At 35.9% G+C, this 54,826-nt stretch overlaps 4 protein-coding genes across 5 annotated transcripts; 2 read left to right on the plus strand and 2 right to left on the minus strand.

Moving 5' to 3' along the window:
• The first annotated feature begins 377 nt into the window (after positions 1-377).
• LOC127790992 (E3 ubiquitin-protein ligase DIS1) lies at positions 378-7,194 on the plus strand. 2 transcript variants are annotated; one of them, XM_052320733.1, is made up of 5 exons: positions 378-815; positions 1,025-1,103; positions 2,973-3,204; positions 5,898-6,284; positions 6,558-7,194. In XM_052320733.1, the coding sequence occupies exons 3-5, from the start codon at positions 2,992-2,994 to the stop codon at positions 6,876-6,878; spliced, it is 921 nt and encodes a 306-aa protein (XP_052176693.1). In that variant the 5' UTR covers positions 378-815; positions 1,025-1,103; positions 2,973-2,991; the 3' UTR covers positions 6,879-7,194. The 2 variants fall into 2 exon arrangements, with proteins under 2 accessions (XP_052176693.1, XP_052176689.1); XM_052320729.1 differs by lacking the exon at positions 1,025-1,103 and having other exon boundaries at positions 380-815.
• A 1,151-nt stretch (positions 7,195-8,345) lies between these two features.
• LOC127795728 (uridine 5'-monophosphate synthase) lies at positions 8,346-14,348 on the minus strand. The gene is made up of 6 exons (XM_052327595.1): positions 13,425-14,348; positions 11,545-11,628; positions 9,929-10,011; positions 9,744-9,831; positions 9,396-9,650; positions 8,346-8,666 (listed from the first exon to the last, which is right to left on the minus strand). The coding sequence occupies exons 1-6, from the start codon at positions 14,220-14,222 to the stop codon at positions 8,538-8,540; spliced, it is 1,437 nt and encodes a 478-aa protein (XP_052183555.1). The 5' UTR covers positions 14,223-14,348; the 3' UTR covers positions 8,346-8,537.
• A 387-nt stretch (positions 14,349-14,735) lies between these two features.
• Positions 14,736-44,952, plus strand: LOC127795720 (flowering time control protein FY). The gene is made up of 18 exons (XM_052327584.1): positions 14,736-15,223; positions 16,614-16,705; positions 23,441-23,509; positions 23,731-23,835; positions 30,989-31,084; positions 31,161-31,243; positions 31,345-31,416; positions 31,528-31,625; positions 36,080-36,139; positions 36,229-36,289; positions 36,375-36,462; positions 36,558-36,621; positions 38,122-38,200; positions 40,936-41,025; positions 42,289-42,377; positions 42,484-42,971; positions 43,404-43,634; positions 44,687-44,952. Exons 1-18 carry the CDS (start codon positions 14,992-14,994, stop codon positions 44,801-44,803), a joined length of 2,214 nt encoding a protein of 737 aa, XP_052183544.1. The 5' UTR covers positions 14,736-14,991; the 3' UTR covers positions 44,804-44,952.
• Positions 44,953-46,632: 1,680 nt separating this feature from the next.
• Positions 46,633-48,303, minus strand: LOC127795736 (two-component response regulator ORR9-like). Its single transcript, XM_052327608.1, is given in 6 exon segments — positions 46,633-46,988; positions 46,990-47,083; positions 47,240-47,310; positions 47,454-47,531; positions 47,648-47,727; positions 47,853-48,303. Coding segments are annotated over 6 exon segments (504 nt in total). The 5' UTR covers positions 47,959-48,303; the 3' UTR covers positions 46,633-46,913.
• Between the last annotated feature and the right edge of the window lie 6,523 nt (positions 48,304-54,826).

Consider the following 54,826-nt stretch of genomic DNA (forward strand, 5'->3'; position numbering starts at 1 on the left):
AGATAAAAAATAAGAATATTTTCGGATAAAATGATTAATTTTTATTTGATGTTAACCATTAAAACTATTGCTCCCTCTTGTCTATTAATTAATTATTTTTGATATTTCTACTTGCTAATGTAACTATAAAAATAAATAAATAAATTTGTAAATTTGTTGTCATCTTAAAAGTGAATTTTTAATTTGATCAATTTGCTAAATGAATTTATTAGTTTGTTAATAATATAATGTTGTCAAGAATCATTGATCATTGTCATTAAAAAGTGGCTAATAATTAGGGTTAGGGTTTAGTGAAATTTAATATTGTTAATAATTAATTTGTATTTAATTTAAAAAGTGGCTAAATCGTGGGTTAACTGTTGGCACACGAAGGACATGGAGTTGGAAGATGTTGGAGGTGTTTTTGAAGTTTGAATTGAATCTCATCATCAGGTTGACAAATGAATGTTTGGGAAAGGAGGGGGGAAGAGGAGAAGAGGTTGGTTGACGGGCATGGGATGGGGCCTACGATCTCGACCCCTTCTTTTTGTTTTTGTATTTTCTCGAGGAGCAAGGATCTGCTTCTTCCAACGCAACGCGACGCTCCTCTCTCTCTCTCTCTCTCTCTCTCTCTAAACGGCTTTAATTTGAAATTCCTTCTGCCCCGATCTGCCCTGTTATGATTCTGAACCCCCACGAGTGAACCACTTCTTCGACTCAGTCCTTATAATTTCGTGTTGTTGAGGCGGAGCGACCGCAACACCACCTTCTCTGTTTAGGGTTTTTGCCTTTGCCCTTGTTTTATGAGGTCTTGACTCGGTCCCCCGTCGTCGAAGGTATTGTAGCTATTGAACGAACTTCTTTCTTCTCGTTCTGTTTGATTTTCCCGCTTGCCCTTTCCTCGTCTTTTGGGTGTTGTATGGATTTGTTCAATCTTTGTTTTGCCGGTTGACGTTGATCGAAGAAGACCGGCGTTCTGGATCTGTATGCGGGTGTTTACTCTGATTACTGTTATAGGGTTTTTCTTACTTTGGCATTTCCTTAGGGCGTTTGATTTGTAGGAGACGAAACCGTTTCCGCACATATTTAGAACTGATAATCGACAGGCGCTTTTAGTTCTCCTGGTACGTTGATGCTTTCCTGCTGCTTCATGGTGTAATGTTGTAAAATTTACACGTTAATAACAGGAAGCATGTTATGAAAAAACTGAAATGCAAGATTTGTACAGAAGAGTAATTGATTGTAACAATTGGTATTTTCATACTTTGATCAAAAGTTCATTTAGAATTTCACACAACAAAAAATAAAAAAAAAAAAGAAGGAAGAAGAAAGATAAGAAAGGATATGTTTCTGCATTCAGCTTGTCTTTATTTGGGAAGTTGGTTCTTGGTTTGGCAAATGGAGATAAAAATAGTAACAGTTTTTGTACACTGGGTGATGTTTATATAATCACTATTATGGATTAAATAATATCTTTTATGTTGAAATAATGATTTTTTTTGATATATTGATATATTCTCTTTATTAGAGATTAAATGTTATCTACATATTGGATTAGTGATACTTTCAATAATTTTTAGTGCTTTCATTTTATCATGTTTATACAAACTACTAATAATTTTAAAATATATATATTTTTGCAATACGATGTCATATTCATTTCTGTATTTTGCTTCAAATTGTCATATACCATTTTCATTTTTGTATGCATGTTTGCACCCGTGTCCATATTGATGTTTCTTAGAAATTAGCTTACTAGCCTTAACACGTCCACTTTAAATGCAGGCATTGGTGGGGCTAGGATTTTTGGCCAGCGGGCCAATAAAAATTAAGTATTAAACAAAATAAAATAATAACTTACCAAAAGAAATAAAGTAATAATAAAAAAATCTTACAATACCATTTTAAATGTACATATATATTATGTTTACTGGCCATGATGAGTTTTGATAACCTAAAGTTATACTTTAAGTAATAATTGACAAACCTCAATTGTAGAAAAAAAATCACATAAAAGGTTAAATTTTCTCTCTCGTCCTCCTTGTCTTCTTCTCTACTCTCCCTTCATTTGTTCTATCTGTTTATTTCCCTTGTCCTTCTATCTTTGTCTCTCTTCCAGTACAATAGTTCTTGTAAAAGGGAAATTGGGTTGTGTGCAAGTGAAGATAGGAGAAAAGTAGAATATTAACTTCACTTGTCTTTAGGATGGACAAAATTAAAGTTACAAAGTATATATTTACTTTTTAAAATTACATTGTTACACTACTGTAATTCAAGAAACTCATAAACACACCATTTAACAGTTGATTTTTATTTGCCAGAAGGGCCAAATGTCAATGTTTTTTAATTACTTTTTGTAATTTTTTAATTAGTGGGGTCAATTATGATTTTCCATTTTTTCAGTGGGGTCAAACTAAAATTAACCTAAAAAATTTTACATACGTGTAATGAAGGAAAGAAAAATTCAGTGGGGTCAATTGACCCACTTACCTAAGGGTGGTTCCGCCCCTGAATAGAGTGAATAGACATATTGGTAGCTGATTGTGACATGCACGTAGACCTCCTTATTTATTTGACTTAGATTTTCCATTACCTACGCCCCCCCCCCCCCTCTCTCTCTCTCTTTCTGTGAATTGACTTAGCTCCATCCCTTTCCAACACTCATTATAATGGCCAAGCCATATCAATCTTACCTCTGCTTTCTTTCTATTCACCTTTACTTTCTTTTATGGCATGACAAAATTTTCTATTACTGGAGCAGTTGAAATAGTGTATGTATAAATTCTTGTTTGTTCTAACATTATGCATATGTTGTTCTTTGAGGTCTCATGGCATGACTGATGCCTGCCAGATCTTTGCATAAACTAATCCAATTAGCTATTACTGACCCAAATGTTGATCTTGTACGTGTTATGTTGTCATTTTACAGGACTTACATTTTCTCAGTAGAACTTCAAACTGATGGTAACTCAATTTTTTATTGGCATATGTAGAGTGCAATTTGTCATATTAATGATGGCAACTGGAAATGCTTATTTTGATGACATACGGAGTAAGCCTGAAGTTATTGATCCTCCTCAAGATGAAGACATGATGGATGTTGGTGAGCATGTGGATGATCCTGCTCAAACTGCTGTGAAACCAAACTTGACTGTCTCCAGCAGTGTTCGTGAACTATTGGAATGCCCTGTATGCTTAAATGCTATGTATCCTCCAATTCATCAGGTTAGCTTACTTTTATAAAATTGGGAACAGTGGCAGTCTTTCTTTTATGTTTTAGGCTTTTAGCACTTGGGCGTTTCTCTGTTTTTGATGTTTTACTCCACTTTCCAATTTTTGTAACGTACCTTCTCTTATAGTTGCTGTGCCCCCATTCTAAATTGGCATTATTCATCAAAATTCATGAGCTTTCCATTTATAAAAGTTTAGTATCATATAGTCTTAAATCAATTGTTTAGCCAAAGGACAGAATTTGAAAAAGAGAAGCAAATGTCTGAATCAAATTTTATTTCTTTAGATATCGTAATTGATTTCAAAATATGTTACTTCAAAAATTGGTCATTACTTAGTTCTCAGTCAATAGGCTTCCTGTACTTTTTACCTAGAGAGTTATAGAGAAAATTTGTTGGGGATTGGTTTTCAACAAAGTAAATTCACTGAATCGGAAGATTCAGTGAATCAGTGGTGGATCTAGTAGTGAACTGCCCTGGGCTGAAGCCCAGGGCAGCTCACAAAAAAATTAAAATTTATAGTGTAAATGTTTTAATTTTTTAGTAGTAGCCCACTATTAATTTTGCCCAGCCCACCCCCAATTTTGCCCAGCCCAGCCCAATCCATGTGCCTGGATCCGCCCCTGCAGTGAATGCTCCACAAAGCATACTGCACAATGTAGAATTACCCTAATTATGTTGCTTCACCCTTACCTGAAGGAATTCTTTTGCATTTGTGCATGTATGCTTGTGTCTTGTATGTGCTAATCTTGGTTGGAGTGGAGAATTTGAGAAAAGGTGATGATCCCGTTGTCCTGAAGGCTGAGTATGCCTTTTCATTTAGAGTGAACACTTATCAACTCTGTGCTAGTCCTTACCAGGACAGAGAATTTAAGAAAAGTTGATGATTCCTCTGTGCTGAAGACCATTTGAGTGGTATTGCCTTTGAGAGGAAAATTCTTCAACTCTATTGAATGCTTAAGAGTAACTGTTATGGGGCCAAATGATATAAGCAATAACTTATCTAGTAGTACTTTGAGGGAATTTATAAGATAAGGCCATAATAGAAATGATTGGCAAACTAGAATTCATGTAGGTGGGCCAAAATAGTGGGATTTAAGACTTCATATGTCATTTTACTTTGAGAGAATTCATATTTTAAGGCCTCTCTATCTCTTGTATTCAATGCCGTCACCAATACTTAATTTCATTGGGTGGGGTCTAGCTTGCCAATCATCTTTATTCATGATTATACCCCTTCTGTAAAGCCGTATCTAATATCATGCCTAACAGTTTTTCACTAAAGTTTCTTTAGTCTTTGTCTGTCTCTTTTGATACAAACATCTTTTTTTTCGTCCTTTGTTCACACATATCCATCTATTGGTTGTCTTCTTGCAAATCTAAATTATTTTAACTGCATCTCATGCATTTTATCTTTAGTAGGTGCTAAAAAACTTTCACCTGGTTTTCAATTTAGACTCAAACCCTTAATTTTAAGAATTGGGGTTTTCAACTGTCTATTTGGTTTCAATTTTAGACTATTGTTGTTGTCGTTATATTTACTGTTAATTGCTGATGTGGCAAACTGGCATGGCTGCCACATCTCTCTCTCTCTCTCTCTCAATCAAAAAATATATATTTTTTGCTTGGTATAAAAAATATATTTTATTGATATAAAAATATTTTTAATTGCAGAAATATATTTTAATTACCAATTACATATAAACTAATTAAATATATGATTTCTAACAATGTATTTTTGAATTAAAAATATATTTTCTGAATTATAATAAAGTATAATTATAATAAAAATGTAAAATATATTTGAGATCAAGTTTATATAAATATATTTATATATTTATCTAAACATCTATTTTGTTCTTGTGAATGGACACTTTCTCTAGTAGTTGGACATTCTCTTCAATTTAAAGATTACATTAAATAATTTCATAAATTATACAAGCTTCTTCTTCCATGCATTTTCATGCTTCTATTAGAATATTATCTATTCAACCACTTAATAATTTTTTATCTTTCTCGTGGATTGCTTCTTTTCTTTAGGGCAAATGTGTCCATAGACCTTGTTATTCTTTTTTTTTTTTCCGCATTTATTCAGAAGCTTGGAGAAATACACTTTACTTTTCCTTGATTGGTCTCTTATTTGCCCACATGTTCTGGCCGCTACTTATATATATATATATATTTTGCATGGCTCGAATCCCTTGTTTTTTCACCTCTTGATTTTGTTAGTTTTTTCACACACATATTCATCTTTCGGTCAAGATTTTAGTACAGATTTTACAAGTTTTTAGTCTTGCTTTGCTAGAGGGTGAACTTTGGTAGTGATGCAGAGTTGCTACTTGCTAATAGACTCTTCTGCGGAGTTTAGTTAGTTTTTCCAAGCAATTTACTACCTGCTTAAGTAATTATCTGAGAAGATAATTAACTGATTATTGCTATTCATCAAAAGTTGTAAATAAGAGAAGTTGGAGTACATGGTTGTACTTAGAAAAGATAACTACATGAATTACAAAGAGGCAAGTAGAAAATAATAGAAACCTAAGCATAAAAACAGTGTAAATTTAAGTAATTGGTATCCCATATCTCACAGGAAGCCAGCAAAGACCTGCTATTATATTTGATATAATAAATATAAATATGTGCATTTAGATTTGCTCATTCTTTTTTGCTTTTCCTCTTTGATTGCAGTGTTCCAATGGCCATACATTGTGCTCTGGGTGCAAACCCCGGGTGCACAATCGGTGCCCCACTTGCAGGCATGAGCTTGGCAACATCAGATGTCTAGCTTTAGAGAAGGTGGCTGCATCACTTGAACTTCCATGTAAATATCAGAGCTTTGGGTGTATGGGCATCTACCCATATTACAGCAAGCTAAAACATGAATCCCAATGTGTGTTTAGACCGTATAACTGCCCCTATGCTGGATCAGAGTGCACTGTCATTGGTGATATTCCTTACCTGGTGGCACATCTAAAAGATGATCACAAAGTTGACATGCACAATGGCAGTACTTTTAACCATCGTTATGTCAAATCAAATCCGCATGAGGTCGAGAATGCAACATGGATGCTGACGGTATAACTCTCTTCTCGCTGCAAACTCTCAGTTTCTTGTACTTGTTGAGTCAAGTGTTCCTTCCAATTCTGTTTTCGTTGTTGCAAAGTCTTAATTTTGTCACCGCACTTCACTTACAAGTATGGGGCTGCTAAGTATTATCATGTGTATAACAATTTCCTGAATTTGAGAGCAAAAAAGAAAAATCTAAATTCTCATGTCATCAGACTCTACTGTTACGCATTAGGTTTTTGACGAGCTTTGACAACCAACATATATCTTTCATCATTCCAGGTTTTTAGTTGCTTTGGGCAGTACTTCTGTTTACACTTTGAAGCATTCCAACTGGGGATGGCTCCTGTCTATGTTGCATTCTTGCGGTTCATGGGTGATGATAACGAGGCAAAGAATTACAGCTACAGCCTTGAAGTTGGAGGGAACGGAAGGAAGATGATCTGGCAAGGGGTGCCTAGAAGCATAAGGGACAGCCACAGGAAGGTTCGTGATAGTTTTGACGGTCTCATCATTCAACGAAACATGGCTCTCTTCTTCTCGGGAGGAGATCGTAAGGAACTGAAGCTCAGGGTTACTGGAAGAATCTGGAAAGAACAGTGATGCTGGGTATATCCTTCATCTTCTTCTATTCAACCAAACCGTTAAGTACGGTGATTCCTTTTAGCAGTCTAGGTCAGCTCTGGTCATCATGTATTTTGTGGGGTTTTGGAGGCAAACTCTCTTTGCTTGTCCATGCTTTACATGAGTGGGGAAGATAGCTGGGTTCTGCAATGACAGGGATATATGTTTATCCTATGGTGGCCTTTCCCTCTGTTTTGTTTCCATGCATGAGCTATGTAGTTCGTAGAAGAGAGGAAAATTATGTGATCAGTTTACTTGCAGTATTTACTATAATTCCATGGTGGAGATTGGAACATATGGCTCTGTGCGTGTGTGTGTGTGGCAGTTTGATATGTGTGTGTGGGGATTCACATGACAATTACTAATTGAAAAGGGATCCTAGACACCTTTATATACAAATCCTTACATGCATACATGATACATACGCTAACACGATTGTCTGCATTTGGATTTGATTTTTGAGGACGTTTGTGGCATGCATTTTGGGTTGATTTATTTATTTCTAGACAGATGTCAAATATAAATAATCTCCAGCTGCTTGACGATTGCAGTTTGTTGTATAACCTGATAAAACTTAGTAACACCACACCCAAATGACTCTCTTTCTTTTTTATATCGGAATAGATAATCAGAAGAGAGGCCTAATAAAGCATGTCAGGAAACTGCCAAAAAGATTTAAATAAAATCGAGAATGGTTGGTTCCCTTTGAGGACATGGACAGTCCTTCAAACAACTCTCCCCCTTCTAGCTCGGGCTGAAACCTAACCGTATGAAACCAAAATCAATCCCTTTTATGCTACATCGTATTGTTGAAAGTTGATAAACCTAGCTAGCAAGCAAGCTTGTCATTAATTTAGTATACACTTTAAGAAGAAAGAATCTGGTAATCTATTCTAGCGTACTAATCAATTAAGATAAAACAAGAGAAAAAGAAATGAGAATCATCTTTTAATAACATAAATGCAGTAGCCACGGCCCTACACTCCGAAAACAATAACAAACTCCAAGACCAAAGTAATAAAACAGCGCCCGCCCCCCCCCCCCCCCCCCCCCAATTGCTGGTAAAGTTCCATTTAGAAGAAGAAAAGAAAAGAAAAGAAAAGATAACACCAACAGAAAATGGTATGAAAAGAAAATGAAAGAAACTAGGATAGGATTGGTATCACTCGTCAACAGAAAAAATAATAATACCAACTTCCCCCAAGAGAGGAAACCGTATGAAATTTGACCTTTAAACGAGTCCATCTGAGGTTTTTTTTTTTTGCTTACATTAATTACTGCTTGTAATGTTCAAATTGCAAGCAAATGACCAAACAAGCTCCGAGTCCCTCCAGAACTCCATGCTATGATGCATTTGCTTATGGTAGCCCACACGAGGAGCTAATTTTCCAGGAACCACACAAGAAATCTGCGAATGGCTTATTGCTTACTATACTAAAAACCGCGTGGAAATTAAATATATTTAAGTTCAATAAAGCTTGGAATCAAAAACTCAATTTTTCTAATCAGTATCCAAAACGATGTGCTCGATCATGCATTATTATAAATTCATCAGAAAACCCATCCATATCTTGTGCAAATCTAGCCAGTATAACAACCAGACTTGGGGAAAGGACCTAGCACATTGAATTTGAAGTCTCATTTGCAATTGACCAAGTATGCATCCCATCCTTGGAGCCGATATTCGCGAGCTGTCTCTGCAGGGCTTGCTGCCTTTATAATTCCACGACCCACGATTATGATGTCACTGCCTCTTTCAGATATGACCTGAAACAGTATTTATAACGATGCAATCACAAACAACACATAATTAATGGAAATCATTGACAAGGCCCACTGCATCTATAACCTGTTCTACATATCAATTCATTCAGTAAATGGTTAGTTCAGTCCTAGCTCATGTTATTTCCTTTAATGCAGTTCCTTCTGGATACACCTTAGCAAATACAGACTATACAGTAGCCTAGCCGGAACTCCATTGCGGAGATGGATGGAGATAAACACCCCCCCAACCTACCCACTGTTATTTACTCGTAAGAACACTGCACATGCCGTGCCAAGAATAAACAGCAACAATCAAAGCTTTGACCAATAGGTGGTGTAACATCTAGTTCACCAATAACCTTCGTATGGCTATATTTTTTTTAAGGTAAATAAAATATAGTTACCAGTACTACTCATTTCCCGTAGGTTTTCCATAAAAAAAAAAAAAAAAAAAAGATGCCCATTCCTTTATCTGTCATGCCCAACGCAAGAGTCAAGGCCGACTAACTTCAACTTTACCCTTAGCGAGCCAATTTGCCTCATGTTAAGTTGAAAGTTTTCTCTAAAATCTCCACCAAATGTTCACAAGGAGACAAAAATAAAATAAAATAAAATAAATTAATGGGCAAATGGGGCTAAAATGAGAAGTGAACTCAGAAGTCAGAACTATCATATTAGAAGAATGCATATGAATCCACCAAAAACAACTCAGCTAACATGAGCTGAACTTACAGAATATGGGGTGTTATATTGCTGGCCCAGGTCATCCCCACCTTTCACCATTTGAACACCAGGAGTTGCATGAATGAACAATGGATTTCCTGGTCCTCCCGGCCATGATGCTGGGTTAACAGAGATGAAACCGATGATGAAATCAGAATGATCCTCGGCTATTTTCACTGCAGCAGCTGTGTAATCTCCCTTCGCAAGGTTACCAGCTGAACTCATTTCAGCAAGTAGCAGGAGGCCTCTACCATGAGGTAAACCCTAAGTACAATCAAGTGTTCAAAATATTAGAGAGAATTCAATTTTGGATATTGGTATGATCATTTGGAATCAAGTCAAACTAGTAGCGTGAACCTTCAATTTCAAACCATCCACTATTCCAGGGCCTGAGATAATGTGAGCATTAACTATATCAGCCCAATCCAATATACGGAAGATTCCACTGCAAATCACATAGCCAAAACCATCAGTCAAGATCAGGAAAGCAAGGAGTGAATGTTCCTAAACATAAAGAACAGTAAGAAAAGCAAAAGACTAACCCTGCATATTGCATTGTAACTGTGTTTCCAATATCAGCGAACTTCCTATCCTCAAATATTAAGAAGTTGTGTTTATCTGCGATCTTCAATAGAAAAAGAAAAAACTTATATGGGGATCAGGTATAAGGGTCTATAGTGATGCAACAAAAAGAGGGTAGCTTAAAAATATCACTATCATTAAGTTATCTCCTCAAACAACTACAATTTCATAATCTTTTCATGTGGACCCTGGGGGGCAAAAACAAAAAATAGAAAAGAGTTTTATCAGAGTCAGTAAAGCGGGGAAAACATCAGAGAAATCTTTATTAAGTGAGGCTGCTGCAAAAATTAGTTGGGAGTAAGGACCTTGCAAGAGAAAGAACTTTTGGGCAAGTTCTAATAATTTAAGTCAGCCATGAGGAGGTCATTTTGCAGTTTGAGAAGCTGGAAGTTCAAACTTCAATTCAGGGCAATGAGGATTTAAGTAGGCTATTAGAATAAATAAAGGTGTTGCATTCCATCAAAGAAAGCCATCTTCAGCATCTTCTGTGCTGTGTGCTCCAACCTTGCAAGGTTAATCATGTGGAATTTTGGACATAGGAACACATACAAGAGAAGGATTAAAATGCAAAGAGGAGGTGGTGGAGAGATATATTATGGAAGGTAGGACTGAAAGAGCAGAATGTGCTGAAAAAGAAAATATGAAACACAATTACAATGGAGTTCGTAAAGAAGGAAGCAGTTTCAAACAGCACATCCTTATGAGCATGGACCCAGAAAAATGACTATGCAGACATGGACTGGAGATTATGGAGCATTTTGAGTTGAAAGCCTTGTTGGAACTTTATGAGATAATACAAAAACTAACGTTAAGCAACTCCAATTGGCGTCCTCCATTGATTAGACAGCTATTAAAATCATAATCAATTATAACAAATTTCACTGTGTGAAGGCAGGACTGATGTCAAACTAGAATGAAACTGGGGCACATGCTATTCTTCCATGCAAGGGATCTTGAATCTTTTTGTCTCTGAAGCTAGGTTCAGAATTCTTAATTTAAGAAGTTCATTCTTTATCTTCATGGTAAATAGCCCTTTGCCATAACTAGTACTTGTTGGAAATAAATAATAATTGATAGAATGAAAAGCATTGTAAAATTTCCAAGTAACAAATGAACAAAAAAAATAACCATTCTCTCCTATATTAAGTTTTTTATCTGGGCTAGTTTCAGACAGTCACAATCCAGTGCCAAATAACATGAGTCATGAACAAAATGGATGTCATCATGTTTGATTGTATGTAGATAGTTTTCATGTTTCACAGCGTGAATCACCACCCATGATGATGTTTGTGACTAGATCTAACAAGACCTATGAGATGCAAAACGTCAAAATAAATTTACAGAACAATAAAATATTTAGTTTACATAGGCCCCAGATCCAATGAATAAATATGAAAAACATATCATCATCAAACAGTAAAAAATTACATTACATATATATATTACAGTACCAACCTCATCATGCCTAACAATCAAAATGATAAAAGATTAAAGGCTTTCATATATCTTCCAAATGAATTTATTTAAAACAGAAACCTCCAAGAGATCTGGGAAGTATACAAGTTCAGCAACTTACTGAGCGAAGTTTGGAGCCAAACTCTGGAGTAAAATCAGGCAATATATCCACATGGGTTTTCAATAAGCAGATCTCTGGTCCAACCTGTGAATATCCAAACCAGCATAAGCACAAAATCAGAGAAGAGAAAAGAAAAAGATGGAAAAGAAACCATTGGATATGTGCAAAGCTGATATACCTCTATCCCTTTCTCTTGCGCATGTACAAATAAAGAAATGTCTCAAATCCATGTTTGTTTCAATTTTGGCACCTAAGAATGTATTTAAAGGAAATAAACGGGTATCATCCATATATAAAACAAAGAAGACAAAAAAGGGTCCATACATAACATCTATAATACCAAGTATAACAAGGGGGGAAGCCTTTTCTTCAAGTTAAACCTATAAGACTTGTACAATCAAAAATCCGTGCCAATCATCATCAAACATGTACCAAACGTGATGATTTTTTTTTTTTTTTTACCTGTGAATTTATCTGTTTTTGTGTTGAAATGTTGTATTTTTTATGATTCATTTTCAAGCCAGAGAGGTAATGAATACAAGAGGCCTAGCAACTCAATAAAATTCTTGACCTCCCAACCATTAAGACTTCTCTAAAAGCAATATTGTACCAAACAATCTGGGGCTTATCCAATTTGATGTAATCACAGCGCCCACACCTGAACCATATGAGTAATCAAAAGACAAAGTTCCTTCAAATCTCACTGCTGATTTAAAAGAAAAAAAGAAAAGAAAAAAGTAATCATCTAACGACCAACACCCACCTAAAAACAAATGTCACTCTAGATTCTAGAGAGCTAAATATCTTAAGAGTATTCTGCTTTTTTGTTCTTTAAATCATATAGCAATCAACTGTTAATTTTCCTCGAATGATTGATTTGGTGAGCTGTTTTCGATTAATTAACTGGATAAAATCCTCCATTCCCCAGTAAGCTTTCAGTTTAAGTATAATGTTGTAATTATAATTGATTTTTTTTCCCCACTTAAATTTGCTCTTTTTCCCTAGAAATGATAACTTCCAATATCGCAGTCCATGTCTAACAGTATCATATCCTAAACAAGATTTCATAAAAGCATCCTGCTACATAGTCATATTGGGTTATTGTGGAAAGGAAGACTGCGGCCACACCATGGGGTTTTCTATTTTAAGAACACTTATTTTAACTTCTGTTTCTTGACTTCTTCTAGGTAGAAAACAAATTAACCTACTTTAGTTCTACCACTATTCCAATTATTTAAATGTGTATCAGTTCTCTTTCAATATGCAGCGATTGTTAAAACATTCAAAATCTCCACTAGGCAATAACAAGACCTAATGTTGTGATTCGAATTTAATACTGTAATAGGAGTCCAAGTAAATGACATGGCTAAATTAAATCACATAAGAATTCTAGTTGTCTAAACATATCAGGAAAAGAAGTCATAGGATTAGAGAATCATTATAATCATCAACCAAGACCTACTTTACCTTTGTGAATGAGAAAGAGGTTTTATATCAGCGTACCAAACCCCGCCATAATTTCTCTCTTTATAGAACACGAAGTGAGTCTCATCAAGACTGCTATAAAATATGGTGCCCCATAGGTGCACTTTGTGAGGCTCAATACGAGCAAGTTGGACCTACCAAATACAAAATTAAATATTTTCCATATTTTCTCGAGAAAAAAAGCAGGGTCTTGTATATTGTACGCCAACGGCGACTAGTCCCTTGGCAAAGAGAGGTAATACATCACGCTGAGATAGTTGTAATAGCATTTTCTTGAAATCGAAAAATGAAAAAAATGCATTTCTTGTTATATTTCCCTGATAAAAAAAATGGAAACGGTAAAAAAAGAAAAAGAAAGAACGAAAGAAAGTAGGGTTGTCTGTTGGTTGGCTCACCTTGTCGGCGATATCGAGCAGTTCAGAAGCAGTGGCAACATCAGCAGCCAAGCACAAGTTGCTCTCCTTCTTCACCATGACCTCAAACAGCCTCTTCCCAGTGGGATTCTTCGCCATCTTCGCTCTCTCCCCGTACGGAATCCGAACCCGAGCCACCGGCAAGGCCGGCTGCGGTGCCGGCACGGATACCTTCCGATTCTCCTCCAAAAACTTCAAGACCATTGCCTCCACCTCGTCGGAGACCCTGCCCTTGGCCTTCAAAATCCTCACCATATCAGTCAACTTGACAATCGAATGCAGCGTAATGCCGTTCTCGGCAAGATTCTCCCTGCCGCCCTGCTCGCGATCGATCATGACGACGGCGTCGGTGACCCTCAACCCCGCCGCACGGAGCGGCGCGGCGGTCTCGAGAACGGACGCGCCGCTGGTCACGAGGTCCTCGATGATGAGACAAATCTGAGATTGCTGAAAACAACCCTCGATGGCCTTGGCGGTGCCGTATTCCTTGATTTCCTTGCGGCGCATGAGCATGGGGACGCCGGAGGCGGTGGAGATACAAGTGGCAATGGGGAGAGCGGTGTAGGGCACGCCGCAGACGAGGTCGTAGGCGGCGGCCGGAGGGAGTGTAGAGATTAGGGTTTGGGAGATTTGGCGGAGGAGATTGGGGTAGGAAACTATGAGGCGAAGGTCGATGTAGATTGGCGACGATATGCCGGACTTGAGCTTGAAGTTGCCGAACTTCACCGCCGAGATGTCGTGCAGCTGCAGAATCAACGATTCCGTTGTCACAGACGCCATCTCTCTCTCTCTCTCAGAGGCAGCGTGATTTATTATAAGATTGAGTGGAACGATGAATAGAATGTGTCGTCTTCTTCGTCAATTTACAGTCTTCAGTCTGAGTCTCAGTTGCTCCCCGTGGCTGTGTGTGTTTAGAAATACCAACACAAAAATAGTATTATTATTTTAGTTAAGGAATTAAAATAGTTAATGTTTTATTATAATAATTTTGATAATTCTTTTTTTAAAAAATAACTAAAATATTATAACGATCCTTTTTATCATATAATTTTACAATTATTTGTATGATGAAAATTCTTTGGTTAGAGGGATCATCGCATTTGTTATTATAAATAATAATAATTTAAATTTAAATTAATCAAACAGTTTAATTCCTTCAAAACTTATTAAACTGAATTGAATGTGAAGAAGATCATAAATTTTAATTCATTTCGTTTAATTCCTTCGTGCGTGGAACCGTTAAAAAACGCTTATCATAGTTCTTCTGACAATAATATATATTTATTTTCTGAAAGCGCTGTTCGTCTTTGTGGTTGTGACAGTAGTAGGATTGTTGGATCATTGGAGAGAGCGTGGGGTTAGGGTTTATAAAACGAGCAACGAACGAAGTACCCCCTCCTCCTCGTCCCGTCCCAGACAACCCCCAATCCAAAGCCCTAATACTAAAAGAATTTACTGCTCAGATTTATACGTTTCCCAACTCGTCTTCTTCCTCCTCTCTTCTCTCCCTCCCCTCTCTCTCGCCGTCTACGGGCCTCCGTCCGCAACGATGATGTACGGTGATCCTCAGCAACAACAACAGCACCACCACCAACCACCACCGATGCAACCACCGCAGCAGCAACAGCACATTCCGCAAGTCGGCGAGTTTCCGAGGGGTCCGCCACTGCCTCCGCCGCCAATGATGCGGCAGCCATCTGCTTCATCGACTAACATGGGCGGTCCACCAGATTTCCACCAGCAGCACCACCACCCTCCTGCTCCTCATCCTCCGTACGATGGTAAGACTAGCATAGAACCTAATTGTCTGGATCCTCTTATCATTTATTTATTTGTTGCTTTGCCCTCTCCTTTCTCAGGCAAACATCCATAACCACTTTTATCTAAAAGGACTTGAATGAATGGCCTTAATTTTCTAGTACCAAATCCCCATCACGACTAAATAGCCGGTTGATATTAGACCTCGCCGCTCAGACCAAATAGAACCAACCTATCAGTAAAATATTAGTAGCAGAATGCAGAAGCAGGAAGCAGCAACAGATACATTTTTGGAATATTGGAATTTGCTTTAGCCTTATACGTGCAACTTAATCCCTTTATCGGCCTTTTGACTAGGATCAAGATTTCTTATTAGTCGTTTCTTGATAGACAGACTTAATAGAGTTAATTGGTGTACTGCATTAGCTTGACTAGCATAATCTAAGGTTCTTATTGAAAAACAGAATTACTATAATGTAAGGTGTGGAGTCAATTTCTGATTGGACAATAGTGATACTGGTTTTCTTTTTTCTTTTTAATAATAAGTAATAACCTAGTAATACTGATGATAATAGTGCCATGAAAATGCAACTACTACACATGGGAGGAAAAATAAAATAGCGGAAATACAACCAGCACGAGATTAGGAGCATGTTATATTTAACCATGTTACCAATTTTTAATACAAGTACCACAAAATAAATTTCTATTGCATGTTCTTATCATGAAATAAACAGTAGAAGATCGTTTTGCCCTTGCCTTGTCCATCTCCTTCTTGCTGAGGATTTGCTGTGTTACCATAGCTGTATCTTCTTATTCTGTTTCCCTTGCCTGAGGCTACGTGCTTCATTGATTTTATTCTTACTTGTTTCTTATTTCTGCATCCAAGGATAAGGCATAAACCAAATTCTCTTTTGGTATAGTTGGATAATTAGAAAGGGAACAACATTGTAAGCTTTTGATCTTGCAAAGCAGTTCTATTGCACAAGTGATATTGTGAATGAAAATGAAATTATGTAATTTTTTGAATCTTATGCTTTATCTTTAAGATTATCTTTTTGATACATTTCGTGGAGTTCTACCTAACATTAAAGGCATTGGCACTCCAAATGTATAGGCACTACTAGAATTGCTTAATGAAATTAATATTGTTTTATTTTCTATATTGTTAATTTTTGATACGTTATCCTGAGTTTCTTCAAACTCAAAGGCTTTAGTTCTTCAATCCAGGCATGAACTAAGCTAGAGCACTTTTTTGGTTGTGTTGTGATTACGAGCATAATTTTGAGTTATTCTCTGATAGATTGATATTCGGGGGGGAAATGGAAAATGGCGTGTACTTTCCACATGCTACAAGTTATGCATGCCTTTTATCATATTGCAAGTTTGTCATTGATTTTATTCTATTTGCAGTTCATGGTGACAGTTATGGTGCAAAAAGAATAAGAAAAATTGGTCAAAGGAGAGCTGTTGATTATACTAGCACTGTTGTGCGGTACATGCAGGTGAGATACTACATGGAAAAATGTCTTTGATATCTTCTTGGAAATGTTTTGCTTTAAATTATGATACAGTGAGTGCTGTTGTCTAGGCATAAAATTGTCAGATCACGAATCTGACAATGGAATTCTCGAGGGATCGAGAATGGAAATCAAGGGAGGATAGGGAGATTTTAGGGAGAGGAGAGATTAGTTCAGAGAGGGAATTTAGAGAGAGAGTTTAGAGAGAATTGGAGGGAAACTCATTTCCAATTTCATTCAACATACTTGTTTTAGTGCCTGGATCAATTATTTATACTGATCCAACAACTTGGGGGCCAAAAGCGATTGGCCTGAGCCATGTGCGCTTTCAACTAGGCTATAGCATGCTGGAACATTCCTCCAGCTATGCTAAATACTAAATATTGAAACTCTACTTCTATTTACCTAATTACGCATTCTTCATACCGCTAGGTACTACCCCCAACATCTCAGTACATGACAACTACCCCCTCCATCAATCATTTCTTGTCCTCAAGAAATGTGTAGCAAGCTGGTCGGATTTGGAAACTGCTCCGGGAGATTAGGTAGGTTCTCCCAAATCTCTGACTGATGTGAAGATCATTTGACTAATACTTGAATAATTGGCACCCCATGTCTGTAAATGACTCTCCTGTCTAGGATGGTAGTAGGGATGTTGGGTCCTACTTCTTCATTGGTCCTTCCGGGGAGTGTGTGACTGACTTGCAACGAGCCCACTCCTTTCTTGAGTAAGGATACGCGGAAGACCGGGTATAACTGACATCCTTCAAGTAGTTGCAATTTGTAGGCCACCGGTCCCACTTTTGCCAGCACTAGGTAGGGATCAAAGAATTTAGGACTCAGTTTAGACACTGGCTGCTTGGTGATATTTTTGAGCTATTGGGGATTAAGTTTGAGATAGACTTTCTCTCTTTCTAAAAATGTTCTCTCACTCCTTCTCTGGTCAGCCATTTGTTTCATTCTGTTCCTTGCATTTGTTAGTTCAGCCTTCAAGAGTCTCACTACCTCTTACCTCTGCTACATGTATGCCCCAACTTCAGTCACTGTTGGTGGATCCCTTATTGCCAGCAATAGTACAGGTTTGTACCCATACAAAGCCTTGAATGGACTCATATTTATGGAGCTATGGTGGCACGAGTTGTACCACCATTGGGCTACCGATAACCACTTGTGCCATCCTTTTGGCTGCATGAAACATAAGCACCTCAGGTAGGATTCCAAACACTGATTCACCCTTTCTGATTGGCCATCCGATTGGGGGTGATAGGCAGTAGACATATGTAGCTTAGTGCCTAGGGATTTAAGTAGTTCTTGCCAGAATGCACTAGTAAAGACCTTGTCCCTGTCCGATACTATAGACTGAGGCACCCCATGCATCTTTACTATGTTGTCCAAGAAGACTCTTGCCACCTCCTGAGCAGTGAAGGGGTGGGATAAGCCTATGAAATGGCTGAATTTAGTAAACCGGTCCACGATTACAATGATGCAGTCCCTTTCTTTCGATCTGGGTAACCCTTCAACAAAATCTATGGTTATATTGGACCAAGCCCCTTCCAGTACTAGCAGTAGTTGTAGTAGACCTGGTTGAGCTATGGTCTCGTGTTTGCACCTTTTGCACACATCACAATTCACCACAAAATCAATCACAAACTTCTTGAGTTGTGGCCAGTAGAATGTCTGGCGTACTCTCCGGTAGGTTTTCTATATACCGGAGTGTCCTGAATGGGGAGCTCTGTAATGATTGCAGTATCTGGTTCCTTAAGGTCATATCCTCCCCTACTACCAATCTTCCTTCATACCTGATCAGTCCATTAGATAAAGCATAGTCAGTTTTGCAGTTCCCATTTACACTCAACTGCTTTAACAACTCCTTGGCCCATGATCCTTGCTGGTAACTCTCTAAGACCTCCTGGACCCAATCCGGTACTAATGCAGTGATGGCTGCTAGTGTCCCTCCTTTATGGCAACGAGATAACGAATCCGCAGCGACATTTTCCTTGCCCCTTCTATACTGAATAATATAATCCAACCCCATCAATCTTGCCATTCCCTTCTTTTGAAGATGAGAGTGAAGTTTTTGTTGTGAGAGGAACTTAAGACTCTCATGGTCAGTTTTAATGATGAACCGTCCTCCCTCTAGATAGTGTCTCCACTTTTCCACTATCATTAAAACCGCTAGGAGTTCCTTGTCATATATGCTGAGCTCTTGGTGTCTGGGGCTCAGAGCTTGGCTGAGAAAAGCCAAGTGTCTACCCTCCTAAGATAATACTGCACTATGCCCACTTCGCTGGCATCAGTCTCCAAAGTAAAGGGCTTGCTAAAATCCGGTAGCCCGATTATTGGAACTTCACTCATAGCTTTCTTGAGCTGTTCAAATGCCTCCTCTGTCCTCCAATCCCATTTGAATCCCTCCTTTCGCAGCTGATCAGTGAGTGGTTTACTGATCGATCCATAGTCTTTTACGAATCTGCGGTAATATCCGGTCAGTCCTAAAAACCCCCCTTAGAGCTCGGATGTTAGTGGGCTTAGGCCAATTAGTGATAGCCTCAATTTTCTTAGGATCTGTTCCCACCTCTGCTGCCGATATCACATGCCCCAAATATTCAACTTGTGCTTGTGCAAAAGCACACTTAAGACCTTTTGAGATACAACCGGTTGAATTGCAAGATATGAAAAGTAGTCCTAAGGTGCTCTAGGTGTTGGTCAAAAGAAGAGCTGTATGTCAATATATCATCAAAGAATACTAGGATAAATTTTCTGAGGAATGGTTCGAATACTCGGTTCATTAGTGCTTGAAATGTAGCATGGGCATTAGTAAGGCCAAATGGCATTACCGTGAATTCATAGTGCCCATGATGAGTTCGAAAAGCAGTTTTTAGAATGTTAAGTGGGTTTATTCATATTTGGTGGTAACCTGAGCATAGGTCAAGCTTAGAAAAAATGGTGGCATGTTTGAGTTCATCAAGAAGGTCTTCAATAATGGGTATTGAAAATTTGTCTTTAATGGTAATAGCGTTGAGTTGTCGGTAATCGATACAAAAACGCCATGTCCCATCTTTCTTTCAAACCAAAAGAACAAGAGAAGCAAAAGGTCTTCGGCTAGGTTTGATAATTGCTTGGGAGAGCATTTCTCTCACCAAATTTTCAATTTTTGTTTTCAGTTTGGGTGGGTATCGATAAGATCTTATGTTGACAGGCTCAACATTTGGTTTTAGGGGAATGGAATGGTCTAAGAGTCGCTCAGGAGGAAGAGACTTAGGTTCTACAAACAGGTCTTGATATTCAACTAGTAATAACTCAAGTAAGGTCAGATCAAATACTTGCCATGCCTCTTGTGGTTGTATTTGGTCATTTCTGGGGTGATCCATCTCTGTTTCCCCTCTGTCTGTCCCTTCTTCTGTGGCCTCAATCTAGAACAAGTGAGCTATCTGGGATATTTTCCTCCTTAGAAGCTGATGTAGTTTCTTTCCTTTTATCATCTTACAGGATCCCACCTCCATATTACCTTGGATGACCACCCTTCGGCCCTCCTTGTCTATTGATACCCCCATTTTATTAAAATCGAAACTAATTGGACTCACTCCTTTCACCCAATCCACCCCCAAAACTATTTGACAACCCCCTAACTTTAACAACCTCAGATCAACTTCGAATGCTTCACCTTGCATCTGCCAACAAAATCCCAAACAAGCTGATGTGCTCAGTACTTTGTTCCCATTGGCCACCGTAACTGAGAGTGGTTGGGTACTGGCCACATGACACTTCATCTTTGTTGCAATCCCCTCATCAATAAAACTGTGGGTATTCCCACTACCAATCAACACCATAAGGGTACCTTTTGGTATCCTGCCTTCCACCTTGATTATTTTGCTAATGGTAGTTCCCTTGATGGCATGTAGCGAAATTGCTTCATTATCCTCTTCGTCTCTTTCCTCTATCAACGTGAGGCCCTCTTCGTCCCTTTCCTCTTCTCCTTCTAGTAGCAACAACTACTTCTTACATTGGTGCCCCACGAAGTATTTATCCCCACACTTGAAATACAACCCCGCTTGTCTCTGTTGTTCAATAATTTTGTCCCGAGACTGCAAGTTAGGCCCTAGGGGTGGTAATGCCTGAAATCGACCCCCTGTTCCTCCCTTCGGGGTTCCTCATCCTGCAAATTTATCCCCATATTGCATAGCACTTGGCACCCCTCCCCTGTTTTGGACTCTCTGTTTCCTCATCAGTGCCTCAAACGTTAATTCTTGCGAGGCTCCCTCAGCAGCCTCTTGTACCGTCTGGGGCCTTAGTACCTTCACTGCTGATCTTAATTCATCTGTCAATCCCCCCACGAAACTGGACACAAAGTACTCCTCGATAAGGTGTGGAATCTTGCTTAACATTAAGGATTTAAGTTCTTCGAACTTCATCTAGTATTCCATCACTGTGCCTTCCTGCCTTAGGCGATTAAACTCTTCTACTACATTCATCATACCCCTTTCTCTGAACCTCACACAGAGGCCTTTAGAGAAATCTTCCCAACTGTAAGACTCCCTTATCTTAGACCAATCCTGGAACCAGATGTCCTCGAAGTCATTGAGGTAGGCAGAGGCAAGGCTACCTTCTGGTTTTCTGCCACTTGATGGATCACGAACATCTTCTCACACCTCCTGATCCACCATCGATATTTCTATCCTTCAAACACCGACAATTTCGATCGTGGTACTGGAAATCCAGTATGGTTTGAGTGAGCATTGCCTCCTAGCCTATTCTTCCACGCATTTTCTTCCTCCATCGATAGGTCTATGTCCTCCTTCGATGGTGCTACATACCGCCGACTAGTGCCAATTCTTGATAGGATTGGTTTAGTATGCACCTTAGGAGGAAAGTTTGGTGAAATCCTCACCTGATGTTGATTGGAGAACATGATCATAAACTGATGTAGTTGATCGCACAACACATTGCCTTGCTCGTGCATCCCCTGCATCTCCTCCTTGATCTTATCCGCAATCCCTTCCAACTTACGATCCACCACCAAACCAATCTTATCCTCCATTGTCTCCACCCGGACTTGGACTTCCGCCATCGAAGCCATCACTTGTTGAATCCGTAACTCCATTTGCCTCATCCTCATGCCGTCGGCCACCATCTCTACACTGAATGATGTCCATAGAAAAAGTGCTCTGATACCAATTTGTCAGATCACGAATCTAACGATGGAATTCTCGAGGGATGGAGAACGGAAATCAAGAGAGGATAGGGAGATTTTAGGGAGAGAAGGAGAGATTAGTTCAGAGAGAGTTTAGAGAGAATTGGAGGGAAGCTTATTTCCAATTTCATTCAACATACTCGTTTTAGTGCCTAGATTAGCTATTTATACTGATCCAACAACTTGGGTGCAAGAAGCGGTTGGCCCGAGCCATGTGCACTTACAACTAGGCTATAGCATGCTGGAACATTCTTCCAGCTATGCTAAATATTGAAACTCAACTTCTATTGGCCTAATTACACATTATTCATACCGCTAGCTACTACCCCCAACATCTCGGTACATGACAAAAATATAGACAGATATAAATGTTACTATATATGGAGACAATATATCTATGCTTTTTTTTTTTGGCTAAGTTATATATTTATTCTTTTGTTTTCCCAAAAACCTCTAGAAAAAGAAGCAAATAAAACACGACACTCCCTGCACCCATGGAGAGAGAGAGAGGGAGGACTTCTCAGAATATCCCCACTGTGGTTATAAGCAGCTTGATCAATTGACCACCCTCTTTTAGCTCTATATGTACAGGAGGCAATTGCATCCTCCTGCCTTCCCATTATACAATTGTGTCCATAACAATGAATAGTCACCATGTGTCTCTTTATGTCTTCTGTCTTACAGAGATGAACCTTTTGTAGCTAGGGCTGGACATGGAAAGAGTTGAGTTGATCCGAGCCCATAAAGGCTTGTTTGTTAAGAATTTTTTTATTGGGCTCAAGTTCGAACCCAAGCTTGAGTCCAGCTCAAAAATGAGGCTCAAGCTCAACTCATTTATATTAAACAAGCTTCACACGAACTTCAAGCAAGCTTCATACAACCTTTTCAGAAGTTTTAAATTTAGAAGTCATTATAAGCTTGATTTTAGGCTTGTTTATGTAGAACATACAAATTAGAGTATTCCAATATATTTTAAAATCTTGAATAATATAGCAATAAAAATTCTCAATTGTAAAAAACACACATAATTTCAAAATATTACTTCATACAAGCCTACAAACGAGCTTATTCACGAGCCCAAATGAGCCAAGCGCCTTAAATCTCATGCTCAGCTTGTTTACTAAACCTCCTAAAAGTCAAGCTCAAGCTTATTTTTTTAACTAAATAAACGAGCTTGAATGAGCCCTGATTGAGCTGAGCTTTGAGCCATTCTCAAGCAGCTCTGTTCACCTGCAGCCCTATCTGTAGCTGTTTTATCGAGGTAGATTGTTAGGTCTTTATTTTTCATTATATTCCCCCTGTCTGCAGTTGTGTCTCCTGCTACACTTGGTTACTTGTTCCCCTGTCCAAAGGAAACCCAAAAGAGAAGGGGGAGATATCTAGCAGGAGGTATATCATTTTGATTAAGCTTCCATGATCCAACATCCTTTGCCTCTGCTAAAGGCTTAGACTCTTTATTCTTGCCGTTGTATAGACTTAAAATCGAGGTTGAGTAAATTGTGCTTTGATAATCTTTTATCTTGTGTCTGCAGATTCGTATGTGGCAACGAGATTCAAGGGATAGAACAGTATTACAGCCCACTCCTGCAGCAGCAATTGATGTCAGTGAATTGTTTATGCATATTATTTTGGTTATTGGGGGATCATGCTTTATTTTGTTTCTTGCTTTCTTTCTCCTGCATGTGTGTGAATCCTTTTGTTTAGTGTTAACTAAATTGCCTAATATTTACTTCATTTGACTGTTCAATATGCATTGCTTCAGTTTAGACTTGGTTTCTATTGTATGGTGTGAGAATCACTAAAGTCTTGATTATTGGTGCAGATGTTGCCAACAGCTGCCTATTCTGATAATCCATCTACAAGCTTTGCTGCTAAGTTTGTCCATACATCTTTAAACAAAAACCGCTGTTCAATTAACCGTGTTCTGGTCAGTCTGATTAAACCAGTTATATTCAATTATTTTCTTCTTTGTCTTCTGTGTTTCTCCATCTATATTTTGTGCATATCTTACCTCATTGTGTTCCCAGCCCATTGATTATGTCCTGGTAGTTCCCCTATGTTCTCATGGTTTCTAGTATGATGTCTCTACGGTGGATAGATTTGGTGATGATGTTTCTTGTGAAATCATGGCGATATGGATTAAGTGCAGTAATTTTAATGTCTTTTATAGTTGATGCATAGTTGTGACACCGAAAGAAAAAATCTCGTTAAGATTGTTATAAGACCCAGAGTTTGTACTATACTACCCATTGATTGGAATAAAAGATGAAACGGACAGGATTATAGTCCATCAAACTATTAATCCATCCCATTACACATTAGATTTTCATGGGATAAGACAGAGAATTATCCTTAACCAATGCATATTTGAATGGTTGGACTGGATTAAATGTGGAATGATCATGAGAATGATCATTTTACCAATCATTTTATAATAATACATGTTAGAATTATAAATACTAATATTAATGGTGTGCCTTAATATTAACCAATTTAACCTTGAGATATTATATTACTAAAATATTAATACTATAATACTGGTATGAAAATAATATGTAAATGTTAATATAATATCATATAAGTTGTTATGAAGTCAATATTATGTAGTCTTTTGCTATAGTGATATTTTCTATACCATATTAGAAAATTTGAATTTTTATATCGTTTTATGATATTTACATTTTGATGGAAATGATATAGTTTTAACTTATAATATATCAATCTAATATAAATAATGTATGTTAGTGTTGATATTTATGTGGATGTCAATATTAATATAATATACAATAATATTAATATTGATTAATAACACATTTCGTTATAAGTTGTTATAATACTTGTTAAATGTAATGTTATATTGACATTTGTCAATATGTAATGAAATGTGACACAATAATGATACTTATTGTTACAATAAAGTAATAATAATCATCATCATCTATATTAGTATAACATATTACATATCTTGTACACAAGTGAAATAAGTGTATTGGTCTTCATATCCTATAGTCCAATGAAGTCTGGGTTGTCATGAACCTAAGGTTCATGACAGGTTTAAGAGATAATTAGAAGGAATTGGGAAGTTAGATCAGAAGAGATGGGAGGAAGTTAGGGAGAGCAAAAAAGAGAGGGAAAGAAAGAGAGAGATTGGAGGGAGATTGAGAGAATGCAAGAGAGGGAAATAAGAGATTTCAATTCATCAATTTCAGCCCCCTCACTCTCTTACAACCATGGCTTATTTATAGCCTCTAGCCATCATCCGCCCATGTGCAATACAACTATAAGCCTAACAAGTACTATATCATTATTACAATATTGCCCTTATACTACTATTCGGGACATGACAATTCCCCCTACCTTGAACATTTCTTGTCCCCAAGAAATGCCAAACCTCCACAGCTTCCCATATCCTTTTTCGTTCTCTTCCATAGCTTGGATGAAGAAGTTTTGAAAAAATTCTGTATGCATAACATATTTGCAGTGGTTCTCATGTCCTTAATTCTTCATCACTTTTCGCAACAATATCCGAAAACGCCTTAAAATGCAGCAATGTAGAAATGTTGAGTCTAGGAGTTGCTGCAACATTAATTTCCGTCATCACCCCATCCGTCATTGCAGTAGGCAAAAATCCCAATTGGCCATATGTAGCAATAATGCACAAAGCCGCAACAGCTTTGTTCTCCATGGTCAAGCTTTTGACTGCTGCATCTATCTTCCTTAGCTCTCCTCTTGTTACAGCCATTTGCCAAGATTCCTCACAACTTTGAATCTGCTGCTGATGAGGGAAATGCCTAATAGGGTCATAACTCATAGGAGATTTTCCTTGGCTGGAAGAAAAATCGTCTGAAAGACCTGTCTTGTTTACCTCTATTCCCTCCAACATAAAAAATTGGTTTGCACCTTTTGAATTCTAGGTTTACATCTTTGGAAATGACAGCAACATGGTGACACCATTTAAGATCTGCAAAACTTCCTCTAGCTAGTGCTGACTTCACCCTCTCGTTAGCTAAGGAATCCTCGGCATTATCCAAAACCATAGGTAATGGCATAGTATCCTTAGGGGCTCCACCATCAATTCCATTTCTAATAGAATTCTGATTCGGAACACCATCCGATCCTTCCGTCCTTGCTTTGATCACCAGAGGTAACGGCTTGGCTTTAGCTTCCTCGGTCAGTTCCTCAAATGCTGCCCCCGTTTCCTCTCTTGACCTTTCGGTAGTTGCATCTTGAGGTAATAGTTCTACTTTAAACTTCTCAACCAATGCAGCAGAATTCCCTTCAGCATTGCGGTTTGTCGACGTTGATTGAGCATGTGTCTTGTTTAGAACAATTGGACCAATTTCAGATTCTGAAGATTCAGATATGTTTATCTCCAATTCCGGAAATCCCTTGTTGCCTCCTCCTTCTATTGCTCTCTAATTGACTGCATCAATCATTTCTTGTTTTGGGCTTCCGTGATTGTCATCGAGTCCATCTTCACCAAGAATTTCTTTTCCAAAGGAATCAGTATCTACTGTCCCAACCACTGGATTGTTACAGCTTCCCTCTATGTAATGTTGTTCACTGCCAAAACTACTCCCGACTTTGCGGTCGTCCTTTTTGTCATTGCTGCCTAAATCTGAATATTTCTTCTTCTTCTTAGAATCTAAAGCAGACAGTGACTTGGCCTTTTCCACAAGCTTGACTTCTCCTTAGGCTGGTCCATTTTGAGAAATTCCTCCTTAAAACTTCCATGATAATCGTCGAAGTATTCCACCGAAAAGTTGTAATGATACTTCTTAATAAGTATAATCGCAAACTCTTGCAGCTTCTCACGTATCATAAGGCCAAATTCCTTACTCGTATCATGTACCCCACTGCTTGCTCTCTTGTCCCATTGGTTGATCTCATTTTCAAACTTCTTTTTCCAGGTTTGTTGCTTCTGGTCAATTGAAAATGCAGCCTTCTTTGGCTGCCATAGAGGCTCCAATCCAACTGAAAATGAAGCATTCTGCTTCATGTATGCACTGCCTCTCCTAGTTTCATGAGTAGGACACCCCACTAAAAATGCAACCTTCTTTGGGTGCCATTGAGGCTCCATTACAACTGAAAATAAAGCATTCTTCTGCTGCAATTGAGATTCTCTTGGCTTCATCTTGATGTCATCCTCCATCAGAATTCAAGTAGTTGGTCGAATTGCCAGTCAAGGATTAGCTTTGGTTGATTTTACTGAGGGTTGAGCAGTTGCTATTATCTGCTTCCCCTGACTCCTTCTCACCCAATCACCAAGCACGGTTCGCGACCACTGGCTCGGTTTTGTAATTTGTCGGAATTGCTTCACCTAATCGCCAACAGTCAATCACCATTGGAGATCAATAAAAAAGTCAGATCCTCACTCTATCAACTCTCTGTTAGTTCTGGAATCGCCTCCTAAAAGTTCAATTAATTCCATTGCCGCTAAGGATTGCCTAAAACTGATCGATTTCTACCACTTACGGTTCGGAAATCAACGAGCAAAGGAGTGGGAGGAATTTGTTTCTCACAATGGACTCCACCTACAAGTTCGAGACAAGATCCACTTGTGCCCTCTCGGTTTCGCTCACTTAATTGCAGATCGCCTCCGCACAATTAGTTCCCAATGCTCAATGTTGAAATATTGTCTCGAGTATATGGTATAAGAAGAAAAGTGAAAGCAGTGAGTGATGGCAGTGTGCTAGAGGGCTATTGAAGAATTATATAGAAGTTTATATCCCAAACTATAATTAGTGGAAATTTGGGGGGTTAAACTGTAAATATCTAATGTGTTCTCTAGAGATAACCGCCAACTCTATAAATAGAGTGCTAGGGGGTGTGTGCGGCTATTCTATTCTCTTCTATTGTAACGAGTGCATTGTATTCTCTGAGAGGAAGGCTAGAGTTCTATTTTTAGCTTTGTAATCTTGGGAGAGAAGTTGTTGTTTTTGTACTCGAGAATAGGGGGGAGATCTTGCTGCTGTACTGGTCTTTCTTCTCCTTAATAAGACTGCTAGGAGGTCTCTTTGAAGGCTGGATGTAGGTTTCCTCAAAGGAAACCGAACCAGGATAAATTCGCGCCTATTGCTTGTGGTTTGATTGTTTCTTGCTCTTATTTTCATTCTGTTTTTGTTGCTTATATTTTCTGTTTTCAATTCCTATTATCGCTGGGTAGATCTGAGAGTGTTGAGAGAGGCATATACCATCTAAGGGTCATTCCGCATAGTCCTAGAATAACACTCAACACTAATTGTCGCTGGACTCACCTGCTGATACCGACTGTAATTCTCTTCAAATTCTGAGAATCAAGTACAGCGGTCGTCAATCACTTCCATGCATCAGAATCTGATTTCGAGCATCAATAGTCGAAAATTAATCCTCAGTCGAGAGACCCACCCAATCTCGTTGAAGTTCTTGAACTTGCTGAGTCCGTTGAATCACCAGACCATGGACTATAATGACTGAAATTGATTGCACTAGCCTTCAAATCGAATCAACCACAACTAAGGATTGACTTCTCTGATACCAATTGTCATAAACCTAGGGTTCATGACAGGTTTAAGAGGTAATTAGAAGGAATTGGGAAGTTAGATCGGAAGAGATGGGAGGAAGTTAGGGAGAACAAAACAGAGAGGGAAAGAAAGAGAGAGATTAGAGAGAAATTGGAGGGAGATTGAGAGAATGCAAGAGAGGGAAATAAGAGATTTCAATTCATCAATTTCAGCCCCCTCACTCTCTTACAGCCATGGCTTATTTATAGCCTCTAGCCATCATTCGCCCATGTGCAATACAACTATAAGCCTAACAAGTACTATATCATTATTACAATATTGCCCTTATCCTACTATTCGGGACATGACATGGGTCAAATATTGTAGTTCTAATTAAGACACAAGCAGCTTTTTTTTGGCAACCAATAGGTATGTCTGTTTTTCCTTTGGGTATAGAAAGTTGGTTAGTTTAGGAATAATATGTTTAAAAATTGAGTGTAGATGAGATAAGGTTATGTGGCAGAACTAGGAAAGATACAATTAACAAGTTGGTAAAATTTTGATGGTAGCACCTATTACTTAAGCCAGTTATCCATTTTGTACTTTTGTTTTTATGTTGATGTAGTTGCCTTACATTAGGATAATTGGATGGCCCCTATGAAGAATAATGCTAGCCTCACTTGCAAGTGCTGAAAGTTGCTTTCAGGACTAGTTTGGTAAGGAAATGATCCACAGCTTGTTGATGGGTCTGGCTTCAAGTCATGACTGTTAGATGGCTCAATTGAGACTAGAATTCTCATAGATGAATCACATTTAGATGCTTATAATATCTTAGGTGGTGTTCTCTTTGTGTTTCAGTTTTGAATTCTCATAGATGAACCACATTTAGATGCTTATAATATCTTAAGTGGTGTTCTCTTTGTATTTCAGTTTTGAGTTTTGAATTTATTTTCAGTTTTGTGTTTTGAGTATTTATTTTGAGATTTTTGAAAACGCGTTCTTTTTTTCATTCTAAAAAACTGTTTCTTAAAATAGAAAACTAGAAAATGTGTTTGCTTTGAAATTTTGAGAAATTTTATTCAATAAATTTGATTCAAAGTTGTAAAAATTTATTAATAAATTATAAATTTAACTCAAAAAATTTAAAATATAATACAAGAGATAACTAATAATCTAACTGTATATAATACATTAAAATTACAAAGTGCTTTCTAAAATCATTTTTAATTTAACTCAATTATTAATTTTATGATAAATTTATTTTTACCTACAAATTAAAAGCTGACATTAATTTTGAGATTTAAATTACCCACAACATAAATATTAAAAAAAATTATAAATCATAAAATAGTAAAATATTGATTTATCCAAAATTTTAAAAATATAATTGAAAAGAAAAATTAATAAAAAAAATCATTTGGGCGTGGAGAGAGGGCGGTGGCGGAAGGAAGAAACGACCGGCGATGGCAGATCTGGGCGTGGCAGGCGATGGTAATGGCGGTGGTGGGTGTGGATGGCGGATCTGGAAGAGAGAACGGCCTAGGCGAACGGCGAGGTGCAGTGGATTTGGAAGAAATAAACGGTGTAGGCGAACGATGTGCGGCGACAGCGATGGACGATAGTGGCAAATGACGCAGGCAACGGTGATGGCGGTGGCAGGCGCTGCGATGGCCAACAAGGAAGGGAGGGAGTCTAGAAGGGAGAAGGAGCCTATGGCCGATGTTTACACTGCGTGAGAAGGAAAAGGGTGCCGTTTTCCGCGTTTTCAATTTTTCATCGTGTTTTGGCTGAAAACAGCCAAAACGATTTTTGGTTGTTTTGGGTTTTCTTTACAAATTTTTTTTATTGTTTTCGAAAATGCGTTTTTGAAAATAACAAAGAGAACACGTTTCAGTATTTTGAAAAACTAAAAACTCAAAACAAGTTAAAAACAGCAAAGAGAACAAGCCCTTACTGTTTCAAGACATTTGTTTTGTTGTTTGATTTAGATAGAACGGCCTGGTGATTTCTTTGTCAAAATTACTCCCATTCAGTAAAGGGGCTAACTAGTTCACAAGGGTCCTGCCATCATGGGCTTTGAGAGGCCACTCCATGCTTTATACCTTTGAAAGCCGGGCAAAATGGAGCAACCTTGATGCATGCCAGTTACAGCCATGAAGTCAATATATAATAATACCAGTGAACTCAAGTATTTATTAACAAGGGCTAAAACCAATTGCAAAATTGGATGAGAGAAGCCCCATCATACAAAGCATATGTAGTTGGACTTCTGCTCTAATTTCCCTATGAAGCAACTAGTTTGGCACCTTCTTAATCATCAACTATTGCTACTTCACTACAATAATCTGAAACAATAGTAAATAGAGTTGGACATATAACTACCTCACTCAAAATAAATGTTGTTCTGGTGGATAGAAACCTAAATGCTGACTCTTGATGTAGGATTACGCATTTTGTTGGCTTCAGCTTTCAGCGCCCCCCCACCCAAGAAAAAAAAAAATTTGTCTATGGCATTTTTATGATAGAAACAACAATTGCCTAGTGTTCTGCTTTAAATTTGTTCTTCTTACCTGTGCTGACCCTTGGCTTTGTTTAAAGTGGACTCCTAGCGGCAGGCGTCTTATCACAGGATCCCAAAGTGGTGAATTCACTCTTTGGAATGGCCAGTCATTTAATTTTGAAATGATTCTGCAGGTATAGGATTCTAAGTGTTACCTTGTTAATTTTTAACTTTTGGGAAGAAGCCAAATTGATTTTTACTAAAATGCAGGCTCATGATCAAGCAATCCGGTCTATGGTGTGGAGTTACAACGATAATTGGATGGTCACTGGTGATGATGGGGGCTCAATAAAGTGAATGAACATATTTTTATCATTAAGGGAATTCTTTATGGTATTTTATTTTGGTAGATAAATTAATTCATCTGATGTGTAAATATGGTGGCAATTGGTAGGTATTGGCAGAACAACATGAATAATGTGAAGGCCAATAAATCCGCTCATAAAGAATCAGTCCGTGACTTAAGGTAGACATATAGATATATGTCGTTGCTGGGCCAGCTTTTTAGTACTTAAAATCTGTGCATTTATTTTCCACCATATGCTTCTTCACTTAATGGTATTATTTCCTTGAGCAGCTTCTGTAGGACAGATTTGAAGTTCTGTTCATGTTCTGATGACACTACAGTCAAAGTATGGGACTTTGCTCGATGTCAAGAAGAGCGCTCACTATCTGGTAATGTCTCCTGAATGCCCAAAATGCTTGAGAATGACTCTGTTGCCACAGATCTTAGTGGAACATGAATCAATGCTGCCTAAAATATTTTATATGCTTCAGTATTTCTTGCACTCTTCGTATTCATGACAATACAGTACAATACCTTTATTTGACTTAGACAGAAATATTACCGTGAAACAATGGCCAGAAACTGGACTGACCTTGAGACGACCCAAATTTTTTTTTTTTGCGAACTCAAATAAAGCCCTTCACATACAACTCATTAACAACGGAAATCCAAATAACATACTTACATTACAATTTCCTTAAACATTCTTCTTATGGCTTAACTACCCATACATTTCAAAGTAAAGAGCAACTAAAATCTAAATACAAAATTAACTATTACATTCTTCTGCCCTTGAACCCCCCCGCAGATCTTTTGGTCGGGATGTGCCCTATACACAAAAGTATCACACGAAAATCAAACTCCATTGGACTCGTCCTTATCCATAGTTTTGATACGAAGCAAATAGATAGATTCATGAAATACCCAACCATAGCCACATGAAATGCACCCGTGCCATGCACCATTCTCATATGCATAATGAATAATGTATGTAAATCTTTGAAACCACATAAACTCTTATATACATACATATCAATCGACTCTAGGGGCCCTTTAGCTCAACCCAAAGCTTATGTCCATAAATAGCATACGGTCCTTGGGGCCCATTAGCTCAGCCCAAGGTCTTATCATATCATACACCACGAGGTCTTTGGGGCCCATTAGCTCAGCCCAAGGTCTTATCATATCATACACCACGAGGTCTTTGGGCCCATTAGCTCAACCCAAAGCCTTGGCACACAAATATCATACATAACATATTACATATAAAACATGTTCATGAAGTATTTTCCAATCACAAGCTTCCATATGGCCCAACATTAGCTCTTTGTCATGCCTATGCATGCACATTTATTCCCCATAAACATTTACCCAAGATATAGATTCATGAGGAGAACACCCAAAAAGAATATCGAACATTTATTAACAGCGGAGACTAATATAAATATTTACCTCATCATTCATTTAACCTTCACATTAGGGCTTATCCACCCATACATCTCAACAGTTGACTGTCAATGCTTGATTTCCTAAACGGTTGACAGTCATGTCCCAACAGTTGACAACCAGCGCCCATACATCCAATGGTCGATAGTCATGACGCGAACGGTCGACTGGCAGAACCCAGCAACACTAACGACAACTGCGAGAAACCAAAAATACAAGCAATATAACACCAAAATCTTGCATAAATTGAATCCTAATCAATTAATGCATCATTCCTTGAGAATATAGGATGAATCAAAACCCTATTAAAGCTTTCAAAAAGATTCAACAATTCAAGCAATCACAAGATTTAACAAGCAAAGGAGACAAATCCATTATTCCAAAATAAGGGTTTTCAAGAACAAAATCATAGATGCAAGGAACAACGATCTGAACTGGAAATAGCATAGGAAAGAACCATAATAATAAACATAGGGAAAATCGCCAAACAAAAAGAAGTTTAATAAGCAAAATTTCAAAATTTCTAGATTTCAAGCTGATTTTTAAGGACTTGATTCGAGCTCAATTCTTGGTCAAATACCACAAATAATATATCAAAATTGAAGCTCAAGAACTCTAGTTTTTTGGAACAACAAATGGATTCACAATCAGAAATAACCACAAAAAGTTATTCCACAAAAAACCGAAGCAAGGCGGAACTTGTAACAGTAACATTTTCAGATTTTTGGCAAAGATTAACGAGGCTGCTACAAACTCAATACGAATCCAATTAATGCAAGTAATATATCAAAACGAAGCTTAGGAAGTCTAGTTTACGGAGTAACAAGCGAATTTTAAATCGAATATAACCAAAAAAATTATACCCTAAAGAATACAGCATACGCAAACTGCCCGAAATTTAAAAGTTACAAATGCCAACAGAGTTCAAGCTGATTTTCAAGGACCTGTTTCAGGCTTGATATTTGGTCAAATACCACAAACAATATGTCGAAATTGAATTTTAGAAACTCTAGTTTCTGGAAAAATAAACGGATTCGAAATCGGAAATAAACACAAAAAGTTATTCCACAAAAACCGAAGCAAGGCAGAATTCGTAGCAGTAAAATTCCCAGATTTTTGGCAAAGATTAACAGGGCCGTTTCGGGCTTAAAATGAAGCCAAATAAAGCAAGTAATATATTAAAACGAAGTTTAGGAAGTCTAGTTTACAACACAACAAACATATTTCAATTCGGATATAAACACAAAGTTATACCCGAAACATACAACATGCGCAATCTGGCCGAAAATTAATAACTCCGAATACCAACATTTCAAAATGAAATAATGCGTTTCGGGAATAAAAAGGGAATTTAGGAACTTGCAAAAATGGAAGGAAGGAAATAGGAACTTGTCTTGAAGGATTTACCCCTTGATTCCTGCTCAGAAGGCTGCTATGAAGGAGAGAAACACAACCACGCGGACTGAACAGAGGAACCAAGCAGCAGCAAGCAACTAAACAGAGCTGCTGAAATGAACAGCAGAAACTCTGAAGCTTACACCCTCACCCTTGTTGGAGCCTTCGAAAAATCAGGGAAAGAACAAGAAGAAGAGAAAGAATGAAGGAGGAAGAAGAGAAGACAAGCAAATGCCAAGCTCTCCCCAAAATCTGCCAACATGCTTCCTTCTTTCCTCTTTTCTTTTCCTTTTATATTTCAGTCCACTTTATACCTCCACCCACATATATAAATATATTACCCCTTTTTCACATCAATAAAACATAATAAATATATATATATATAGATAGATATGCACACACACGGCAGCCCACTTCCAATTAAACCCCCACATATCAATTTTGACTTTCCACTAAAGTATAATCCACTCACTTTGACTTTTCAACCACACTTGATATTCCTCTCTTTTGACTTTTCCACACTTTACATCTTCATAAATCTGTCTTTTCGACCCATTTTACATTTCCCTTGCTTTGACTATTCCACACCATTATACTTCATTCATTTTTGCTTCCCAATATACATCAAATTTTTATTTAATTTGACTCTTTAACATACACCAATAATTGCTCATTGCATTATATAGCGAGCGGCTTAAGAAGACGAACCCAGCAGAAAACGGTCGACAGCTTGCTGTGCCTTCTCACTGCTGCCTTCCCTTCTTTTCTTTTCTTTGACTTTTCAAGCATCAATTATAAACTATTTCACTTGACATTTCTTTGTACATAATTTCATCTTCACAAATTTTCAGCTCTCCAACACCCCATGATATATTTCTAACCCATTGGTCAAATAACGACAAAATACAACACCCATAAAAATAACAGCCAAAGGACCTAGACCTGCTAACGGGTCGTTACAGACCTAACATCAAATATGGTTCTGAGGTTCTCAGAAATATTACCCTAACATCAAATGTTAAAATTTTATACTTCTAGTTCCTCCTCATACCATCCTATTTGTATTAGTTCATTGTTTTGTGGTGGCCAGAAATCTTGTGGTTGTGGAGGAATAGAGGTGATGGAACTTAGACAGAAATATTACCCTGAAATTGAGGCTTAAGAACTTAAATCAAAATTTTAGATGATATCAGATATTTAACTTATCTTTGGGTTTGGGGATATGTCATCCTTTCTTCATTTAATGAATTGATTTTATGGTCCTTTCCATCTTCCCCTTTAGATGTGCTATTTAGTTAACATTTCATCTGAAACATTTGATAAAGTAGATCGGCCAACTCTTTAGTGTGCTTCCCAAGAAGTTAGATTAGGAAGTTTAGAGTCTGTTTAGCTATGATCTTTGTGTTTCATTGTTTTTGGAACTAAAAGCAGTGAACATTTTTTACAGGATGTGTCAATGGTGATGTCATGCAGTTTCCATTTTTGTATCAGGACCAGCAAAACATCTTTTTCTTTTTCTTTTTCTTTTTCTTTTTTTTTGTTTTTTGTTTTTTTTCCCCCCTCAATTTTTCTTTCTAGAACTGGGTGGTTTAAAATGCTCTTGAAAACAGTTTCCAGAGATAAGTCATCAAATGCATTTGTTTTACTCTTAAGAAAGAAATAGCTATGCTGGGTTTCTTTGGTTTGGAACTTTGAAAAATTGGATCTGTCAACTTTCCTATTAAGGTTTAGTGACTTCTTTTTATCTTGCAAGTCTTTGATTTTAGCAACATATCAGTTACTGGAATGACAGGTCTGGAATGCTTTGTACATGATATGCCCGAAGCATTAGCAATAACCATACTTAAATTGTTTGGTTCTTTAATTTTGTTCTTTGTTGAAAATTTGTTGTTTGATACTTTGAAAACTAAAAATTTGTATTATTATTGGTATCATCTGTTGTTCAAAGTTTGCATGAGATAACCTTCAGTTTTCCATGTGGGGTTCATTCAAACTCAGGCAGGCCATGGTTGGGATGTAAAGAGTGTTGACTGGCATCCAACTAAGTCATTGCTAGTTTCAGGTGTGTACATTTATAGATGTATTTTCTGGGTGTCTCTTGTTAAAATCTTTTAAGTGGCGTAATATCTGTATGCATTTGGCTCTTCTTAGGTGGAAAAGACAATCTTGTAAAACTTTGGGATGCCAAGTCAGGGAGAGAGCTCTCTTCATTGTTAGTAAACATTATTCATCATGCCAGTTGTTTCTTTCTTTTTTTCCCTGAACTAATTTGATGTTTAAGTCTGGTTAATTTGCAGTCATGGTCACAAGAACACAGTTCTTTGTGTCAAATGGAACCAAAACGGTAACTGGGTGCTAACTGCTTCAAAGGATCAAATCATCAAGGTTGCCAACTTTCTTTCAATTTGTGTTTTAATTTTTAATTCTCAAGCTACAATGATTGTTAAGTAATTCAGTTTGCCTGTATGCTGCATTTTCAGCTCTATGACATACGAGCTATGAAGGAACTGGAATCTTTTCGTGGGCATCGAAAGGATGTGACTGGTTGGTGCCTTCTTACTGTATGTTCTTATATACTTTTTTCATATCCAATATCAGATTGGGAATGTAGGCACTCTGTTCCCCTCTTGTACTTTTTTTGTTGTTGCTGTGTCTAATATCTTGGGTTCAATTAAAGGGCCTTTTAGAGGGGACCTTAGCATCTGTAAGACTGCCTCCAGACTTGGTTCTGATTGGCATGTTCCTACTTCATGCTGATATAAACTAAAACTAGCTGATTCCCATTTGCTAGTCTTACCCATGGAGCATCTGATGTTTAGCTTATGCAGTTTTTTTTCCCCAGTTTTAGCTGTGAATAATGTTTGTAACTAGGGATGGCAAGAGAACCTGGACATTCAGGCCCCTGCCCGATTGACTTAATAGGATAGGTTTAGTGTGCTTTAATGGGGTAGGGAGGGGTTGTGTATGGGATTACACAAGTTTAAGAGTTTTGGACTGGGGCAGATATGCAGAAGGCCCATCCAGATCCTATTTATGTGCCCCTCTTGCAACCAATCCTGGCCTCATTTATCCTCTGTCACTCTTGAGTGACTCCTTGATCTCTATTCCTTTGCTCTCTATATGCTGTAACCACAAATCATACTGCTTCCCTTTATCCCTATCTGCTGCACCTCATCTCCCTTTCTCGTTTTTCTACCTACCTTTGATAAACCTTCTGTGTTTGGGTTCCTTGATTTGTAAATATTGGCCAATATTCCAGAAATTAGCAGGGAACAAATGGCAAAGGAAGGTAATTTTAGATATCAAATTAACCTATATTTACATATGATATATATATATATGTACATATATGCAAGTACATACTCCACTGTCTTATGCATATACCCTTTTATATTGGCATGTACATGCACAACTATGACATTATCAAACTGACTTCCAAAATCTTTTGCCCCCCTCCCCTTCAGTCCAATGGCTTATTCTCTCTTTAATCTTTTCAGTTTACTTGTTGGATGTATGTTGAAGAAAACATCTTAGGCTGGGAGTTGGGAGAGGTGGGGCAATAATGGGGGAATGCTCATGTGAGTTGGTTGTTCCGGACCTCATCTTGTACCTGCCATTGTCTTCATTTCCATTGATTATGGATCTGTTTTGAGAGACATGATTGCATAAGAGGGATTTAAAAAAAAAAAAAAAAGACTCCAAAATCTTGTTTCTGTGACACTCGAGTCCAATCAAGAAAATTTTAATAAGGTCCTTCACTAAACTGATTCCTAGTAGTTGGGAGTGCTGGGTATCTTTGTTCACTGCATTTATTGAAATTCTGTACATCTGTGCCTGAGGAAGTTCCACGATGCCTACCCAATCTTTTGATATACTTTGCTCTTGGTCCTGTATGGTCGTGCCTGTGGAATTCCTTCTTGTGCTTAATTCTTTGATGTGGTTTGCTCTTGGTCATCCATTGATCAAAATTCCTCAACTTATTAGCTGATTTCTTTGATCTGTATGTTTCTGACACTGATGTTACTTCTTATGTCAATTTGTTAGCATTGGCGTGGCATCCATTTCACGAAGAGTATTTTGTCAGTGGCAGTTTTGATGGATCTATTTTTCATTGGCTTGTTGGGTAATTTCTTTTCCTCATCTAGATTCATATGTTCAAAGTCCCTCATGTTTTCTTTCCACACTGTAGAATCTTTAGCTTTCAATTGTATTTTCATGTGATAGCACCATATACCTAGGATGAGTGTTTTTATGCCTCATTATGTATCTTGTAAGTGTTTATTGGTCAGGCTTTTTGCAAAGAACGACATGTTTATCTATTTATAAACTTTTTGAGTGAAATTAGTTTGTTCTAGAAATTGGGACTTGTTTTGCGTGGATTTCTTTCTCCTTGTTTTTTATTTATTATTATTTTTTCTTTTTGAACCCCGGGGGGGGCTCATAGGCAGATGGGCTCTTATTTTTTGCATGAGTCAAACCCTTTATTATGTTATATATGATTTATCTATTTTACTATTTGGCTTGTATTGATATGTTAGTGATTATAAGTAGAGTAGTTGGCACAAAGTTGCTTTGTATTTCTTGTATTATTGTTTTACTATGACATTTGATTATGATGTATTTACTATTTTCATGAGGTGTATGACAGTTTTTTGACAAGTGTTATGAGTTTTATGGCATATAATTTCCTTAGGTAGCATTTGTTAAAATGAATAAGATAAAGTTGTATCAAGATAAGGTTGGAATGCTTTCCGAACCAAGATACAGAGTAGTTAAGATAAGGCTGGAAAGCATTCCAATATTCTTATCAAACTGTTAATTTTTTTTTAATGCATTGGAGAACTCAAGCGTCTTTTATTTTATTTTATTTATAAGGACCAAAATATGTTTATCTTGAGGGTTGGGGGAGGGGGGGGGGGGGGATAAGCATATCTGGAAAAATTCATATATGAAGTCACGTGACTTCTTTTCTAAGGGTCACCGGATAAGTTTAACAAACACATTGAAAAGGGCAAAAGTATAGAATACTTTTTTATATCTTACATTTTTCGGTCTATATCTTGGTTAACAAACATTACCTTAAGGAAGAAGAAAAATAAGAAAATAAATTAGTAAGCTCTTAGGAAGGCAACTCATTAAGTGCAGAATTTGGTCAGTGGGTAGTTGCTGGAGAAATGAATAGGCCAATAGACAATTTAATGTTATGTGCTCTTACATGATTCGTGGGGGACCCCTTCCTGGTTGAACTTTTCAAGGTATGTAATGCAAAGGGCTGAAGGCCAGCTTGAGCTTCCTTTTTTGCTTAGAGAGGGATTTGGTGCTGGGAATTTGTCCTGAGGTGGAATTTTTGGTCGGTTGGCTACTCATGGTAGATTTCTTACTGCAGATAACTTCATTCCAAGGAAACTGATAAATCACTAAATTTGGGGAAGAGTGTTCTGCAGCTGTTCTCTTTGATTGCATATTTTGTAGTTGGGCAAACAGTGTTGCACTTGATGTTTAATATTTTGGGAGAAATAAATATATGCTCCTTTGGTCATGTAGAAGTTCTGTATTTTATTTTTTCAAAAGCGCTTTTTTTTTTTCATTTTTTTAATGTTTGGTTTGTGGAACATTTTAATAATTTGGTTTGCTGGTTGGGTTGTGCAGAAATTTATAGCTTTTAATTCCATATTCCCACCTGATTTATCTGCTTAGAAACTTTGCACATGATTTGCACTATTTTAGTACCTTTTTGATAATCTATTAACTCCAGGAAAAGAGAATATATAGTAAGGAGTTCTCTTCAATCTATTCACATGCAATTCATGTACCTTTAATATTTGCAATTTAACTTTGGCGACTTATATTAATCTCTCATATTTCCTGATTCCTAAGCCAATCACCCTCTCTGTAAAATAACATCATCCGTATAGAACAAATGAGTAGGCATCAATGGGTAATAACCAACCCCATCCCCCTCAAATTTTTCCAGAGACGTTTGCTTACTAACTATCCAACATCCTAGTGAGAGCTTTCACTGCCAAATGATCAAAAGATAGCATAATGGCATCTTCTGAGGCTTCTGGAAGACTGACAACCTTTGACAAGGACCAAAAATCTGAAAGCGGAAATGTAAAAGCTACTTGCTTTAGTTTTGAGTGAAGCACATCCTTGTTTGGAACTAAAATAGAAAAGCCCAGTTAACATTGCTCCGAGCTTTTTTTATGCTCTATTGCAAATTATTGGGAAGTCTAGAATTTGTCCTCTCATGGCCATTGTGCACTTCGTCTGGAATCTGTTTGCTGCATGAGGAAAACATTCCTTCTTTCCTTGGGATAACATTGAGAAATTTATTTTCCCTTAAAAAGTTGTCCTTGTTGCAGCACTTGACAATGCTGAAAAAAGCCACAGTTATGCTTCCCAGTTCTAATATACTGGGGTCATACTATTTGGATTCTCTCTCTCTCTCTCTCTCTCAAGATTAATGCTGAAGCAATGGTTTAATCATCCACCTTAATCGATCCAATTGTAGGGGGGCTAAGGACCATGTTTGAACAAAAGAATTTATGCTCTTCCTGATTGCAAATTCACTAGTCTTTTCTGTTTTTCTGCTTCGTCAATTAGTATTGCACATCTTATTATGAAGAAGTCAGAATGAGTGCTATGCCACATGGTCCTTACCTTTATGAAGGTAATTTAAAATCATTTTGTGGATCTATGGTCATGAATGTTACTTTTTTGCACTCATTTGCTGACTTTTTTTGGGGTTATTTACCATGTGTTGAACTCTTGTATGTTATGCTTTCATTTCTTGCTTCAACATTCAATCAATTTCAGGCATGTTTTCTCTCATGACTAAGTTTTCCAATTTTGCAGCCATGAAACTCCTCAAGTTGAGATTTCAAGTGCACATGATAATAGCGTTTGGGATCTTGCATGGCATCCCATTGGGTACATTCTGTGCAGGTAAATCTTGATCTTTATGTCTGATTGTTATGTATTGCATAATACCTTTTTGTTTTTTTAATTCAAGATACTGTTTACTCTTATCATTTTATGGGTTTTTGTTGCCAATTTAAAATATATGATTTTGTATTTCTAATAACCTGACTGCAAAATTGGACCCCTAGTTCTATACTTGGGTATTAGACTCCGTGATGATAATATTCTAGTTCATCTAAATTTAGCATGTCATTGTGAAACATCACCCTGCCCACACCACCAGAAAAGAAACAAACGATAACTTGATTATTGAATAAATTTTGTAAGTCACAAGAATTAGTAAATAACTAACTAAATTAGGAGATTCCATAACCAAGAGCTATTTATTAAAACATTCCAAAATCTAAGGTATCTATTTCAAATGTTTAACTGCCTTTTTAATGTAACTGTTTTAACCAGTTTGCAGCCTGCGTGCCATTTTTGTTATGGAAATTGATGTTATTGTTTTTGTACTTACCTACTTCAGGGATCGTGTTATATTTCTATAAAGCAGAGTAAAACCTGGTCGACCTATTGAGAAATCTTATTCCTGCACTTTTCTCCCTTGATCCCACTAACCCTGTTTTTTCTCCTCTTCTCAGAACTGTTTCCCTGATGCTTACGCTAACATTCACTCTCATCCCATGATATTCTTTGCCACGTGGTTAAGTTCTTGCCTTCTTTGATGTTGGTTCTCAATTATAGGAAAAGAGAAGAAAGAAAGTAGTTCTTATGAAACAGTGTTTTCAAATGGCTTATAAATTTTATTTTGGAAAAGAAACTGGTAAGTTATCTAGCAAAAAAAAGAAACTGGTAATCTTTAATATCTCTAATGTGCTGTCTGCTACTCAGATTTATTGCTATAACATATTCTACCTATGGGGCCTTGCAATGCACATAACTTGTTTCATTTACTGGTTGTACATGAAATAATTAAATCCTTTTAAGTTATACTGTTGATATTTCTATATAATTTCATTAAAGAAGTTGATATTTTTCTATCTATATATTGCTCATTTTTATATAAATTTCTCTATTAGTATATTTACAAATTAAAGTACTAATTCTACATAGAGATTTAAATTAACACAAGAACATATAAAACATTAAACCTACTTGGTGGGGTCACATAAATATCTAGAGGCCTATGCCTTTCTAGCCCTTCCAGAGATAAGGAGAGTTTTCTTGGTGTTTGTTTAGTTTTATTTGTTCATTCAGTCAGTAAACTTGTATTGGCTTCTGGTGCAGTGGTAGCAACGATCACACAACCAAGTTCTGGTGCAGAAATAGACCTGGGGATCCAGCTCGTGATAAGTTCAATGTTGGCCACAGCCAAGGTCTAATCATTTTATTTGTTACTTTCCATTCTTTTCTTTTCTCTAGACCGAAACTTACATTGAAGATTGTTTCTGCTATTCTGGATAACTGTTTGGTTCTTAACAGGTTATGGAGAGCAAAATCCAGCTCTAGCTGGTCGCATGCCTGGTAATTTCCAAGGACCTGAGCTGCCAACAACTCCTGGACCATTTGCTGCTGGCTTGACACGAAATGAGGGCACCATTCCAGGTGTTGGAGTTGCTATGCCATTATCTATTTCATCTCTTGATACAACGACTCAAGGGGAGCAGAAACCGCCTATGTCAATGCCTTTAGGGGCTCCTCCACTACCCCCTGGTCCACATCCTTCACTTCTCGCTGCCAACCAGCAGCAAGTATATCAACAAAATGTTCAGCAAGCTCAACAGCACCACCAGCCACACCCACAGCAAATGACATCTTTGCCTTTGCCACCTCCAAATTTGCCTCAGCTACAGCCACCTTCCCATCTACCCATACTTACACATCCTCATTTGGCTCGTCCTCCACCTCATCTACCCCCTCTTGGTATGCCTTCGAGTATGCCATCATCAATGCCAATGCCTGGTCAAATGGTAAGAATTTATGCACATCTACTTTTGTTATTTTCTGGTATGGTACCACCCCAGTTTCCTTGTTTGTTCTTTTGTTTCTTTAAATTAATTTCATATAACAGAGGAGTTGCCTATAAGTGTTTTCTAGAGATCTATTAACTATTTCTTGAAGGCTTGAATTGAAGGTCCTATCCCTCGATCTCTTGTTGCTGAAGCTTTTACAGGAACAACTGCATAATGAGGAAATGGAGTTGAATCCTTGGTGTAGGATCGCTCCTAGAATTTTTTCATGCAGTTATTGTTGCATGTGTAGTGTGTTGTACTTTTAATGGCAACAGATCCCCCTTTATTATTTCCTTAACTGTAACCATATTTTACAACAGTAAATCTCAGCAAATTCTTTGTAGGAATAATTTTGAACTCTTCTTAATTGATACAAATTTCTGCCTACAGGGTATGCAAGGTGCAATGAATCAGATGGTTTCTCCATTGCAACAGGGACATTTTATGATGAATCCTGTGCACTCGGGGTCAGCACCTCCAGGTGGAGGAATTCCAAGTGGATTGGCAAATATGCAGGCTCCTACAAATGCAAGTGGGACCCAAATGTATCAGCCAGGTGGTGCATTCAACCGGCCACAAGCTGGACCAGTGCCGCCAATGCCAGGACTGAATCCTTACCAGGTGACCAAAAAGTTTTACTTCTAGCCATTTTTGTAAACTGTATGTCCAGGATTATTTATCAAAACTTCAGAATGGGATTTATATTAAAAACCTCAAATGTGGGGCTAAAATATGTTGTTGCTTGCAATAATGTTTCAACTCTGTAACTGAAAAGTGAAATTCTTTATCTCAACTTGCCATTTTGGCCATATAGAGAACTTGTAGGAGCTGAAAGTGTAAGTTATCAGATGAAAGTCAGAAGGAACTTATTTGTAGCCAATTTTGCAACCTAATGAAAACCATGAGAGCACACATGATGCCTGCCAACAACTGTTCCGCACTATTGGCAAATAGGTTAGACTTTGAGATAAAGAATAAAGTGTTTGAACAAAAGAGAAAATCAGGTTTTCTATAGATAATAGGAGCAAGATGGGGAACATACTAACATGTATAAGGTTATTCATAAGATAAAATGCACAAATACGATTAAAAATAGCTTGGACATGTAGAAGAAATATACACATTTGTAAGAGAAGTAAATGAAATAAAGCAGTTTGTAACAAAAGAGGTAGGGACAACCAAAGAAGCTTTGTGGAAACTCTTATGTAAAGCCCATGGATAGATGACAGTTGCTAGAATCCATCTAGCCGATCCCGCCTAGTTGGATTAAAGCTTGTGATGATGATTAAGGTTATTCCTATTTTATTCTAAGACATTCACCCCCAGTCTTGCAGTCATACAGGGGGCCACACAATTTCACCTATTACCATTCGGCCATCTCCATAGCTGATTTTTGTAGAAAGTTTATTTAATTCATTCGACAAATACTTTGCTTAATTGATGGGAATTTGACGGGTATGAATCCTTAATAGTTCTCCCCCAAACGCCATCACTGTATTTGGTTTGATCTACTCCTGCTGCATTATCATTCCGTTCGAAGCATGGTGTACCACTTAATACCGATAATTTTGTGGTCTTTAACTGAATTGCATTTTATCTTCAAAATCTTTTCTGATTGTATAGGATGATTATGTCAGTTCTGCTAACGTTGACTTTTCTTTCTGTCCATGCAGCCTGGGAATCCTAATGCGGGTGGCATGGGGGCATTGCCATCAAATTTTGGCCTCCAGTCCGGTATGCCTCCACCGCTGCCCCCGGGTCCTCCACCACAGGGAAAATCAACACAGTAGCCGATTCCTGTAGGTTAGATTATTTCACAGAATGTAGGATGTGCTTAGGACGGCGTGGACAAATTTCTGCTCTCCGTATCTTGTACTGTTTGTCCTATCAGTTAAACTCTTTCTTTTAAAAAAAAAATAAATTGGTTACATTTCTCCTTTGTGTTTGTGCAGTTCCCAATTTCTTTTTCGCTGTTCATAGGAAACTGAAATGTGGTGATTTTGATGCTTTTATTCACGATATAAATGGGTAGACAAACGTGGGTGATTGGGTGAATCATGTGGTTTGATTATTGAAGCACCATATGCCTCTGTGTTCAGCTTTGGGACTACTCTCTTGTGTAATTTCTTGATGTATCTTGTGATTCATCTTTGGATCTTCTTCCCTTTATTCCTTGTATGAAGATAAGGAAACCCTTAAAAAGGATTTGAAATTTAAACTTCATCTAATTGACTCGATTTTTTTTTTATTAAAGCTTGTAATGATATTTAATAATTTACAGAAAGAGTTACTGAAGTTATATAAATAATCTTTATGCCATAGGTATTTACACATACACATACATGTACATATTTGAAAATTAGGTCGTTCTTTTTACTGTTTTTATGTTACTTTTAATTTTTAATTTTTTAAAATAATAAAAATATATTTACTTTATTATTTTTAAAAACGTATTTTAAAAAATAAAAAAAAAATATATAGAAAACTCAAAATAATAAAATATTATTTTGACTGTTTTTAATTAAAATATTTAAAATATGGAAAAGAAGAGATAATTTATTTATTTATTCGTATTTTATTTTTATAATAAAAAAATATTACAAGATTCAGTAAAATGTGCATATTTTTTAATAATATATTAAAATTAAATAATTTTAATTTATTAAATAATTAAATTTATAGAATAAAATATTATTAAAAAAATATTTTTAAAATTTGAAACAGAACATATTTTCTAATTTTCTATTTTGAAAAATAATTTTTTTAAATGACAAATAAAATGTGTTTTCTGTTTTTTAAAAATAAATTATTAAAATTAAAAATTCAAAATAAATTTAAAATTCAAAATTAAAAACTAAAAGTCAAAAAGAATGCAAACTTATTTTTTAAAATGCAAACCAATCACCAAAAAGTAAGATGGCGAACTAAACTTTTTTTTTTTGTTTTTTTGGGTAAAGTAATTTATGTTGAAGCAAACGGAATATCGAAGCAGAGGTCTTATATTTTTGTTCTTAAGTAGCTTAATATGTTTTCTAGAAAAAGCAACTATATAATGTACAAGCAATGTTGTGCTTCATCAAACACTGCATTTTTATTATTATTTTTTTTTATTTTGAGCTTTTCTAAAATTTTCTTTTAAGATGAAATATTTGTCCGTTAAAAAATACAATAATATCAAACATGTCCTAAATTACCGAATAATAAGTTGCCTCCATTTTTTAAGTGTCTTTTGAGTATTGTGCACGTGTATTGGTTGATATGAGTTTGTTATAAATTAAATAATTATTCTCACACAAAATATGTTTACAAAAATAATTTTCACAACCGCAAACAAATCAAAGAAGGTTGAAATAAAAAGGTTGACAGATTAATTCATATGCATTGCAAAAGTTGACAGACAATTCTTGTAGGTTGAAATTAAATCAAAATCTAAACAGATATATTTTGATTAAATATAATTATTGGCATCTGAATTTCACAGACTGTTTTAGGCAAAAATAATTCATAAAAGATATATATATATATATTACTATAAAAATCTATGAAATTATGTGTGTACAATTCTTTGTGCATGCATAAAATCTGTTCACCACATTCATACTTCATCTTAACCTTTAGCATAAATGATAGAAGATTATGCTGCATTTCTACCCAAAATTATTCAGAAAATTTGATCCCCATTACATGATTGCTGGTATGAGAAAAAATAAAGGACAATAAACTAAAGAAAGAGGCAAAGAAGTGAACAAAAAACTGTATTTCTTCCTTTTCTATCAACATTTACATAGGCACGAACATTTCTAATGTCAAAAAATTTACCCAAGTTAAGCTTAAATAAATAAGAACAAAGAAGTGGGAAAAAGAAAAAGAAAAAATCTAGATGAGATCAAAATTATTGGATCATGATCTTGTTCTATCACGTGAATGAATATCTTCAATGCCCTCTCTCATGCAGTTGATGGATTGCATTTCCTTGGGCTTTTCCTCTCATTAGATGAGGCCTCAGCTTATTCACATCTGACATCTGAACTGGCTTCAGAAAAAACTCTTCTGCTCCTTCTTCCAAGCATCTGATGATCCAAAACCCATCACCCAAATCTTATATCAGTACCATAGAATGGATTATATGATTTTGGTACGGTGTTATTTATGTTTCTAGAGAAAGTTGTAAAAGTGATGAAAAGATAGTTTGATTCAAGAATACACCTAAAGATAATTTTCCTCACCTGCTTATTCTGGAGGGCACATTTTCTGATGACATGATCACCACTGGTATGTCCTTCAGAAATGTGGATTCCTGAAAGTTACAGATGAAACTATTAGTGTTTTTCATTTTCTAGAGAATTTTCAGGGAAAAATTTTAAAGAAACCCACCCATATGTAGGAAATTAAATTATTGGAAGGGAAAGAAAGAAATAGAAAGTGGGTAACTCAACTGACCTTGATCTTTCTTAAGAGGTCATAGCCAGTTATCCCAGGCATACAGTAATCTGTGATGATCAAATTTACTTGCAGTTGCTGCAATCCCAAACCAAAATTTAGAAACTTATTTATCAATCAGAAGGTTGAAAGAAGGGAAGGGATTTTTGTCAACTTAGAAGCAATTGCAGAATGAGTAAATTAACAAACCATACTTGATGGTATGAATCTCTGTGTTCATCATCTTGCAAGCCCAGGAACTCCAGAGCCTTGCTTCCAGAATCCACAGCAGTAACTGAGAGGGAAAAAAAAATAAAGAACAAAAAACATTAAAACAAGAAAAACCCAGATGAGCAAGCAATCAAAAACCCAAACAGAACAAAACCCAGAACTTCAAATTTCTCGAAGATGTGAAATCACCTTGGTAAGAAGAGGTCTTGAGAAGCCTTTCAATCAGCTTCCTGTCAGCGAGGCTATCATCAACTGCCAGAACATGGAACTTGGCATCAGTGGCCACACAAGCCATTGCAGAGTGGAACCAGAAATCCAGAATTGAAGAGAAAAGAAGAATGTTGGGAACGGAGGTTTGTGGGTTGAAGCCATGGGAAAATATAACCAGGAGATTGATGGTTTGGGAAAGCAAGATCCGACCAGATATCTTTCAGAATCTCACGGATCTTCAAGGTTGATTTTTGAATTGGTGTGCAAGCAATGAATTAGTCCTTTTCTTTTCTTTTTTCTAAGCGTAATCTTTTGGAAATGGGATTCTCTCCAGTGGACTTTTTCTCCTAACAAATATAATAACAACAACATTCTGCCATTAATCTCTGGCCATGACCATCCACCTACCTGTCCACTCGACCTTTCGCTTATCCTTGTGGCTACCAAGAAGATGATGATGTTTTTATTCTTCTTTCTTGGTAAATGGTTTTTTTGATATGGTGGAAATTTACTGCCGCCAGTGAAATATTTCTTCAATATATTCTAAAACTTAAGTATCTTCAGATTAAATCTCCAAAAATATTATTGGATATTTGATTTATCAAACGCAATCTCTTGGTTTTTATCTAATTTTAGTTTAAATATTTTCTCAATCGTCAACTTTGATTTAAAAGCATCAAAGTGTTATTTTAAAAATGTTAAAACATTGTGTGTTGTTAATGATTATTAATTTATTACTATTGGCCCAAATGACAACCAAATAAATAAATAATACTTATCTCATCTTCCTACAATGCAAGCATTAGTTGCGTTTTGAAGGTTAACGTAAAGTCAAATCTTTATTTTTTTTTTTCCCAAGCAAAAAGAAAATAATGTAAAATATTATAGTGAAGCATGTGTGAGAGACTAGAGATGGTAGCCTGGTCCTTTCCTAATGGTACATTGTACGTGTTCCCTATCTGGGTGTTACCAAATACAAATTTTTTCTAATATTTTCTTTGACTTTTTTTTTTTTGAAAAAAAAATAAAGATATGAATGATTAAAACCAAGATGTTACTTTATTTCTATTTGTTTTAACACGTTAATCATCTAAAATACTTAAAACACCCTCTTTTTTAAGTTATTTAAAATAATATCAATTTCTTCCACGTTAGTTATACAGATTATATGATCAATAATAATGTAATTAACTAAACTTATAATTCAAATTTTAGTAAAATAATCTTTAGACAAGCTATTACTTTGTTTCAAATATTATTATATAATTAAATAACAAAGAGAATTTCAAATTCCAACTGACATTAGATTGTGAAGGAAGTAGTCAAATTTTATTCAACTTAAAACTGATTTTCAGATTAAAAGAAAGTACAAACAAAATTAAATTAAATACCACAAAGTGTAATTATATTACTTTGACTTTGATTAGATGCATGGCATTATTCTGGGTGGTGTTGAATGAATTGACCCACCAAAAATTCTTCATAAACCACATCGTTTGTTGATAATTTCAGGGGGGGGGGGGGGGAAGAGACATTTATATATATATATATTATTGTATATATAATTTGTGTTTGTATATTATTGTTTATTTTGTAAGAGTGAAAGGCAATAAGAAAGTTTCAAGCGTCTGTTAATAATTAGATAATTCATTGACCTTTTGGCTTAGCGAAGGGCTGTGACCTTACAAAATTAAAAAATAAAGACAGTGTATATGAGTAATGGTAGTTGGCCTTAGGGTATTAAATAAAATCACTATTTAACGATTAAATATGACAAAGGCAATCTTGTTTGTTTGTGTAAAGGCTCTGTGAATATATATATGTATATATAAACAGATTAATAAGTTATAATTTGTGTAATTAAGGCTCTATATATTAATAAGGTATAAAAGCACGAGCCCTTTTTAGTGACCCACTTATTTAGTGAAGTAATATTCAAAATTAATCTTCTTCTCTTTTTTTTTTTATCTCTTTTTGAATATCAAACGTTCTCATTCATCTCAATTCTTCAAATACTTTGCTTGATCTCAAATCACAAATGCACTTATGCATCTCAAAGAGTCAAATGCACCTTCCTTCATCTCCCTCAATTTATATATTATTGTTGTTGATAATTTATATTTTGTAATATTTGATTCTTGAATTTCAAATATTTTGACTTTTCAACTTACTGTCAAATCTTTCAATTAGGGTGCTTTTTATAGGGGTAGAAAATAAGGGTGAAATTTATTTTCCACTTAAATTTCAAAAAAATTTATCAAACAATTTTTTTTTCATTGAATTCGAATTCTATTTTAGCTCAAAAAATAGAGATTTTCCTTGAAATCAAGGAATTGGAATTCTTAGGGGTGGGCCGAGAATTGAAATTTCATCCCACTTTCCACCCTCCAGAGTGTGTTTGATTAGGGGTGAAAAGTGAGGCGGAATTCCAATTCCATGAAATTTCAATTTTCACCTCATCCTCTAAGAATTCCAATTCATTAAGGGTGCGTTTGGAATTCCAATTCCAATTCCAATTCCATGGAATTCCAATTCTCACCCCACCTCCTACGAATTTCAATTCATTGATTTCAAGAAAAATCTCCACTTTTTAAACTAAAATGGAATTCGAATTCCATGGAAAATAAAACATGTTTGATGAAATTTCCTAGAATTTGGATGGGAAATGAATTCCATCCTCATTTTTCACCCCTATCAAACGCACCCTAAATGTGTGTTTAATTGCATTATTTAGAATTTAATTCTAAGTAATATTGGCTAGAAAACAAAAACTATCTCACCCCATTAGAAAATGAATTCCACATAAAAAAGTTTTAAATGCTTGTACCATATATATTTTTTCATAAAAAAATTAAAAATGTTTGATTGTTTTCTATAAAAAATATGTAATTATTATATTTTTTCTATGATAAATATATGCAATCAAACATACTCTAATTTCAGGAAAAATCTTCACTTTTTGAACAAACATAGAATTCAAATTCCATGAAATTAAAAAACTGTTTAATAGAATTTCTCAAAATTTAGATAGAAAATAAATTTCACCCTCATTTTTACCCCTATCAAAGGCAACCTTTGAGTTTTAAATCTTTCAGACACTTATATATATATATTTATTTAAAATTTTTAAAATATTTCTTAATCTCATATATAAAACAACCATGCCAATGCTATCTATAGGCATGGTTGTTTTTTTTTTATATTTGATTTGAAAAATCTGACGTTTTAAATCTTTATTTTAATATTTATTTCAAATAGAATATTTATCTCAAGTTTAGTGGTATGTAATTTTTTATTTCTTTTCAATTGTTTGAAACCATTTAAGTAAAATATTCTATCATTCTCATGATTCATGAACTAGTTCTTATTTTACATAAAATATTTTTCAAATAGAGAATTTAAAAAAAAATCGCATAAAAATGAAATTCCAACTACTAATAGTTGAATACGAACACTCGATTGAATTTCTTTTTTAATTAGCTTGCACAAACACTTTTTAGTGAGCCACCAATTTAGTGAAAAATCTTTTTTTTTAATTTTATTTTATAATATAAGTTTTAGATTATTGAACATTCTTATTCATCTGGATTATTCAAATACTTTACTTGACCTCTAAATACAAATGCCCTTATGCATCTTAAATAGTCAAGAGCACCCTCCTCCATCTCCCTCCCTCCATTTACCTATTATTGTTGTTGATAATTTATATTTTGTAATATTTGATTTTTGAATTTCAAATCTTTTGACTTTTCAATTTGATGTCAAATATTTTAATTAAAGTTTTAAATCTTTCAAGCACTTGTATCCATTTATTTTTAGATCTTTAAAATCTTTAGGTATCTATTTTTTTTTTATATTTATATCAAATCTTTAATATTAATTTCATATCTTGATTTTATTTTTGAAACAAGCTAAATAAACTTGTATTCTCATGAGTCATGATGGTCTATACATTTTTATTTTATAAAATATATATAAAAAATTAAATAAAAACTAACTGAGACTCACTAAGTGCCACTAGTAGAAGATAAATCATTATTTAATTTTTTTTTTTTTACTTACACGTGTATAGCACGAGTCATCTATTTATTAAAATAATAAAAGATAACAAATATAGTAAGTTAATATTACAAACCCTAATTTTATTCCTATTTATCCCCTTGAATGTAGATGTTGAACGTTCTTATTCATCTCGATTCTCTCAAGTTTTGCTTCGTCTTGAATTTTCGATGTCCTCCTTCATCTCAAATTAACAAACGAACCCATCATCACCCCTCGGTATGCATTGTTATTGTTAGTAATTTGTACTTTTTGATAATGTTTTATTTTGATTCTTCGATTTTAGATGTTTAGGCTTTTCATTTTAAAGTTAGATCTTTCAATTAGGATTTAAGATCTTTCCAATGTTTGTCTCTTGACTGGTTGTTTTTATTTAGATTTTTGAAAAATTTTATATATTTGTTTTAGAACTTTTGGTGTTTATTTCAAATCTTATGTATTTTTTCTCATATCCTTCGATTAACTTAGGCATGATTGATTTTTTCTTTTCAAATTTTTGAAACCATTTAAGTAAACTATTGTAGTATTTTAGTGAGTCATGAAAGTCTCTGTGTTTTTTATTTTATATAAATTATTTAACAATTATTTTATATAAAGATTAAATTACGACTACTAAGTGTCACTTCACGAAAGTGAATCTTCAATTTTCTTTTTTCTTTTTTCTTTTTTTGCTTGCACATGTAAACACTAGGCGACCTGTTTAGCAAAGTAATAGAAGATAGGATGTATGATATGTTTATGTTCTTAGCCCTAATTTTTTTTTTTTTCATTTATCTCTTTGAATGCAAATGTTGAATTAGCAAACATCCTAGTTCATCTCAATACTTCGAATATTTTGCTTCATCTCAATTTGCCAAACACCCTGATTCATCTCAAATTACCAAACACATAGTCGTTCATCTTCTTTCAATATGTATTGTTATTGTTGGGAATTTATACTTCATAATTTTATTCATTGATAATTAGATTTTAAATCTTTCGACTTTGTATTTCAATTAGGATTTCAGGTGTTTTGAATGCTTATCTCCTACATGTGTATAGCATGGGGAACCTATTTAGTGAAATAATAAAAGACATTAAGTATGATAAGTTTATATTTTTAGTCCTAATTTTTCCATTTCTCTCTTTGAATGCAGGCGATAAATTGTCAAACATCTTCATTCATTTCGAAATACCAAACACCCTTATTCATCTCAAATACCAATTGCACCATTCTTCGTCTCCTCCTGGTATGTATTGTTCTTATTGGTAATTTATATTCTAATTTTGTTTTGTTTTGTTTTTTATTATTATTAGACTTCAAATATTTTGACCTTTTGTTTTGATTGGGTCTTAAGATTTTTCGAATTGTTATCTCTTAACAAAGTTATTTTTTACTTTTGATCTTTAAAATCTTTGGGTATTTGTTGTAGAAATTTTGATTAAATTTAAATGGGTACAAATATTTTTTGTATCATGAATATCAATGGAAAAAAGTAAGGGAATTAGATCCTTAAGAGCTACTCTGACAACTAAGGAGATTATACCTCTTTAAACCTCCTACCCATTTTCCATCCATTCAATGGTCTTAAATAAGTATAGGTTGGGTTGACATGGGGCGAGAAAGATTGGCTTGACCCAACTTGTCATCCATAATATTATAACTGATGGGATTGATTCACACGGGTCATTCAGAGATAAAAAAATGTCATTTACCCTTACATTAATTTTTCGAGCCCCCTCATTTAGTCTTACAATGATTTTTGAGCTTGGACTATGTAATGCCTTACAACACCCAAATTGTCATCCATAATATCGTAAATGACGAGAGTGACCAACTTAGGGTGTCGAGTTACTAAAAAGTCTTATTTAACCTTACATTGATTTTTTAGCCTTTCATTTACTCTTGATTTGATTTTTGAGTCTAGGTTGAGTTACCTTTGACGCCATTCAAAACTCTGCCTATAATATCCTAACTAATGAGAATGATTGACTTGGGGTGCTGAAAGAAAGTTTCTATTACCCCCACACTGATTTTATAAGTCCCCTTATTTACTCTTATATCAATTTTTAAGTCCATATTGAGTTAGGCTTCACCTAACCCAAATCACCATCCATGATATTGTGGGTAATGAGAATGATCGACTTGGGGTGCCTAGACACTAAAGTTTCATTTACCCTACATTGATTTATGATCCTCCATTTACTTTATCATTGATTTGTGAGTACATGTCAGGTTAAGCTTAACTTTACCCAAATCACCATCCATAACATTGTAATTGATAAGAGTGATAATTTGGGGTGCTATGAGACTAAAAACTCTCATTTTCCCTTATATTGATTTTTTGAGCTTCATAGTGTACTCCTACATTGATTTTTGAGCCCAGGTTGAGTTAGGCTTCACTTGACCCTAATCACCATTCATAATATCAAAATAGAAGAAGGTGATTAACGTGGGGTGTTGGGAGACTAAAATGGCTTATTTATCCCAAAATCGATTTTTTAGCCCCATTATTTACTCATACATTGATTTTTGAGCTTGGACCAAGTTAGGCTTTAGGTAACTCAAATCATCATTCAAAATATCATAATCAATGAAAGTGATCAACTCAAGGTGTTGAGAGACTAAAAACCCTTATTTACCTCTACATTGATTTTTTGAGGCCTCTCATTTACCTTTATATTGATTTTTTAGCCTAATATTGGTTAGGCTTCACTTGACCCAAATTACCATCCATAATATCATAGCTAAAAAGAGTGACCGACTTAGGTTGTTAAGAGACTAAATTGTCTCATTTGGCCCTATAGTGATTTTTAGGCCCTATTGTTTACTTCTACATTGATTTTTGAACTTGGACTTACTCGACCCAAATCACTATCCATCATCTCGTAACTAATGAGAGTGATTGACTTGG

This window comes from Diospyros lotus, chromosome 1, assembly GCF_014633365.1.
Source record: "Diospyros lotus cultivar Yz01 chromosome 1, ASM1463336v1, whole genome shotgun sequence".
NCBI lineage: Eukaryota > Viridiplantae > Streptophyta > Magnoliopsida > Ericales > Ebenaceae > Diospyros > Diospyros lotus.

Bases quoted from the DNA above. Each gene is read 5' to 3' on its own strand.
- LOC127790992 (XM_052320733.1), top strand. From the start codon at position 2,992: ATGATGGCAACTGGAAATGCTTATTTTGATGACATACGGAGTAAGCCT. The intron at 3,205-5,897 runs GTTAGCTTACTT...CTTTGATTGCAG, and splicing joins TGTATCCTCCAATTCATCAG to TGTTCCAATGGCCATACATT. The intron at 6,285-6,557 runs GTATAACTCTCT...TCATCATTCCAG, and splicing joins ATGCAACATGGATGCTGACG to GTTTTTAGTTGCTTTGGGCA.
- LOC127795728 (XM_052327595.1), bottom strand. From the start codon at position 14,222: ATGGCGTCTGTGACAACGGAATCGTTGATTCTGCAGCTGCACGACATC. The intron at 11,629-13,424 runs GTGAGCCAACCA...GGATATTCACAG, and splicing joins TGCTCGATATCGCCGACAAG to GTTGGACCAGAGATCTGCTT. The intron at 8,667-9,395 runs GTAAGTTCAGCT...ATACTGTTTCAG, and splicing joins AATATAACACCCCATATTCT to GTCATATCTGAAAGAGGCAG.
- LOC127795720 (XM_052327584.1), top strand. From the start codon at position 14,992: ATGATGTACGGTGATCCTCAGCAACAACAACAGCACCACCACCAACCA. The intron at 16,706-23,440 runs GTGAGATACTAC...TTGTGTCTGCAG, and splicing joins CTGTTGTGCGGTACATGCAG to ATTCGTATGTGGCAACGAGA. The intron at 31,244-31,344 runs GTGAATGAACAT...GGCAATTGGTAG, and splicing joins GATGATGGGGGCTCAATAAA to GTATTGGCAGAACAACATGA.